This window comes from Tasmannia lanceolata, unplaced genomic scaffold, assembly GCF_043159265.1.
Source record: "Tasmannia lanceolata isolate RefF3 unplaced genomic scaffold, GAP_Taslan_0.1 ptg000037l, whole genome shotgun sequence".
In the NCBI taxonomy this organism is placed as follows: Eukaryota; Viridiplantae; Streptophyta; class Magnoliopsida; order Canellales; family Winteraceae; genus Tasmannia; species Tasmannia lanceolata.
Genome location: NW_027518714.1, coordinates 17,337,079 through 17,398,026, shown reverse-complemented (window position 1 = coordinate 17,398,026; position 60,948 = coordinate 17,337,079). Strand labels below are relative to the sequence as shown.

The window sequence follows — 60,948 nt, the reverse complement described above, 5'->3', positions numbered from 1 at the left end:
ACTTCAGATTTGAAGGAATGAAGTGGTCTGATTGCCACGTACAATGCAGCTGGGTGTCCCTAAGTGATTAAAAGGGGCACATTTTTCATCTCCCTTTCTTTTAACATATTTTTCGTACAACCTAGATAAATGAGGATGCACCATGAGAACATGCTCAAAGGTATGTTTAGTGGACTACGACTACGGTGGCATAGTGGGTTCCACATTTGATATGAGCCAGTACAATTGAGAGGCCTCGATTTGGATCCTGTGGCCTAGGACCACACCAATCATCCCATATTAGCATCTAATTATGTGCCCTTTTGTCATTAAACATAGATGGTTAAAATTGACATATAGCCATGGTTTTAAATTTCGACCGACGCTCAACCCCGAAACCAAAATCGGCAATACCCGAAACGTTACATGATTTCGATCGAATTTCAGTCAAAATTTTGTTTTTTCCGAAATTTAAGGAAATTCAACGAAAAATCTTGATTTTTTTTAATTATTTAATATTTTTCCGAAAATTCGGTCGAAATGACTGAAATTTCAATCATTTCAGCCGAAATAAGGAATGAAATAAAATATTATTTTTAATGGTTTCGTTGGATTTCGGCTGAAATTTCAGTTTTGGTGAGGACTAAGACGCATTCCGAAACCAAAATTTGAAACCATGCATATAGCTAAGCAATGATTCAATATAACCACAAAAAGTAGAAATTATTAAATGTTAGATTTGCATGATTGGTGTAATTTTATGGGGGAGATCCAAAGCAAGGCCTATCAAATGGACGCCTCAAATTAATCGAAGGGCGTCTGGTTAAAAAAAGAAAAGAAAAGAATCAAAGGGGCAAAATTGAAATGGGGGAGGCCGGAATCTGCCCAAGCGGTGGTATTTTTTTTCCTCCTCCACCAGATTGGATTCTTATTAATTTTTTTCAAGTTATTATTATTTTTTTCATTCTGTTTAAAAGGAAAATTGAAATAGGAATCAAAATATGATGTCGATTCCGATTCCTGATTCTGGAAATCGGTGTTTGAATCTACGGAAAAAGAAAATTATGTAAAATAATATCTTTGATGAAAAAATATTTCGTAGAAAATAAAATTCCAGTTCCAATGGGCATGCTGTTTTCATTGAAAAGCAAGGAAAATTTTCTTATTGGAAAAAAATATATTTTCCATTGAAAAAAAATGAGCCTACAAAGATCAACAGTCGAAACTGCCTAGATTAAAACAAAGTGATGGGCCCCACATCCTAGTTTGTATCCCTTAACTGCCACGTGGAGTATTTCTATTGGATCAGCGAGCGAGAGTTTGTGAAAAGAAAAGAAAAGAATGTGACGTGGAAGACATAGACCACTTCATTTTTTTTATGTTTGTTTATCTTTTAGGGGATTGGACAGATAGATAATGCCATTAGAAATCGTAAAATATTTACTATTTACTGTAATAATCCTATAATAATAATCTCCACTTGCTCTTTGAAATTATTTATTCAATTTCTTCATCAAAGAGCAGAGAAGAGAATCAATAGAAGAAGAAGAAAAGGTTTAGTGGTTAGTTGATTGTGGTGTGTTTTAGGATTTGCAAAAATGGAGGTGGGTTTCTTAGGGTTAGGCATAATGGGAAAGGCAATGGCTCTCAACCTACTTTGTAACGGTTTCAAAGTCACTGTATGGAACAGAACTCTTTCCAAGGTACTCTAAAATAACCCTCCTTTTCTTCCCATGTTCTTATGATAAGTAGATTGTTCTGTGTCAGATGATTATCTTCATGGTTTTATAGATTCTTTATTATCTTATATGTATTCTTTTTATTTATCTATGAAGTTTCATAAGAAGTTGGGTGGAATATATGAGTGAAAGATGGTGATCCTGATTCTTTCACCAAAATCTATGGATACCCATTTTGTTACATTTTCATAATCTGTTTGATATGTGCATGTGTTTAAGGGGGGTTAGTTGTTGTCTATGTGTTATGTTGTAAGTGGGTTAGTGGGGTAATGATCTAAAACTACCTTTACGCTTGTATTTAAGCTTGGTGTTTTAATGAAAGTAGGGAGAAGATAAATTTACTACAAACAAAGGAGACTTTGTTTAGGAGAGTCATGGTTCCTCTCGATTTGAACCGCTAAGAGGTCCGGTTGCCTCGAATCAACCATCCCCTCATCTTTTTCTATCTTTATTTGCGTTACAGCCAATTGGGCACGTAACACTGTTGGACTTTTGTTTTCTTTGATTTTAGTATTTTTTTTTTATACATTTTTATTTGGATTCATTTCGCGATTTGATACTCTGTTTCCAATTGTTTCTGTTTTCTGTATTGGACAATATATGCCTTTGTTGAGGGTTTTATTTGATTCGTTGATATGAAAAATCAGCACTGTATTTCCTTTTTTTGTTTTCGGATTGTTTTTAAATGGGCTTTTGAGATGAAGATATTTAGACCAAAACAAGTTCTTTTTACTTTCCTTCTGCCATAGTTAGGATTCTCATTTTTTCTAATTCTCTTTCTAAGTCAAAAGTTGGAGTGAGAAGGTGCAAAATCCCACAGTTTCTGTGTTCGTCTCTCCTCTTCTTTTCTTTTTTTTGGTTGAAATTGTAAGCATGAAAGAGGCTTAAAACAATTTTGAGCTAGGTGTACCATCTCCTAATTACACCACTTAGAATCTGTCCTCATCGAGGGGTTATCTGACTCATCAGATATCTCATCCTTGCATATGAACATGCATACATTCTTCCTAATCTCCCAAGGAATTAGGATAGCTTATCACCTGCACATGAAATCTCCCAAGGAATTAGGGTAGCTTATCACCTGCACATGATAGGCGTCATCCTGCTCAACAGGATTGCTCTTGCTCTGTGAATAGCAGACCAACCTTTCGATGATCATAAGTTAATTACTCGATTAAATTATCCAAGTACCCAAGTTTCGTAACATGCATCATAAGCATGAAATATTAAGCAATAACAACATCTCATAGATTAAGAAAGCATGACATTTATTATTATGTATACATTAACATGTATCTAACTTATCTGTATAAAATTGACTGAAAGGGCACACTAGTGTCTAAAAAGGATCCCATTGGACCTTAAGTTTCTGCTTGGAGGCTCTTCCCACTAAAGTTTCGCTACATTTCCATAATATGATGTCAAAGGAGTATCCTCAGAATTCCTTCCTACTTGATGCCCAGCTTACCAAGGACGTCTTAGTTTTCTAAGTGACTGTAGAGAAGGCACACATCTGTTTGTTTAGTAAAAGTTGTTAAAGAAAAAAGATTTAATAACACCTTCTCCAACAGCTTAAGCTTTTGGAGTAATTAGTTGTTTCACATGGTATCAGAGCCAAAGGTCCTATCATTCAAAAAAAAAAAAAAAAAAAAAAAAAATCAGAGCCAAAGGTCCTGAGTTCAAACCTCCTTGATAGTAAAAATCCACATGCAATGGCCAAACCCAAAAGAGGGGCCACATGTGCCATGTGTAGGCCAATCCTAAAAGAGAGGAGCCACATGTGAGGGGGAGTGTTAAAGAATAAAAGATTTAATAACACCTTCTCCAACAGCTTAAGCTTTTGGTGTAATTGGTTGTTTCACAAAAGTAAATAGTAATGAGTGACACTGTTTTGTGATCTCTTAATTCACTGTAGAAAAACTCTCATCTCTCGTAAATGTTTGATAATTTCTGCTGCGCAACTCAACGTGTTGATATAGTCAAGGCTTGACATATCCAGAAATTTCTTAAAAAACTTAGAGAACTCTAAGATTAGCTTAGGTGGAAAGTATATGGAAGCTTTCCTCAATTTCTGTGTGATCCTAAATATGGTTTCATAGATAGATGTTGAGCTAATACATGTATCATTCTCCACGGGCAGCAAACATCTATTGATCGGTCTTCTATATGCACAAAATGGAAGGCAAAATGGTGGATTCAGCTGAGAGTATTATCTTTTCAAGGATTCCTTACAGGATTAGCTACCAAAGAAGCTCACATAAATTTTGGAAGAGTGTCGATAGAATGTGTTCATCTCTTTTTTGCATTAAAAGGGAACAGGCCAGCTTGTGCTGTTTCATTTCCTGTCACTCCTTTGAGTTGTAAGGTTTGTAAAACTACCTCAAGCAACATTGGCATCAGCAATAGCACATTTGTGCAGTTTTGGGGTCATAAACCTAATTACATTCACTACCTACTGATGGCTTTCAAAGAAGTGGCATAAGGCTTTGTTGGGAGTTCTTATCATTGCAAGGATTTGTAACTTGGTGAACTTATATCCTGGTTTTAGGTCATCCAGAGTTTGGAAAGATCTTTCTCTAGTGTGATTATACAAGTATGCATGAGTAGTTTCATTAGGTTATTTTCAAAGAGACTCGGGGACTGGTCTATTCTTTGTATGCATCTGGGCCACTTCCTATTTGATTTGGTAAGTTTGTGCATCATTGTTCAACACAAATATCTCTGCCACATGGTATTAACACTTGAAAGAAACATTACACTGGACATCTTTATTTAAATAGAGCTGACCAACCACGACCGCATTTTTCTACTGATTAAGTAATCGATCAACCACAGCATCACCGATATCCAATGTGCGCTTCATTTGTACTCTCAATGATGAAGGATCCAGCTAGAATTGTATCTAAACTTCAAATAGACAGACTAGGTTCATCTCTGGTAATTCTTCACTTGGGCCTCAAAGGGTACAGCTTGAAGCCAAATTCAGAAAGTTGGTGGGCTGTTTCCAATAGTATTGGGCAGAACATAATGGCTAGTATTGGGGGTGTTCTGAGAGATTCAATGGGGTAAGTCTCTTGGGCTTTTTCAGGACTGATTGGGGTAGCGGATGCTTGGGGTAGCGGATGCTAGTGAGGTGGAGGTTAAGGCTGCGCATCAAGGGATTCTCTATGAAGAAAAATAGCTTAGACAGTTTGATAGTGGAGGGCGACTCCCTCAACTTGATAAGATGGCTCAAAGGTTCTCTGGTCCCTCCGTGGAGGTTTGCTCATCTGTTTGATGAGATCAGAGATAGAGTGGAAGGCTCCTCTACTACCTTTGTACATGTCAGAAGATCAGCAAATGGAAGATAGACTAGCTAGGGAAGAGTTAACTGGCAGGATTTACAACTGTTTGATTTTTTGCCCCCATAGGAGGCGTTGTCTGGTTGTATTTTCGCCTTTTCATTTCTTTTATTTTCTGTTCTTTGTTTTTGTTTGGATGGACCTTCTCAGTCTCCCCTTTCTTATTAATGAAAGCTGCTACCATTCCAAAAAAAAAAAACATAATGGCTAGTAGCATCGTAAATTAATAACTAGGTTAGTTCGTCCTACGTATTTTTTTGGTCACATTAGAAACTCTGGGAGAGACGTATAATTAAGAACAAGAAAATAATCTCACTAATGTTGAAGGAGAGAATGTTTAAAGTGAAGCACTGATGGTACTCGGACCAGTGAAAAGTATCGAATTATCGATAATGCCAAACCAGGAAACAATAATTGTCGTTAGCAAATCTTAAGAAAGATGCACAAGAAATATAAGAGTATTCAGGATGACAAATCCTGACTGACATCTGATCAACTGGTTCTCATGATGAAAACAGTGAGTGCAGATAAAGGTATGGAAAATAATGATAGACAAGAAAGCGATTAGGGTAGTGGACCTTGAAACAGACAAACCTGTGTATACCTCCATTTTACAATCAGAATGTCTAGGAAAATAAGGGAGGTTGTATATAATGAAAGGATAATTAAAATAAGGAGAGGGCTCATCAGGGGTAATAATGGAGCCGCTGCAGCTAATAGACTACATTTGAGAAAATAGCTAAGGAAATGGAATTTGAGCAATAAATGCAATCTGGAAAGGAGAATGCTTGGGAAATCTGTTGAGTTGATCTTTTTGAGCAAATCTTGTAGGGTGATGAATATTGAAGTGACAGAGAAGCATCTTGTGCATGATCCCTACAAAAAAAAAAAGATATTTATGTTAGAAATGTTTTAGAATTTCAATGAACATCCACATTTTGTAATATCTGCTATCGACTTTTGCCATCGTTATGTGCATGTATTTTTATCTCAAATAGCAGGTGTGTGATTTTGTGCCCATGGTGATCTGGATCCTTTGGAAGGGAAGAAGTACAAGCTTTCTACCGGAAAATCCCTCTGAAACATGCGGACCTCTTGTTGACATTTATTGTAGAAAAGAAATTAAAATAAAACAGAATACAAAAAATTACAGCAGGGGGCCCCATGCACAAATATGGTCCATTTACACTCTAATGTAGGACCAATATTGAAAGGGAAAGAAAGTCAAGAAAATTTTGTAGGTCTTGAACCTATGATCGATCTGGTTGTATACAATGAGCTATATAATAAATTGGTTTAGATCTAACAAAGTAAATAAATGATTAACAAACTGAATTGACTGATTTTAACACGATCACATATAGGATTTAGATGTACCCAGGAAAAAATTAACAATTCAGATGTAAAAGTTACGGATCAAGAGTTTCAAATAGCATGAATGAAACACAGATTTCATAACTGATTGTGGAGAGTTGAAAGAGCCATGGAAGAATAGAGTTTCACTATTTCGATTAGGGTTACAAAACTCTCTTTTTCTTTCCTCCCGGCCAAGAACTGTGCCAAACACTTCACTCTGTGTAACCCTAATATGTGGCTTATTTATTAATATCAGTGGCTTATATATTAATATCACTATGCTAAGAAATTACTAAAATACCCTCACACTGCAAACTGAAAATTGAATTTCCTCTCAGCCAGCTCTCCCCACATGTGCTAACGCACATTAGTCACCAGGGTGATGAATCACTCTTTTTGTTTACACATTGTACTAATATTAGCTAATAAGGAGGCCCTTCTTTTTCATTATATCAAGTGTGTTAATCTTGCCAAGGACCATCCTTTAACAAAATCTTAATGCAGACAGAAGTCCTTTTTATGGATTTTCTTTTGCTATTTTGTATTGTTGCGGATGAGGATACTAGTGTGGCGTCCTCTTTCAATTGCCATAGTGGGAAAGTTGATTGGGATTTTCTTTTTCATAGATTCTTCTTCCTTCGATTGGGAAATTGATATGGTTTCTTTTTTCATGGCTGGATTGAATTCCACCTGTATTAGAAGGCATGGATTAGGAAGACAAACATTTCAGTGCGATCTTTCAATTGTTATCTTGCCCCAAATTTTGACATGTCTCCTGCTAGGAGGGATTGTAGGGTGTCCGCTCTGCAAAGGGATATTGCTTTCTGCGGTAGTGCATGTTTGGATAAGATTCTTACGATTGATCATCTTAGTAATCGAGGGACAATTATTATCAACAATTGTGCCATGTGTCTTAGGTAGGAGGAAACTGTCGATCATTTATATATTCATCACGTTTTTGTTAAAATATATAAACTTTATTGCTTAGATTGTTTGGTGTTAGTTGGGTTCTCTTTGGTCACATTACTGACCTATTTGACACTTTGGTCGTTGTGCCTTTCCCTGCTAGGGGTTGCACTCTTTAGACTCTATTTCTTTTTGCTTTGCTCTGGCCTTTGTGGAGGGAAAGAAATAGAAGGATTTTTAAAGGGGTGCCAAAAGGTGTTCGATCCATGCAAAAATATGTCTTTACTCGGTTGTGCAATGGGCATTAGTTCTTGTTTAGAGGGATGCTTGATTCTACCATTTGCCTTTCGTGGGAGATTGGATCGAGTTGGATTTGGACTGAACATCTTTCTCACAGATGGGCTCCCCCTTCTTAGGGTATCTAGGACTGGTCAGAATTGGTGGTGTCATTCACAGTTCTGAAGTCGAGAATATTTTGGCCTATTCTAGATTGATTGGAATGTGTGACTTCAATGAGGTGGAGATTCAGGATCTGTCAAGAGGGATCTGATTTGTGGACTGGGATTCTCTTGATTCACTCATCGTAGAAGGGGATTTGCATAACATGATACAGTGGATTAGAGACGGTATCCCATACCCTTGGAGATTTGATGATGCCATTAAAGAAATCTTGAACATGGTTGAAATGCGAGACATCAGCATGTTTATCGATTGGTTAACAATGAGGCGGATCATCTTTGCTGGTTTGGGGTTCTACATGAGTCTTTACAGTTATTTAATCAATTGCCTCGATTTTTTTGATGTTTTCATATTATTTTGCCCTTTCTCTTCTTATTTCTTCTTCTTCTTGTTTTGCGTTGGTGTAGTTTTACCACCTCAGTCACGGCGCCATGGTCCTTCCCAATTGTGAGAGAGAATAGAGAAAAGAGAAAAGTGAGTTAGGGCTAGCTCCCCCTCACTATAGTATTTATATATTAAGAGATAGAAATAGATACAATGACTATAATGCCCCTACTGGGCTTATTCTAACACTCCCCCTCAAGCTGGAATGTATAAATTATACATTCCTAGCTTGTTACAGATATCATTCAACTTTGCTTTATTCAATGGCTTTGTAAACATATCAGCTAACTGTTCTGCGGAACGAGTAAACACAGTACATATCTCCCCTTTCTGAATCCTCTGACGGATGAAATGACAATCGACTTTGATGTGCTTTGTTCGTTCATGGAAGACTGGATTTGTTGCAATATAGATGGCAGCCTTGTTGTCACAGTACAACTGTGACGGTGGAGAAGATACAATGCCGATCTCAGACAAAAGTGATCTCAACCATATAAGTTCTGTGCTTGTGTGCGCCATCGCTCTGTATTCTGCTTCAGCACTCGACTTTGCAATGACTTCCTGCTTCTTGCTTTTCCATGACATCAGGTTACCTCCTATAAAGGTACAATACCCAGTAGTTGATCTCCTGTCTGTAGGAGATCCAGCCCAATCAGCATCAGAGAACCCCTCAATTCTCATATGACCGCGTCTTTTGAATAATGGGCCCTTTCCTGGTGCACCTTTCAGGTATTTAAGAATCTGAATCACTGCACTCCAGTGTGAGGTACGTGGGGAGCTCATATACTGGCTGACTATCCCCACTGCATAAGATATATCAGGGTGAGTAACAGTGAGATATATGAGCTTGCCCACCAGTCTTCTATACCTGCCAGGGTCCTCCAACAAATCTCCTACTTCTGGAACTAGTTTTGTATTGGGATCCATAGGTGCAGACATAGGTTTTACGCCAAGATTCCGTGTCTCCTCCAACAAATCCAAAACATACTTTCTCTGTGATAGGGACAAACCACGAGAGGAGTATGCAACCTCTATCCCAAGAAAATATCTAAGGCGTCCCAAGTCTTTTGTAGCAAATTCTCTTTGCAGGAATATTCCACCTTAATTACTACCTATGATGATGATATCGTCAACATACACGATCAATAGAACGCACCCTTCTGAGGACTGATAACTAAAAACCGAATGATCTACAACGCACTGTCTCAAACCAAACTGCATAACAGCCTCACTGAATCTGCCAAACCATGCTCGTGGAGACTGTTTCAAGCCATACAAAGATTTCCTAAGGCGACATACAGCAGAGGACATCTTCCCCTGAGCAACATACCCTGGAGGTTGCTCCATCTAAACCTCTTCATGAAGGTCGCCATGTAAGAAGGCATTTTTCACATCTAATTGATAAAGATGCCAACCATGATTAACTGCAAGTGACAGAATAACGCGAACAGAAGGAATCTTTGCCACTGGAGAGAAAGTTTCATGGTAATCAACTCCAAACGTCTGAGTATATCCTTTAACCACAAGACAGGTTTTCTGTCTCTCAACAGTACCATATGACAAGTATTTGATAGAGAATACCCATCGACAGCCAACTGGTTTAGCACCAGAGGGAAGGGGAACCAGATCCCATGTATGGTTCGAGTGTAGAGCACCTATTTCAAGGTCTATGGCAGCACGCCAACCTGGGTGATCAAGAGCCTCCTGTAACGACTATGGTAACACAACAAAAGACAAAGAGGAAGCAAAACTTTTAAAAGTAGGAGTGAGACGATCATAAGAGATAAAATTAGAAATAGGGTGAGCAGTAGAATGAGAACGAGTACGAGAGGCAATAGGTGAGTTACTGAGAACGACAGGAGAAGGGATATAAGAAACCTGTGTAGATGGAACCGGGATCTCTGCCTGTGAAGATGATGGTTTGCGTGGAGTTGTTGGAGGCCCATCTTTGCGTTGCCGCCTATGATAATGCTTTGTTACTAGTGGTGGATTTGCTATAGGGATTGAATCGCCATCTTGAACAACAATAGGCTGACTTGGAGGTACAGATGGTAAAGAGGTCGGTAGAGGAACTGACTCAGGAAATATAGGAAGAGATATAGGCACTTCGGGTTCCAGAGGGGCCGAACTAGGCAAAGATGGAGAGTGGAAGAAGGATTCAGACTCAAAGAAGGTAACGTTGGCGGATACAAACCACCGATGAAGACGAGGACTATAACAATGGTAGCCTTTCTGAGTTCTAGAGTAACCCAGGAAAACACACCGTTCTGACCGTGGATCAAGTTTGTCGCGACCTGGACCCAAGAGATGAACAAAGCAGACACACCAAAAAACACGAGGTGTGAGGGAAAAAGGGTCTTGTTTAGGATACAAGACCTGGAAGGGGGAGGAGCCACGAAGGACAGATGATGGAAGGCGATTCGCAAGAAAGCATGAAGTTAAAACCGCATCGCCCCAAAATGACTTAGGAACTCGCATCTGAAACATTTTGGTACGAGTGACCTCGAGTAAATAGCGCAGTTTTCTCTCGGCTACACCATTCTGCTGCGAAGTGTAGGCACAAGAGGATTGATGAAGAATCCCATGAGAGGAAAGATAATCCTGAAACCCATGAGTGGTCGAGAAGAACTCTCGAGCATTATAAGTACGAAGACATTTAATATTGCAATGAAATTGAGTTTTTATTTCAGCATGAAAAGATTAAAAAGCTGAAAAAACCTGAGAACGGTCCTTGAGCAAATACACCAAAGTCATACGAGAATAATCATCAATAAATACTATGAAATACTTGAATCCAGTTTTTGACACGATCTTAGAAGGTCCCCAGACATCGGAATGAACTAACTGAAAAGGACTATCAACTTGACTAACGACTCGGGAAGGAAAAGACACCTTGTGGTGCTTCCCGAGTTTACAGGATTCGCACTGGAATGAAGACACAGAAGCAGGAACTAATGACGTTTGCTGGATCCTCTGAAGGGAAGGATGTCCAAGACGACAATGCCATTGAAAGACGTCCACAGAGCTATGCAAAACAGTCGAAGTAGGTCTGCAATCAAGACGATAAAGGCCATCTACCTCACGACTCGAACCAATCGTCTTCCCAATCGAAAGATCCTGAAACAAATAATACGAAGGGTAGAATGAGATTGAGCACTGAAGGTTTTTTGTTAATTGACTAACAGAAAGTAGACTGAAAAGAGATTTAGGAACACAGAATACAGAAGATAATGAGATACTAGGGGAAGGACACACAGTACCAATACCAGTGATGGGCGTAGTAGACCCATCAACTAGAGTAATGGTCTGATAGTCAGAGGAAAAAGAGCGAAAGGATGAGAGCTGAGATGAGTTACCAGTTATGTGATTGGAGGCTCCCGAGTCAATAATCCAGGACCCAGAGCTATAGAGTAAAGTCGTGGGTGAACTACCTGGCTGAGTAAAAACTGCAGTGGGAGCACGAGTACTCTGACGAAGGCACTGTAATTCCTCATAATCTGTCCTGGTGAAGGTAAAGGCATCATCGGCAGGTGCAACGACAGTACTAGATGGTGGAAGAGGCGCCTCGGAGGAGCTGGCCGTCGAGAGATGAGTTAAGCGAGACAATCGAAAATCAGGATGGAGAGTGTAGCAAGTCTCAATCTGGTGGCCATCACGCTGACAATGTGTACAGTAGGGGCGGCCTTGGCCAACGCGGCCACCACCACGGCCACGTCCATGGCCTCGTGGAAAGGGGCCACCGCCCCGAATAGGCCGACTACCAGTCGTATAAGCGGCGAGTGCAGAGCTATCAGCATGGAAGCGCGACGGAGACTCACCAAGACACTGTTGTGCACGATTATAGGCCTCAAATAGTGAAGGGACAGTGCCTGACCCAAGGATCTGATGACGCAGATGAGTAAACTCAGGGCCTAGGGTATCAAGGTAGTGAACTACACATATCTATTCCCGTTGTCAATGAAGAACAGTGACATCCGATGTAAGAGGCAAGAACACATCAAGCTGCTCACGTAGAGATACAAACTGGCCATAGTGAACCTCGAGCGACAAATCACCACGGCGTAATCGCATCCAGTCAGAATATATGTTACAAAAATGAGTGAGATGATGTGCTCCAGTTTGGTAGTAGTTGGGCCCATCAAGTTTGGCAGTAGTCAATTGTGGGTAAGAGTTGTTTACAGGTGCCAAGGTAGAAGACGAAGACGAAGAAGGGGCCGAGGGTGTTGTTGAAGCACGGACCTTAGTAGTCATGCCAATAGAGGGAGCAACAATAACGAGAAGATCCATCAGGACAACAAATGTCGACAATAGGGAGACCAACACCAACGTCTACGACTAGTAGAAGTGGAGACGACGAAGGATAAAACCAACTAATCAACAGAGGGACTCATAGGACGATCGCACGAGTGAAGAAGAGGTGCAGAGATGAGCCCATAGAGAAGCTAGGAAGATGCGGGAGATGAAAACAAAGAAGACAAATTTAACACATAAAACTAAAGGAGAAAATTGGGTTGTGTTCGTCTCGTCTCGTCTTCAGGAGACAAATTTGACACATGAAACTCAGTTCGTCTCGTCTCGTCTCGTCTTCAGGAGACAAATTTAACACATGAAACTCAGTTCATCTCGTCTCGTCTTGTCTTCAAGGTTTTGTTTTAGAAGTTCTAGGTTTTGGGTTTCTTCAAAGATGGGTGGTGGTGAAGGGTGGGTTTTGAAGGGTTAGGGTTAGGATTAGGGTTATGGTTAGGGTTAGGTGGGGGAGATGATAAGAGTTAGGGTTTTCGGAGAGGCGGAGAAGATGGAGGCTACGGGGTTTCCCTAGGGATCAGAAACTCTAGGGCTCTGATACCATGTTGTGAGAGAGAATAGAGAGAAAGAGAAAAGTGAGTTAGGGCTAGCTCCCCCTCACTATAGTATTTATATATTAAGAGATAGAAATAGATACAATGACTATAATGCCCCTACTGGGCTTATTCTAACACCAATGAAATTTCTTCAAAATTCAAAAAGAAAAAAGCATGGATCCCCCAAAATGTGGGGCCAGGCCACATGTGTTTTTGAGCTATAGCTCAGGAACACTTTCCACATAAGTAATAATTTGAAAATTTTAATAGGTTAAGTACATATAATATTTTATTTCCATTTAAGAAGCTTACTATTTTTTTTGGAATGGTAATTTATGAAACTTACTATTAGGATAGGTAAAACTCAAAACATGTGGTAATTGTAGTCGTCGTATTAAGAAGAAAAAAAAGATAAAAGAGATCTAGAAGTGTCTTAGAGAATCTTGAAGTATTGGAATCCAAGATGTGTGTTGTTGACATGAGGTGTAGGGTTCAAGATTGGTAGAGGGTTCAAGGAATCCACAAGACGTTTTTAACATGGATTCTTCACCCATTTAGAAGAATCCATGTAGAGAAATCTTCATTAAGACCCATTTTACTTGCACTACGAAACATCTTGCTCAATGCTTCTCCCGTAATATTGAAAAGAAAATGCCAAAGATGATCTTCTTGCCTCAACGTAACACTTCTAAAATAGCCAACCGGGCTCCCATTCAGGGGGGCAAACCTCGTTTTGAGTGCTTTCTAAAACTGAACTTTGATGGTAGCTCTAAACCCTTTGTGGCCAAAAAATTGCTTTTAGGCCTGGGCAAACTGATGGAGTTACCAGCAATAAATGCCACATCTTTCTCATGCTTAAGAGGGACCGTGATGATAAACAGGGTCGAGCTGCTCGCCTTGTGGATGATGTAACATGTATCTATAGGCTTCCAGAGTTGACTATATTGATCAAAGAGGACTCCTTGAACATCGTCGGCTGACTAATAAAAGGAGTTCCTCTACCTTGGTATCTGCAGACAAAATTCTAGCATATCCATCAGTATTTTCCCTCTGCTAGGATTCAATTAAAAAAAAAAAAGTTTCCCTCTGCCAGGTGGGAAGAGTATCAAACATCCAAGATGAAACCAACGTAGAAGCATACAACCTTGCAAATTATGGTGTGGACTGTAATACTGTTATGATTGGGATCTTTATGCTCATCTTGTTTTCTCTTTGTATGGTTCTGCTTCATTAGTAAATATATTGGCTGATTCAAAAGGAAAAAGCCATCATGGATGCAAAGTTAAACTTTTTTATAAGACATATGATTGCGTTATCACCACTATCATACAATGCTATTTCTTTGTTCAGAGTTCTGCTTTATGTGGTAATAAGCTTTGATTAAACAACAACTCTTATGGTTGCAGTGCGAAGAGCTTTTGGAGCACGGTGCTTCTGTCGGAGAAACCCCTGCAGAAGTAATCAAGAAGTGCAAGTATACCATAGGAATGTTGTCGGATCCTTCTGCTGCTCTCTCGGTTAGCAAATCAAGCATTGATTTTTATTATTCATTCGTCATTTTTTCACTCTAATTGTAACATATCCTTTTGGTAATGTTCAGGTGGTTTTTGACAAAGATGGTGTGCTTGAGCAAATATGCAATGGAAAAGGCTATATTGACATGTCAACAGTGGATGCGGATACTTCATCACGGATCAGTGAGGTATAAATTGCATGTTACTTTTGGTGCATGATGACTTGGTTGTTTGTATTGGTACAAAACTCATCCATCGTTCTGGGGTGATAGGGCTAATGGCAATGCAGAACTAGAGTCAGCTTTCAGTTTTGGCTTCTGAAGTATAGGATAGGGCCCACTATACAAAATGTCAAAGTCATGATTACGTTACTCAAAGTGACTTAATGTGTACCATAGATAGGGCCCATCACTAATGCCTTTTTTGTAATTAGTCATGACTTATTATAAATAATTTCGTGGGGTTGGGAGTGAGCCCACGTGAACAGTTCTCTTTCCCTTTGTTTTAGTCACCTTCTCTTGTCCATCTGTGCATCTTTTTTGTTTTCTTCTCATCTTTCATCCCTATTTCTCTCCTCTCTAGCTGTATTCCTCATATTTATAACATGGTATCAAAGCGGGTTCTTATCTAGGTCTATATAAGAACCCTCAGATCATATTTCTAGGGTTTTCTTCTTCCAAGAGTCGAAGATGATGATGGGCAATGAATAACATATATTGCATGGAGAAAATCTGAGGTGTGTTTTCACTTTGTCCCATGCTACTACCTTATCTTTGGATGAGATATCCTTTTGTTGCTATGGAAGAAGGATCAAACAGTGTTTCTAAAGTTAATTACCCAAAATCGATGATAGCTAAGGTTAAACTCAATTAAAGAAATTATTTGGAGTGTGCACTGTTCGCAAGAAATTTCACATGCATGAAAAAGAGAATCACACACATAAAATAAATTGGGATCAAATTTCTCTCTTGTGAAAAGAGGTTTTATTAATTTTGGTAGGGATCGTACACTTTCAGCTCTATTGGCCTTTAATTACATTTCTTGAAGAAAAAAACACCTCTGATTATCCATCAAGAGGTTCCCTATCTAAATACAACTTTTGTTGATTATCCGCTAGAAAGATCTGATTTTTTGTTAACAGATTCTTTCTGGTGGAATTTCTTTGTCCTGGTAACTTTCTTAAATTCCCCAAACTTTCTTCATCTTTCCTTTGGGGAGCCGTCATCTTTATCATCCTTCTCATGTAGAAGAAAGGTCTTCTCTCTTTAGGGAGTCTCTGGGAAGAGATCCTAAAGGGACCTTTACAGAGTCTCTGGAAAGGGATTCTAAAGGGATTTTCTTCTTTCTCCCGAAGGAGAAAGAAAGGTTTTCTTTCTTTTGGGGGAACCACTGTCTTTATCATCTTTCTCCTAGAAGAGAAAGGTCTTCTCCCTTTAGTGAGTCTCTAAGAAGAGATCCTAAAGGGACCTTTAGAGAGGCTCTGGAAAGAGATTCTAAAAGGATTTTCTTCTTTCTCCCAAAGGAGAAAGGTCTTCTTTCTTCAGGGGGAACCGCTGTCTTTATCGTCTTTCTTCCTAAAGAGAAAGGTCTTCTCCCTTTAGGGAGTCTCTAAGAAGAGATCCTAATGGGACCTTTAGAGAGTTTTTGAAAAGAGATTCTAAAGGGATTTCTTCTTTCTCCCGAAGGAGAAAGGTCTTCTTTCTTCTGGGGGAACCACCATATTTATCTTTTGGGTGAAACCGCCGTCTTTATCATCTTTCTTCCGGAAGAGAAAGGTCTTCTCCTTTTAGGGAGTCTCTGAGAAGAGATCGTAAATAGACCTTTAGAAAGTCTCTGGAAGGGATTCTAAAAGGATTTTCTTGTTTCTCCTGAAGGAGAAAGGTCTTCTTTCTTTTGGGGAAACCACATTTTTTTTATCTTTTGGGGGAAACCACCGTCTTTATCATCTTTCTCCCAGAAGAGAAAGGTCTTCTCCCTTTAGGCTCTGTTCACTTGCGTTCCCTAGAAAACAAATCCTGGAAAACCTCTTTTTTTCTTGACAAGACCTTGACACGACAGAATTCTGGTGTTCACTTGCTTTCCAGGGAAAATAGAATTACATATGTGGAATTTCTGCAATAAGTCAAAAAAATGACATGGAAAAGCCCATTCCCCCCCCCCCCCCCCCCTTCTTTAGGGATTTCATTTTCGACCAAAAACACACGGATTTCGTTTCCCTGGGAAACTAGTGCAAAAAGAAGGGCAAACAGTTTCCCTGGAAACCTTTTCCTGCACAAGTGAACAGTCCAGAAACAGTCCAGGGAAACCTTTTCCTGCACAGATTCCCTGGATTTCTTTTCCTAATGCCACGTCAGATTCTCGGGAAACATTTTCTTTTCCTTTCTCTGGAAAACAAGTGAACAGAGCCTTAGGGAGTCTCTGAGAAGAGATCCTAAAGGGACCTTTAGAAAGTCTCTGGAAGAGATTCTAAAGGGATTTTCTTCTTTCTTTTGGGAAACCACTGTGTTTTATCTTTTGGGGGAAACTGCTATCTTTATCATCTTTCTCTCGGAAGAGAAAGGTCTTCTTCCTTTAGGGAGTCTCTGAGAAGAGATCCTAAAGGGACCTTCAGAAAGTCTTTGGAAGAGATTCTAAAGGGATTTTCTTCTTTCTCCCGAAGGAGAAAGGTCTTCTTATCTTTTTTCTGGAACTTTTTGGGAGAAGCCTGCAAAGAAGAAAAAGAAAAGAAGGAAAGCACTGTTAGCTAGTAATCTCTTCTCACCTTTATTTCTCCTTCTTTTCTTCACGTAGCTTTTTCTCCTCTCGTCCAGATCCGATCCTCTTTGCTTAGCTTTTTCTGGCTAGGATTGGATCCCATCCTAAAGGGATATTTCTTCTATTTATAGAGATTACTTAGACTAGTTGGTTATTGCCAACTCATCCCTTATCTTTAATTTCACGATCCTCACTTTCTCTTTTTGGAGCCGTTGTGGGTGCCATCTCATCCCTTATCCGAGATTCCACTATCACTTCCCCTTTTGTGGGGAGTTTCGTAACCTCCCTTTTTGAAATATGGGTGACTTATTTCTCTTTCCGCGAGAGTTATCTTTTCCCCTTAAATTTAGGGATTTCTTTTCCCTTAGTTTTGGGCTCTCTTTTCCTCTTTTGAATTAAAGTATTTTAACTTATACATTTATCCCTTTTACTTTTAGGAATAACATGACGTATAACTACCCCTTTTTTCTCTCTTCTTATTTTAATAAGGGATTTACGAATTTGCCCTTGTTTTAAAATTTTGAGTCCAACATGCACAATCTGCTAGAATTCTTATTGGTAGTTGGAAGAGGCTGGTTTATTTACTCATAGAAGCTATAGAACCAAATGAGGAAGATCCATCCTATAAAGATTGGGAAAGTGGAAACCTTCTACATTCGATGGAGCCCAATATTAGAAGTCTTCTTTTCTTGAAGACCGGAAGAAATATGGTATTTTGTAGCCAGAACCTAATCTGAGTGAGTGGATCTAGCTTAGATCTACCAGTTGTGTAGGGATATTTCAAATATGCAACAAGGTTTTTTCATCTATAGAAGAGCGCTTAGGCCTCAGGCAAAAGTGGGAGGAACTTCATGACTATCAGCCCATAGCCCCACTATCAAAGACATAAGGAAACGAAACATCATAGGATCTTTGAGTTCCTCACTAGTTGAAATCCATATCTAGAACTCCAACATGTTCAAGTCCTCTGGAAAGATGAATGAGGGTCTCATCTTTAGCACCTTTCCCACTAACGAGTCGTCAAGTACATCTGCACATGCCTCTGCTAATCATGCTTCCATCCTAGTCACATTCTTCTACATCCTAGATCATTGATTCAGGATCTATGAACCATATGTGGGTAACTGTGATAGTTAACTTCCCTTTTCTGTGGGATTATTCTTGCTGAGTTATCCTTTTGAGTCCTTTGGGAAAGGGATCTATTAACTACCCCCTTCAATGTCATTGTTCTCTATTGTTCATGTTCAAACTTTTCCTTCTCATTTGACATTGATTAGTAATCTCACAGAACAATTGAATTGTCACATTCCTTTTTATCCTTCTTATTGCATCTTGTAGGACCTAAAAACGAAGAAGGCGATTTGTGGTGGGTGTGAGGATTACAGGCTATATTTGATAGATACGAAGAATATCTGTCCCAAATCCATCATTCTGTTGATCATACTATTTAGGTGTATTTGTTGCATTGTCACCTATGACATATTTCGTTAAATTCTTCTAATTTTTTATTTCCTAATAAATTTGCTTTAAATAGTGAGTCAAAGTTAGGTTATGAGAAATGTCAATTTTCTAAGCTTTTTAAAACTAATTATCCTCTTAGTAACGATGAGGGCGAGCCTTGGCACAATGGTAAAGTTGCTCCATTGTGACCTGGTGGTCACAGGTTCGAATCACGGAAGCAGCCTCTCTGCAAAGCAGGGGTAAGGCTACGCACATCTAGCCCTCCCCAGACCCCGCAATGGCGGGAGCCTCGTGCACTGGGCCGCCCTTTTTTTTTTATCCTCTTAGTAACGATAAAAGTTCTACACTATTTTCCTTAGTTCATTCACATGTGTGGGGTCCTGCTGCTTTAATGTTTGCTTCTCGGTTCTTTAATTTATATTTTATTCATGACTATTCTCGTGTTATTGGGATACATTTGATGAAACATCATGATGAAGTCATATGTATAGTCAAGTTATTTCGTGAAATAGTATAGGCTCAGTTTGATGATAAAATTCATTTTTCGATCCGATTAATGATGTGAATATCCATACTATGGTTTGAAGAAGTACCTGCTCGGAAATGGTATATAAACTGAACTTTCCTGTTCCTAGACATTACAAAAAAAATGGTGTGGCTACAAAAAAAAAATCATCATCTCCTGGAAGATATTCAAACCCTTCTCATCGTGATAGAGGTTCCAAAATCTATTGGAATAAATCACTTTTGACTGCTTCCTATACGATTAATTGGATGTTTACTCTTGACCTAGGGAAATTATCCTCTTAAACTGCTCAAACCTGATAGTCTGTTATTCTCTTACACCAAAGATCTTCAATTGTATTTGCTTCATTCATGTTTTTGGGTCCCACGAGAAACAAGATAGATCCCTGATCTGTTAAATGTGTCTTACTAGGATACTCGATAACTCATAAAGCATACAGATATTTCAATCCTATCGCTCAAAGCAATTTGTATCCAAAGACGTCACTTTCTTTGGAAACATTCTATATTTTTAATTCTTTGGGTGACCCCGTTGCACCTACTACTTCGGAGAATACCATACCTCTCTCTGTTATTGTTGAAAAATCGCAGAATGACATCAGGTTCCGCAAGTTCTCGCTGACAAGTCTTTGTAGGTTTACACTCGATCTAGCAAATTGACCAATCCAAAGAGCAACTTCGATCATCTGATTCACCATATATTTCTTCTATTCCTCCATCAGATTCCTCTCACTTACCAGTCCCTATAGAAATGGAAGCTTGTACTCAGTATCCCATTAATCACTATATTTCTTATAGTTCATTGTCTCCTTCTTTCAAGCAGATCTTGCTTCTATTTCCGATGTTTTTATTCCTACCAGGCTTGCAGATACCCTCACTCATCGTAATAGGAATGAGGTTGTGGTTGAAGAAATGACACCATTTAAGAAATAGGGAAGTTCGGATATAGTTGACTTACCTAAGGGACATCATATAGTAGGGATGCAAGTGGGTCTATGCTATGAAGTACGAACGAGATGGTACCATTGATAGATACAAGACATGCCTAGTGGAAAAATGCTTGACGCAGTTGAGTGACACTTATTAGCAGTAGACATTCTTTCCTGTCATGAAGCTAAACACGGTAAGGGTTCTTCTGTCTGTTACTGCCACATGTTCTTGGCCTCTGCATCAGTTAGAGATATGTGTGTGTGTGTGTGTGTGTGCGCGCGCGCGTGCGTGCGCGCCCTTTGCATCAGTTAGAGGTGTGTGCGTGCTCGCGCGTGCGTGTGTGTGTGTGACTTTACCTCTGGTTTTTTATCCTCAAGGGGACAAGGAAAGGTGTGCAGATTCCAAAAGTTCATTTATGTTTTGAAACAGTCGGTATGAGCATGGTTTCATCGACTTAACACTTCTTTTTCTTAGTGTGGTTTCCGATGAAGTGCATATAACAATTCAATTTGCATCAAGAAGACATCAAGAACTGCATGTGACCATTTAATTTTCATCAAGAAGGCATCGAGTACTATTACTTCGATAGTATATTTGGATGACCTTGTTTTTTTACTGAATCGTGTTTCCTTTATCATCCCGGAAGATCCCACCTACCGCCTCCTTTCTCGTTTTTCCATTTGAACTTCCATCAAAGTTGATCTTTACCTTACCTGGTGGAGGGGGGAGCCATCTAGGAGCATACTTGATCTCCATTCCCTTTTCGAAAATAACTTTTTTCCTGGCGCCAGATTTATCTTTTACTATAGGAGGATAATAAATTACGTTGCCTTGCCCACACAACGATATCGACCTTAATTTTTGTGATAATCCTTCCCATCAACTTTGTTTTTTCTTCAAAAATACGATCATTTCTTTTTTTCCAAATGTGCCAAGTGATAGCGAAGGGGAGAAGATACATGGAAACACAGTGATCCGGAAAATCACATTTATCAAGAAAATTATCGATTAAAAAAGTTTAAGTCAACTGCATGTCTGTATGCAGCACTTAAAACTGTATATCATTGTTATGGTTTCCAGTCATCATAAACAGGGTTCTTCTGAAGCTATGTCTGTTTGATAAACATTTGGTTGAATTATCATTCTTTGTTTTAATATTTATTATCTAATGGTTCGCTATGACTCATTTTCTGTTTATATCTATCATAAGAATTCAGAAGCTTATATCATTGGTTTGTGTAATGGAGCCAAAGAATTTAGAACATGGTATGGAAGAGTTCCAATGATTCAGATATTAAACAAAGCTAAGTTTATTATTTTATGAAACTGAATAAAGCTAATCTTTAAAATTAACTTGTATATCATATGTTATGGATTATGTGGTTCCTTCTGCAAATCCCCTTCATTTGTTTAATCATCAGATTTGTTAAGCGTGGATTGTTTAATAGTTTATGATTGTTTCAATATTTGTTAGTATCCTTGTAATTTACATTTCAAATGAGTTGACTTCCAAAAGAATAAAATCATAGCTTAAAAGCTCAGATTTGAATGCTCCTAACCGCTGCGCTGCAGGGGAACCGCCTGTCTATATACAGCTCAGAAACTTTAAGTCATTGTTATGGTTTTCCAGTGCCTAATTTATTCACAAAAAATGGGATTCTTCTGAAGCTAATAATGCCTGCTTGCTAAACTTTTGGGGGAATAACATGTTTTACTATTTATTATCTACTGGTTAGCTATGACCCATTTTCTGTTTTGCATATTTTACAATAATTCCGATGTTTCTATCATTGCTTTTAGTGTAACGGAGCCATATAGAATTTAGAATCCTGTATTTGACAAGTTCTGCTGTCTCAACTGGTATTGATCAGCTGATGTAAAAAATAAAATATTTTACATTTAAAATCAACATGTACATCATGTGTTGTATATTATGTGGCTTCCTCTGCGAATCATATTCATTTGTTTAATTAATCATTTGATTTGCCAGGTGTGGATTGTTTAATAGTCTTTTACTGTTCGGATATTTCATATTTGTTATTATCCTTGCAATTTACATTTCGAATGAGTTGACTTCAATAAGAGTAAAATCGGTTTGGTAATTTAGTGCTCAGACTTGTAATGTCCTAACTTGTGCAGGCAATTACAAAAAAGGGTGGGTATTTCCTTGAAGCTCCAGTCTCAGGTAGCAAAAAGCCTGCTGAAGATGGACAGCTGGTCATTCTCGCTGCTGGCGAGAAGGTGAGTTAATTTGTGTACGTAAAGTTGGAATTAGTTTTACCGTGGTTTTAAATACACAAAGTTATTCTGTTTCCATTGGGCCCTATTTGGATTTCAGAAAAAAATGTTTCTTGAGAAAAAATTTCCTAGGCAAAATTTTTTGTTCCCACAATTTATAGAAAAATGGTAAATTTCAGGGATACTATTATAAATCAAAGGCCCTTGTAGATGAAAAATGAACTGCGGTGGCTCGAGGCACTTGTTTACATATGTAATCAAACAATGGAAAAGCCTGGAATTTTGGAAAAGTTTTTCTTTTCGAAGCCTTCCGAGAAAATTCCTGCAATCCAAACAGGGTGTTAATGCACTAATCAACACTAGCAATAGACTATAACTCTTACAAGTAAATAGAAATTATATTTGGAAATGGTCTGTCACGTGGCCATTTGTAAAACCCTTGCATGCTTCAACAACTTAATTTCCTAACAATCAGCAGTTCAGCACTATTAAGCGAGAAGTTCATGATTATAGTGATTTAACATGTGGGATTGAATGCTTAATTCAGAACCGGCACATATGCTAGATTATGCAACCATATATCTGTTTTTTTAATGATAAATGAAAGTTAACAACCATATATCCGCTTGCATCTAATTAATGAAGTGCTAACCCTCTTGAGTTATTTGCATATGTCCTTTACATTCTTTATTGATCTTATCCGCCTAAGTTTCAAATAGAAATACCCTCTTACATGTTACCTCACTCAATGGAAACCTTGAAATTCTGTAATCACACTGCCCCTATCATCATGCAAGGGTGGACTCCTGGATTTTCCTAGTTCTGAATCCTTCCATGCCAGAATCTCAGCATAGAAAATTTAGAAATCTTTAATTTTTTTATTCTATAACACGGCAATGGTATAGACTTGTTACTTTAACATTTGCTGCTGCTAATGTTTTCAATGCATGTTATGGGCTTTAAAAATATAAATTTGCCTCTTATTGTTTATCACATTTTCCTTCTTGATTGTAAATGCAGGCATTGTATGAGGAAATAACTCCTGCCTTTAATGTCCTTGGCAAGAAGTCTTTCTTTTTGGGGCAGGTTGGGAATGGAGCAAAAATGAAACTTGTTGTTAACATGATTATGGGCAGGTAAAATACGGATAAAACGTAAAAGGTACCTTGAGTTTTGCGGAAGGTGAACGTGAAATCTTAATTTCTCTAGATACGGCCACAATGGAATTGGAGAATAACGTGACATGTATTTCTTGGAACACTAGAAGTGTGACTAGGAAACAGAGACCAAAAACGAAAAAAAAAAAAAAAAGATTTAATCACTTAAGGTGAAATGAGAATACAACCCTATCTTATTGAGTTCACGCAATGGTGGATGGTGCAGGCTAAGAATACCATTGCATAGCTATGATGTGCACAGAGATAACACTGGCTTGACCTGGCTCAATCCTTCGGTGTGCCTGACATGCCGTATGATGCCAAGTGCAGCCTAAGAAATAAAAATAAAAACTTCATCTCACTAAATATTTTCCATTTGCATCACATTGAGTTGACCCATCACACAGTTGCATGAATATTTGACCATATTTTATTGTAAAATTAAATAAAACTAAGTCCAGTTAAATCACAGCTTTAAGGGAGGCTTCATCTTCTTCAGATTGTCATATTCCTTCGGAGTTTAACTCCTTAATTAACTGCTTTGTGAACTCTTCCTTCGATGTTCCCACTTCATCCTCCTGTCTGTTCCTCCCTCTTTATAACTTTGTTTATAGGTTAGAACTGGTTGTCCCCACTTTGCCCTCATCTTCGCACATCATTCTCTTAAATGTTCCTCCCTCTATAACTTTATTTATTTCTTTTTAGAGCTTTTACCCACTTTTCTTTTGGTTTGTTCATGTTAGTTGTCTTTCTTTCTTCCATCAGTGAATGCTTAAAAGTACACACACCTGTTCAACTCTGCATTCGGCAAATTTTAGACTTGCCCTTAGTGTCTTTCTATAGGATCATCTCTTAGCTTTAACCGCAGGTTAGTGTTTGTACCGTTTCACATGACACTCGAAGGCGTAATTTATGGCTTCTGGTTATTGTTCAAAATAAGAGAAGAAACAAAACATCTGCAATTATTTTTGAGAAAGAAGTGAGAATTAGAATTCTCAACCCTCTCACTACACAATCTTTAGAGTGCTTCTTGAATCTTGGTCACTCAAATTTTGTTTACTAAAGAGTAATTGTTGGTCTTATGCAGTATGATGAATGCATTCTCTGAAGGACTTGTTTTGGCCGACAGAAGTGGATTGAGCCAGCAGACGCTTCTCGATATAGTGGTAGGACACTGCACCATAAATTTCCAACAAAGTTCTATCGGACGGTCCTAACATTTTCAGCATGTGATAGTTACTATATGCATGGATCTCTGTGGTAGGAACTGGGCGGCATTGCAAATCCAATGTTCAAGCAAAAAGGGCCCGCAATGATCCAGAGTAGTTTCCCCCCAGCTTTCCCTCTTAAGCATCAGCAGAAGGACATGAGGTTGGCTCTTGCTCTTGGAGATGAAAATGCAGTGTCAATGCCCGTTGCTGCGGCCGCCAATGAGGTGAGTTTAGTCTCTCTCTCTCTCTCTCTCACACACACACACACACACACACACACACACACACACACGTCTTAGTGATTGAAACCCATGTTTTTACATAGGCATTTAAGAAGGCTAGAAGCTTGGGGCTGGGGGACCATGATTTTTCAGCTGTGTATGAGGCAGTGAAGGCTCCCAAAAGTTGAGTTTAGGCATAATGTGTGCTTCCATATCAATTAGAAATATAGTGTTTACAGAACAGCCTACAATATCTTTCAAATGGTTGTTTTAGTGCTTTACTTATGCAGTTTATGGTCAATGTAAATCCTAAATGATGAGAACCTAAGGCGCTGAAGTTCAACTTTTCTAGTCCAGAAGGTGTGTATTGATCTAATAACAACTGCTTTGAATCAGGACATGTGTTGCTTATGGCTTGATTCTTGTTGCAAATAATAGTTATGATTGTTTAGAAATTACATAGTTAATGGCTTCCAATGAGGCCTTACTATCCCATTTGCAAATTAAATTAAATTAAAATAACCTTATTTGCAAATGAGGTCTAATTTTGGTGGCATCCAAGGAGGCCAATATATTTGAACTGGATTTTGCTGCAGTGTCGTCATAATGGTAATGCATTGTTTGCCAATGAGATTGAGCCTATACAAAAGTTTGAAATACAGGGGTGTAAGTTCCAAATCAAGCTTCCTTAATGCCAGTATTTTCAACTCAGTAGGTTCTATTATTAGGGTAGACCAGATCTGATGAGATCAGACTGTTAGATCTTAAGTATTAGATGAGAGTGAGATGACAGGTAGGTAGAATAGAAAAGGAAACTTATGATCTCTCATCTAATATTTATGATCTAACTACATCTCATCTCACTCGTTTAATACTCTAGCAGGTTCTGCACAGGCCTTGCTTCAATGGCGATGAGTTGTGAGATGCACTAGCCTATGGAAAAATTTTAAGTGGGGCTGTTTTGATCTTGGGAAAAAATTATGGGAATGAAATTAGAGTGCAACTCGGGTCGATTCTTGGGAATTCGGGTTGAGCTTTTATCATAAAATAGGGTCAGGTTTGGATTAATTCCCAATTCATTTTTAGCAATAGCTCAACACAACACGAAATCTTCCTAGAAAATCATGAAAATTTTCTATTCTCAACAAAATCCATGGAAATTGAGTTAGCTCAACATTGAAAAACTAAGATCCAAACAGCCCCTAAAACAAGAACTGGGACAATCAACCAAAAAGAGGGTTGTAATATAAGCTTGCTATTCAGGTTACTGAAACTTTTTCAAAGCTTAATGGTGAATGAGGGGAGAAGGAGAGACTGATAGAGACCGAGTGAGAAGAGTCAGAAAAGGCTTAAAACAAGTCCCACCCTCACTAGTCCCTTCCCCTCTCTCACCCATGGATAAACTATTTCATGGTTGCCAAACATGGTCCTTTTGTGTTTGACCATTTGTTTCATCATAATAATACAATGAACTGTTTATTCACGTAAGGATTAATATGATTATCATTCATGATATATACACCCTCAAAATTATGCATGGCACACATGTCAATTTGTCCTATTGTAAAAAGAAAAGTCATGAATGATAGCAACAAGGGCATTAAATAAAGTCTACCACGGCTGATGGTTAGTGCATCTGGACATGAGAGGATGAGGACTAAGGAGGCATGCATACGTAGGAGAAGGGTCACTTCCGTTGGAAAGTCTGTTACGCGTGGTAGAGATAATGAAGTAAAGGGGCATAGATAAATAATATTATTATCTCTAGGATATAATATTGCTGTTACTTTCAAACTGAAGGCACATGGATACACATGCAGCACTTCGTATCATATGTATGTATGCTTGTATGAATCATTAATGAATATCCATGCATGCATGCATCTATGTAGTTTCCATTCACTTTGGATTTATGTATTTAGTATGTCTGTGTTAAGACAATAGAGGGGTAGTATCTTTCCTCCTCATTGGGGTAGAGTCTGTAAGGAGGAGACTAAAAAAACGTCTCTGTTAAGGAGTCGGCAACTTGCATTACGATAAGGTGTTCTATCCCCATTGGACGCTAGATTGAGCAATATTGTTTTTGACTCTAAAGTCTCTTTTTTTTAATGCTAAACCCTGAAATCTTTTTTTTTTAACGCTAGATTGAGGAATGTTAACGTCTTGTAACAGTAAACCTAAAAAGGGTTTCTATCACTTCTTAGAAATCTTCTAAATTAGCTTTTCTTATTAACCCGGAAGGGAGTGTGGCCAAATATCATATAATGATGAAAAGTTACAAAAGTTGGGGAGGTCTCTTATGTTGGGGCAAGAACCCGCCGCTAGAAATCCAGTTATCGAAGACTACTTAAAGCAAACAATGACAAATAGGCTTCGGCAACCCATGAATTAGTCCAAGCGAGTGTATGCAACAATTCAAGTATGTGGTGAAATAATATGAAAAAAAAAAAAAAACATGAAAACAAGAGACACAAGCGATTTACGTGGTCCAGCACTTGGCCAACTCCACGGGCAACCCGACAAGTAAAATTCACTACCAATAATGGGAAATTACAAACAACGGTGAAAACCGTTACCTCTCCAACAATGGTGAAAACTCCACCAACATTCTCTTCTTACAATGCAAGTTAAAACTCAATACTCTCTTCACAATGTCTTCACAACCCGAGAAACACCACAAAGACACCCAATAACCTTGGATTCAACCTCTTGCAAGAGAAACAGAAGAAACACCGTTGGAGAGAAGAACCCTCTTTCTTATAGAGAAAAGCTCTAATCCCTTCTTTAGAATTAATCCAATAGCTAAAGATAAAACCCTCTTTAGTGGGCTTATAAATCACATTTCAAGAATGCCCCTTAAAGAAGTAAGTCCCAGGTATTTTATATCACTAATCCAACAATCTCCGCCTTGATAGAAAATCACCACTTGTCATTGCCAAAATCACCAAACTCACTTTGGGATAATATTGAGAGAAGCCAGGCTCCACTCCAAATTCTCTCCTAAGATAGTTTTGTGAATATTTCCTCTAGGTTATCCTTTGTTCCTACTTTTAACACAAGTACCTTGCCTTTTTCAATAATTTAATGGACATAGTGATATCAAACCGCAATATGCTTTGTTCTCTTATGGAATACTGGATTCATGGCCAAGCAAATGGCACCCGTATTGTCACACAATAGCTCCATGGGTTGAGTGATCATACTGATTTCATCCAATAAACCTTGAAGCCACACCGCTTCTTTGTAAGGTTCCATCAAATCCATGTACTCGACTTCGGTAGTAGACAATGCAACCGTTGGTTACAACTTTGACATCCAACTAATAGGACTATTCCCAAACCGGAATATATAACCAGTAGTAGATCTACCTTGGTCCAAATTATTGGCATAACTTGCATCAACAAAACTATGCAACGACCTCAAATCATTTCCATATATAATGGCATAATCACTAGTGCCTCTTAGATAGCGAAGCACCCATTTGGCAACCTCCCAATGCGCTTTACCGGAATTCTCCATAAACAGGCTTAATACTCCAATAGCATAAGCAATGTCCGCCCAATGCATGCTCCCAACAAGGCTAGCATATGGGATTCGATCCATTTTCTTCATTTCCTCTCCCTATCTTGGACATGAATCAAAACAAAACTTGAAGTGAGCCGCTGGTGGTGTCTTTGCTGGCTTAGCCTTACTCATCCCAAACCTTTCAAGTACCCTTTCCACAAACATCTTTTGTGAAAGCAATAAAGTTCCATTCTTATCCCTTTTAATCTCCATTACAAGGATTTGAGTTGCCGGTCCGAGATCTTTCATCTCAAATGAATTGCTCAATTGTGCCTTGAGCTCCTTCATCTTAGCTTTATCCTTACCCACCAAAAACATGTCATCCATATACAAGACTAACATAAAAAAAGTGCCATCTTTATAAAAACTTCAAGTAGAGACAATGATCATAGTTGCTTTTCCGGTACCCAAGAGTCATCATCAAAGTGTCAAACTTTTTATATCATTGCCTTGATGCTTGCTTAAGCCGATATAAGGACTTCTTAAATTTACATACAAGCCACTCTTTGCCTTGTTCAATAAACCCTTGAGGTTGCTTCGTGTACACTTCTTCCTCAAGATCCCCATGCAAAAATGCCATCTTGACATTCATTTGCTCAAGTTCGAAATCATGCATGACAACAAGTACAAGTACAAACCGAATGGTTACCAACTTGACAACCAGTGCAAAAACCTCTAGAAAGTGAAAACCTTCTTTTTGTGCAAATCCCTTAGAAACTAACCTTGCTCGATACCTTTTAATTTTTCCATCAATCTCTTTCTTGATTTTGTAAAGCCATTTGCGTCCAACCGCTTTTCAGTCCTTCGGTAACTCCACCAAATCCCATGTTTAGGGGTGCAACTTGGGTTGGGTTGAACTCGATTTTTGGGCGGGTTGGGTTGACAAAATTCTGGTTGGGTTCGGGTCCGGGTTAGGATTTGGCAACCCGACCAAAATTCGGGTTGGGTTGGGTTGGGTTGGGCATCAGGCAACCTAACCACCCGTAACCCGGCAAAGATTAACACGTTTTTGGCTTTTTTTAGTTTTTGACGTTTTGTTTTTTCTACTTTCTATCCTTGAAAATATAATAATATATACTTTATATACTTATCAAAAACAAAAAGTAAAGGCAAACCCTAACCTAGAAATCCTTATTCTCTATTTCTCTTTGAGAGAAGCCACAGCAGTAGCAGCCTTCAAAGGCTCCAATCCTTCGGACCATCTCCCATTCTTCTTAGGTTCTTCTGTTCTTCCGCCACAATAGAAACCCTAACCTACAAGAGTACAACGTTCTCTCTCGCTCTCTCTGATTTTTTTCATTAAAGAGGCATTTGATGAGGTATGCCTCGTTCCTCTCTCTTTCTCTATCATTCTTTTATTAGGGTTTGTAACCGGTTTTAGTGTTTTATAGATTTTATATGAAAGTTAGGGTTTTTGTCTTTTATTAGGGTTTGTAACTGGTTTTACAGATTTTATATGAAAGTTAGGGTTTTTGTTCCTATTCTATTGATTTGGTTGAATCTATCTCCACTCAGCCAAATCTTTTTTTTTTTTTGTGTGTGTGTGTTTATGCTCATGTTCTTGCTGAACAGGTGTTCCAACTAGTTGCAGACCCCAACTAGTTTGGGACAAAGGCTTTGTTGAGTTGTTGAGTTGAGAGGTGCTGCTCTTGATTTGCCAGGTTCTCTTATTTTTTGGTGTTTTATAGTTACATAGGTTTTCATTCCACTAATTTGAAAGGCTAAGCAGCTACATATGAGATGGAGATAGAGAGGGTGCATATCCTTGTGATTGTGATTGTCATGTTTTCCTTGCTTCATCTGCAGTTATTTAATCTGTGCATGTGTTCTATTAGTGTTTTTTTCCTTTAGTTTTGAACTTAAATGCCATTTCCCTTACTAAATATCTCATCTGAAATGTCTAAACCCGACCCAACCCATCCCAACTTGGGAATTCGGGTTGGGTTGGGTTCGGGTTAGGGAAAAACCGATTTGGGTTGGGTTGGGTTAGCCATGCCGGGTTGAGAGTCGGATTGGGTTGGGTTAGGTTTGGAGGTTGAGCTCCTCGGGTTGGGTCGGGTTGGCTTCAACCCGACCCAACCCGACCTGAGTTGTACCCCTACCCATGTTTGGTTCTTGTGAAGTGCTTGCATTTCTTCACCCATGGCATGCTTCCAACTTGATGACTCAACACCTTGAATGGCCTCTTCAAATGAGTTAGGTTCCCCGTCTTCGATTATTAAAGCTTCAATCGTGCTGCGATCTACTCAATCTCTAAGACATGCCGTCGAGCTAATTTGTCTTCTTGGGCACTCCACCAATGATGGTGGTGCTTCTTCAATATTCTCATCATTTCTAACTTTCCCATCATTCACACTAGTCATTCAATGGGAATGTCATTTTACGAAATAGAATGTCTTGGTTTAATTTCGAAATGCTCCACCTTATTTAAAATCCTTTCCTCATCCTTTTTCAAAGTCTTGGCAAGCACACGCAATTTATCAAAGTGAACATCCTTGTTAAGAATAATCTTACGGGAAACTAGGTCCCAAAACAGTACCCTTGAACACCTTTGCCATAACCAACAAATATACATTTTTTTTTACTTTGGATCTATTTTACTCCTTTGAAAACTAGGAAATAGAGCATATGCATCACATTCAAATATCTTTAAATCAAAATAATCACAAGGAGTTTCGAACCATAACTATTAGGGTGTTTCCTCACCCAATGCCATTGAAGGAGATTGATTTATGATATAGCAAACCGTATTTATTGCTTCCGCCCATAGCTCTTTGCCTAAGTCCGAATTGCTCAACATATACAGAGCACGCTCTACCAATGTCCGGTGCATGTGTTCCACTACACCATTTTGTTGAGGTGTATAAGCAACGGTGTTATGCATAACAATCCCTTCATCTTTGCAAAACTCGATGAATTCATTATTCTTGTGTTCCATGCCATTATCCGTCCGTATCACTTTAATATACCATCCGGTTTGTTTTTCAACCTTGGCCTTGAAGTGCTTGAATGCCATGAATACCTCCAAGACAAAATTTCTCTTGCAAAGAAGAAAACTCTATGGGGAAGAAGAATAACGGAAGAATAATACACCTTGATAAACAAGAGGAGGAAAAACCCTTGTTTTAGTTCACCACAAGAAAGCCTTCCAAGAGTCCAAGAGAAAACTCCTTTTTATGCCCTAAATCTTCTCTTCAACCTTGAGTATAAAAAGAACCTTGCTTTTTTTACCACAAAAGCCTCCCTAGAGCTCCCAAGAGAAAACCCCTCTTGTCCTGCCTTAGCGTTCTTCTCAAGAAGATGAACCTTGCTTTTGCATCACCACAAAAGCCCTCCTAGGTCCCCGAAGAGAAAACCCCTCTTGCCTTGCCCTAGCCTGTTCTCCTCTCCTCTCTACATTTTCCCTTCTTGTTCAAACCCTCTATTTCATATACAAATTAAACCATATATATAGAGACAGAAAACACCTCCAACTTAAAAGGGCCAAGTGGACCCACTCCAAGATAGAACCGGTGATTTTGTATCACCAACTCAACATCCTAGTCTCTAATGAAGAACCAAAATGGGGAAAGCAAAACCCTAAGCACCACCAGCTATGATTTCGTCCAATCGAAAAATTGTTTAAAGGAGCTCCGCCCCTATTTTAATTTAGAAGGAACAATGGTTTAAGAATTACATAATACCGGAAAGAAATGCATCATCACGAAAAAGGAATAGGTGAAGCTTTCATAGTAACAGTAAGTGGAAAAAATTGCCTGAGAAAAACCTATTATTTATTTTTGTACCAAATTACCAAAAATTAAATTCAATCAATGCTCGGTTTATGCTCTTCTACATACTTATATGTTAAGAAGCGAAGGTTTAATAGGAGTCTTCTCCTTGGACACGTATTCCCTGTTTGGATATAAGGATTTAATAATCCCGGATTGTAAAAATCTTAGATTTTACCAGCTAAAGCCTGAATTTTATAGGCCAAAACCTAGATTTTTAAGTTAAAGGAAAATGATATGGTAACCGAGAGTAAGACAGATGGGAGAGACCAACAATGACAATGTACCATGAGTGCAAAAAATCATTTTTTGGTGATTTTCCAAAATCAAAGGACCGGTGAATTAGGGGTGCAACCTGGGTCGGATCTGGTCGAGCTCTCTCTAAAAATGAAATTAGAATCAACTCAACCCCGACCCCTTTATATGGTAAAATTTCAACCCAAATTCCTGAAGATCGACCCGAGAAAAACAAAAATCATGAAAATGTTTGGGAACTGTTGAACAAATTTAGACAAAAAAACATGCTTTTTTGTATTTCCTATGTATACATCTAACATATATATATATATTTATATATATATATATATATGAGAAAACGGTTCCTACACATATGTGTAGAGAGTTCTCTACACACTAGCTTAAAATACAGTGGGGGCCCACATTGTTTGGGTGATCCAAGCCATCCATTTTAAAGGCCCTCACATAGATAGGGTGTCTACAAAAAATCAGATCCATAGGATCATCCCAACCCTACGATTTGTGGAGGTAAAATGGATGTCTTTAAACCTTCACAAATTAGTCCATTTTTTGCCCCCACAGTTCGAATGGTTAGGATGATCCTATGGATCTGATTTTTTGTGGACACCCTATCTATGTGAGGGCCTTAAAAATGAATGGTTTGGATCACCCAAATAATGTGGCCCCCACTGTATTTTAAGCTAGTGTGTAGATAACTTATCTACACATATGTGTAGGAACCGTCCGTTCTCTCTCTCTCTCTCTCTCTCTCTCTCTCTCTCTATATATATATATATATATATATATATATATATGGCCACACATATACATACATATATACTTATTTTTTTCTAGTTATGTTTCAACCAAAGGCATGAAATGGTGATTAACGGCATGTATTTGCCAGATTAGGATGCCACCACCGTCTTCTTTTAAATTTTTTAGGAGTTATACAAATAATAAATGAGACATTGACGCATAACTCCCGATTTTTTCAAAGTGGTTTCAGAGTAGGGGGGTTAGGATCAACCTAAGGAAATGATTTTTGGGGCACAACTTATTTAGGCTGTGGCTCATCTAATGGACGGTTTGGAATATCCGATGGTGCGGTTCATACTGTACATTTTAATAAATTGAGGAGTGCGATCATCAAAATACGGTAGTCATGATATCATTTCCCTATCTTAAATGGAACCCCTTATTTCTATCTCTATATTTCTCTCTAAGGATGGGGGTTGATTTAAGATATATCGGGGTCGATTTATCACTCCCCTTGTTCAAAGAATCAGAAAAGTTTATAATTTCAAGAGATTCAGCTGTCCATTTGGCATGAAAGGGTGAGATTGCTAACAGGAAAAAAAAACATGTATGATAGTATGATATCATCCAAGGAAACTTATTTTCTAGAAAAGTTGACTCATGAACTCTATCTTTTCTTTTCACCCTAGCTTCCGGGGATAAAAAAACTAAAAGAGTACAATCTGAATGCATTGCATCCGCATGGTCGGATTGAACAAAGTATCCATTCAATAATCAATATTATTTTTAGGGGTTTTTACAAAAGGTGCCCCCCCCCCCCCACTACAAGGGGTGGCCCAAGAAAGCAAAAGGAGCGAATATCATTCCTTTATTTTAATATCTGTAATAACCATTCAACCCAGCCAGATTTCTCACGCCTCTTTCGCTCTCTCTAAAAAGTCAAGAGAGGTGTCCTAAGCTCACCGGCATATGAGATAATTTGGACTTTCAGTCATTCATTTAATGATAGTGATAAGATTATTATAGCCACTCGTAGTTTTGTGGATGAAATCAACACCACCATGTACGGATTATCACCTATTACAAAACCAAAACCCACTGTAATTCCAATAAGAAATTATATGATGAAGGGTCATCATCCCATCCTTGATATTTGATCCTGCTGTTGGATCAAATATCAAGGGTGGTACCTTTATCGTACCACCTTTACTTGTTCATAAGGCCCTTCATTAAATTATTTCTCGTAATTCCAATATTCTTCTTGCATTAACTCGTTGCACCAAACCCACATCAGAATTTTCTTGTCATCACCTCCCCACCTTAAAAGTGTGTTGTTACGTAGCTTCAGCTTTCAAGTGAGCAAGGAAAAAGGGGTGTTTGATTTTCCACGGCCATGCCTTCCATATCTTCTTGGGCTGCTTTTCTCTTTCTTGTACTAGCAGGGTTCTGGTCCCTTGCCTATATCCTATGTGCAATTCGAGGAAAAGGCAAGAATAGATTACCTCCTGGCCCTCAAGGGCTTCCAATTTTGGGCAGCCTTCACATGTTGGGTAAGCTCCCTCATCACGACCTCCATCGGTTAGCCAAGAAATATGGCCCGATCATGTACATGCGCCTAGGCCTAGTTCCAACAGTGGTAGTCTCATCTCCACAGGCGGCCCAAGAGTTTCTCAAGACGCATGACCATGTGTTCGCCAGTAGGCCGTTCACCGAGGCCGCTAAACACATGTCTTATGACTGTGCTGGAATGTCTTTCTCAAAGTACGGCCCTTATTGGCGTAACGTTCGCAAATTGTGCACCTTACAATTGCTTAGCAACCTTAAGATTGATTCCTTCAAGTCCATGAGGAAAGAAGAGTTGGGTCTTCTTGTCCAATCGATTAAGGACACCGCCAAGATGGGTGCTAGTGTTGATCTAAGTGCGAAGGTGGCATCTCTCTCAGCAGACATGACATGTAGGATGGTATTTGGGAAGAAGTACATGGATGAGGATTTGGATGAAAGGGGATTCAAAGGTGTGATACAAGAGGGAATGAGATTGGCAGCTACTTTTAATCTAGCAGACTATATCCCTTACATTGGAGTAGTAGACATTCAAGGGCTACGTCGCAAAATGAAGGCTATAAACAAGGTAGTTGACAAATTTTTCGAGAAGATCATTGATGAACACATGGATGCTAGGCAAGGCAAGCAGCAGGACTTCGTTGATGTCATGTTATCCCTCATGAATTCCAAGGATTCTGAGTTCCAACTTTATCGAACAGACGTTAAGGCAATCATGTCGGTAAGGAAATATAGAAATCACACAAGTACTTAATAGCTTCTTGTGAAACAACCAATTACTCCAAAAGTATAATCTTTTAGAGTTTGTGTTATGTAATCATTTATACTTCAACACTCCCCGTTACGTGTGGACCCTCTTTTTTTGGGTTCATCATACACGTGGATGTTTAATATCAAGGAGTCAATTGGGTTTTGAACCCAGAACCTACCGTGAGGCAATAGCTCTAATACCATATGAAGGAACTAATTAACTATAAGATCGCACATTGGAAAGTGAGAGAAAGTTCAGACTGTATATATGAACTCTCCCTCTCCCTATGTAGACGAGTTTTTAGCATCGCCAAGGGGCGGGCCCTGCGGAGTGCTGCTGGAAAACAAAACCGGGAAGGGTAGAAGACTCAAAACAGGACACTATTTACATAATGGAGTCAGGGCGTGACAGAATGGTATCAAAGTTGTACCTCCGGCAGTACCAGCGAGGACGTTGGGCCCTAAGCGGGAGTGGATTGTAAGATAACACATCAAAAAGGGAGAGAAAGTTCTTGGGCTATATTTGTGAACTCTCCTTCTCCCTATGTAAACGCGTTGTCAGCATCTCCAACGGTCAGACCCAGCGGAGTACTGATGGAAAACAAAACTGAGAAGGGTAGAAGACCTAAAATTAGTCAATATTTGCACAGTGTAGTCACGGCGTGACAGAATGGTATCAGAGTCGTACCTCTCGTAGTACGATGTCCCAGCAAGGACACTGGGTCTAAGGGGGGTGGATTGTAAGATCCCACATCGGAAAGGGAGAGAAAGTTCTTGGGCTATATATTTGAACTCTCATTCTCCCCGTGTAGAAGCATTTTCAGCATCCCCAAGGGGCAGGCCCCATGGAGTGGGTCGGGCACGGTTAGTGCTGCTGGAAAGCAAAACCGGGGAGGGTAGAAGATTTAGAACCAAACAATATTTACACAATAGGATCGGGCTCAAATACTCCAAAAGACCAAAAGCTTAAGCTTTTAGAGTTGGTGTTAATTAATAATTTATACTTCAACACATCTGATTCTAGTCTTTATAACATGTTTAAAAAACCCATGAGCTCCATTGATTAAGTACGTATATGCTTAGTAACCATAAGAAGTACAATTTTTCATAGGAAATGCTTGCGGGATCAATGGATACATCGGCAACTGCAATCGAATGGGCAATCTCTGAGCTCCTCAGGCATCCACGAGTAATGAAGAAGGTCCAAGAAGAATTAGAGGCTATGATTGGCATGGAGCACAAAGTGGAGGAATCAGACCTACAAAAGTTGGAGTACTTGGACATGGTGGTGAAGGAAAGTTTGAGACTCCATCCAGTGGCCCCATTGCTCGTCCCTCATGAGGCCATGGAGGACTGTATAGTTAATGGCTTCTATATACCTAAAAAATCTCGTGTCATTATAAATTCGTGGGCAATCGGACGAGACCCTGATGCATGGCCTAATGCTGAAGAATTCTTCCCTGAGAGGTTCATGGGTAGTAGTATAGACCTCAAGGGCCGAGATTTTCAGCTGATTCCCTTTGGTTCTGGACGTAGAGGTTGTCCTGGAATACAATTGGGGCTTACAGTGGTTCGGCTGGTATTAGCACAATTGGTTCACTGCTTTAATTGGGAGCTTCAGAATGACATATCTTCAACTGACTTGGACATGACTGAGGAGTTCGGCCTCGCAGTCCCTAGAGCTACCCATCTAGTAGTTGTTCCAACTTATCGCCTTCGCGATGATATTTCATAAGAAGAGTTGGTCCATTTTTTCTGATTTGTATTGGTGGTGTGTTTGATGATGATGTAGATTAAGAATTGGGACTGCATTAGCTTTTGGTTTGGGAAAATTTGTGTTTGTATATTATACATGTAGAATTAAAATACCAAGAGGACCCTAATAGAGTGTTTTCATACTACTTGGACCTACTCTGTCACAAAGGATGTGCTTTTTGAATTTTTCTTAGTTCTTTTTATTTAGGGATTTGCTAGCGTCCATCGCAGAAGGCATTTCACGGATGGTCTGTTGCATGTGAGAGCAGCCACCTCATTAATGAAGACAAAATCCTCTGAAAAGTGAGCCTTGGTGGTTGCTCTCACATGCTGTTACCATCAGATGCCTTCTGCGATGGACGCAAATCCCTTTTATTAAAGAATAGTGATAATTTAATTTAAAATTACATATAAGTTCCATTTTGTCTTTTAGTGGTGCAGGACTCAGCTCTTCAGGAATTCTGGGATTCAAAATTCAGGAATTTTATAGTTTTCAGAACCTACTTTGCTAAGAGAATAGAGACAAGGGAAAGGTAAGAGAGAGAAAAAGGGTGACAAAAAGCAATCCTTCCAGGCATTTAACCGACCTTATTAATCAAACGAAGGAGACAAGGAAGTAGAGTGTCAAATGCCTTAGACTTGCAAGTACGATAATTTAAAGCCAAATTACTTAATGAAAAATAATAAAAACGGGGAAAAAATTCAAACATTTTTGTTTTCTTATAAAATTGGATGGTAAATGTGTTATATGGCTTCAAGGAATTTTTGGGATTTTTGGAATTTTTTTTAAAAATTTCTCTAACATTTTTAACTGTGTAAATAAAACTCAACTAGTGTTGACGCGCGCATGAGAGAGAGAGAGAGAGAGAGAGAGAGAGAGAGAGAGAGAGAGAGAGAGAGAGAGAGAGAGAGAGAGAGAGAGAGAGAGACCACGAATTGTGATTTGCAAAGGCAGTACGAGTTATATTTCCAGTGCATGCAGAAAAGTAGAAGAGTCATTTTTCTTGTATACAAACTTAGTGGCAGCCTGGTAGGTAAGAACTTTTTTTTTAACTGGGTAATCAGTAGTTGTCCCTAACCAATTCGGCATGTATTTTACTGAGACAATTAGTGCATATACTAATCTTGGCGTACTTGCAAGTCTAAGGCATTTGACACTCTCCTTCCCTGTCTCCTTCGTTTGATTAATAAGGTTGGTTAAATGCGTGGAAGGATTGCTTTTTGTCGCCCTTTTTCTCTCTCTTAGCTTTCCCTTGTCTCTATTCTCTTAGCAAAGTAGGTTCTGAAAACTATAAAAATTCGAATTTTCAAATGTTTGAGTTTGAACTTAGAGGGGCTTCAAACTTTGGGTTTGTTAACAAGAGAGTTTAGAGTTTAAAATGATTAGATGGGGGTCTTTGAGATTGGATCGGGATCCAGCGGCTGAGAAATCTGATTTTACGTTTGGATTACGTAGTGTAGACTCTAAGGTTCAGGGTACCGACCTTTTGTGGAGAGCTAGGCCTGACAGCCTAGTTTCAAGAGATTCAGCTGTCCATTTGGCATGAAAGGGTGAGATTGCTAACAGGAAAAAAAAAACATGTATGATAATATGATATCATCCAAGGAAAACTTATTTAAATTTTGCACAACACACCAAGGCGCGAACTGATTTTGGGTAACCTCCCTACCTCATTTCTTCTAGAAGAGTTGACTCATGAACTCTATCTTTTCTTTTCACCCTAGCTTCCGGGGATAAAAAAACCAAAAGAGTACAATCTGAATGCATTGCATCCACATGGTCGGATTGTATATTGTATCCATTCAATAATCATTATTATTTTAGGGGTTTTTACAAAAGGTGTCCCCCCCCTCCCCCCCTCCTTCCTTTTTAAAAGGGCAATGAATCATTAATAAGATAAAAAGAAAAAACAAGAGAAAACGACACCGGTGGTCCGTGATATAAAAACATGTATGACTTGTTTTGTTGGTACCCAAAACGAGTCATCCGGTAAGGTACTCTTGATGGAATTTCCCCTGATCAACGGAATCCGATCACGTCCATGAGGCACATTTATGTCTACAAACCGAAGCCTAATGACAATAGTCTTTTACAAGAGTGCCTATAGTAATAATATTGCTACGATATTTAATAACTACTTTAACATTAGACAATACTAAATAACCAATAGCTATCAAACATGAAACAAAAATCAAATTCCATCTAATTGATGGTGCTTCGACAATCTTCGTGGATCTTGAAGAAAAAATGAATCGATTTTTTACTGTTTAGTGTTCAGGCCTTTAGGGCAAATAAAAAGTTGAAAACCGAATGACGGGTAACCCGTAGGCACCAGCGCCCGACCTAGACCCACCACAGACGCACATTTTAGGAGTCTAAAATGAATCTACGAAGTGCATTTTGGTCACAGATTTATGGCATGATTTGATTTAAAAAGTTTCTTCAAATGTGATGACTCTATTTGAAAATTTTTAAATTAGAAGACTCTTTATCCAAATAAAGCAAAGTAGAAGGCTTCTTTTGCAAAAAAAACCCTTTTATTTTATTGCGTGTTCCATACTATGAATTTGCCAACATACACTACACGTGATATGAACCCCATTCCATTCGGAAAAACACCTACATAAACTCCTCTTCCACAGCGTGACTCAACACCAAAATAGACCAAATCCCTCCACACTTCCTTCGAAACTAAAACAAAACAAAACCAAACTCAAAACCACAAAATAGACCAAATCCCTCTATTTAAGTCCCTCCTTTTCCTTCATTTTGTATTTTAAGAAAGAACAGAGGAGAAATGAAAGTGCGGGAAGAGAAGCAACACCACCTCCAAAACCTCATTCCGGGATTACCCGACGAAATTGCCCTCGATTGCCTAGTCAGAATCCCATTCCGTTTCCATTCCAACCTCAAATCAGTCTGCCACAGATGGAATCATCTCTTCTCTCACCCTTCCTTCTACAACCAACGAAAAATATCCAACAAAGGTGAGGATTTCGTATTTCTTGTACAATCCATCAGCGTAAATCCAGAACCGTCCGATGAAGATTCCAAGACCGTCCGATTTATTAAGACCCCACCCGTGTACGGACTAATTATGTACAATGCCACTAATGACATGTGGCAGAGGATGCCAGGGACCCCACTCCTCCCCGCTGGAGTCCCCATGTTCTGCCACTGTGTCACCGTGGCCGGAAAACTTATCCTCGTTGGCGGGTGGGACCCAGCCACCTTAGACTCGGTTGCTGACGTGTACGTCTACGATTTCATCCGCAGTGGAGGGTGGCGACGTGGCGCACCGATGTCGATCGCCCGTTCCTTTTTTGCTTGCGTGGCGGTGGGGTCATGCGTCTACGTGGCAGGTGGGCATGACAACCAGAAAAATGCTCTCAACTCGGCCGAGTTTTATGACACTGAGTCAGACACGTGGCGGGCGATTCCACCCATGGTGGATGAGCGAGACGAGTGCCAGGGAATCTCGTGTGGGGACGGGTTGTTCTGGGTCGTGAGCGGGTACGGAACAGAGGGTCAAGGCCGATTTGACTCGGCAGCAGAGTGCTACGACCCGGGGCAAGGCGAGTGGGCCAAGGTCGACCAAGTATGGCCCTTCCCCAATTCCAGCCACAGAGGCTCTTGTTTCTTGGAGGAGAAATTGAAATCGAAAATCCCGAAAAAGGACTACAGCTTTTCAAAATTCCAAGAATGTCCTGCTAAAATGACTGATATGCCCTTCCCGGCCGTGTCCTTTGTTGATGCTAGCGTGGTGAGAGAGTATGATGGAAGGGACAAGAGTTGGAAGGTTGTGGGGTCCATGCCGGAGTGTATATGTTCATCTCCTTGTGTGGCACTCATCAACGGTGGATCTTCTTCGGATCGGATTTTTGTGATTGGTTCTGGATGCGATCTTGGCCACCGTGCTTATGTGCTGGAGACTGGCACCAGGAAGTGGGCCCATGTGGAGGTCCCACCTGAATTTTCCGGATTTGTTTACTCAGCTTCCTCACTCCATCTATGAGTACTAACTTTTCAACCAAAACCATTGTGCAAAGTTTCATAGTGTTATCTATTCTGTACTTTTTTGTTAGATTGATACGAAATAAATAAAAAATCTTGGAATTTTTCATGTGGAATTTCATTGGAATGAATGCTATTGATTTTGGAGATGATGTCTTCACCCCCTGCATTACCTGCACACCTCCCTTATAACATGATTTGACATGAAAAGTGGGCAACTTTATGTCAAATCAAGTTATAAGGCGGGTGTGCAAGTACTGCACGGGGGGTGAAAATATCATCACTCTTGATTTTTTAGACAGAAAAATGAGACCCAACAAGTGAATGGTTTCTTTAGGACTAAGAATACAAGAGGATGACTTCTTGTAAATTAATTAATTTTGATGGGTTTTATTTGAGTATACATCAAAGGATTAGTATACTTTGATAGGGTAGACTATTAGCATGGCTCAACCATATGAAAAGGCCTAGTTGATAAACAGTTTGGTTCATTGAACACGTGGCCCACGTTTGTACTTCTTCCTTGTCCATATTTTTCCAAGAAAAAACTATACATAACATATAACAGCTCCTTTAATTCACACTTTTCATATTGTCTCGATATAATTCAAATCCTCAAGTATTAACAGCCAATCAAAGAAGTTTTATGCCTTGTTTATTTTGGATTCGGAGAGAGCAAGGAATGAGTTGCGGGTTTGGATTTTTTACGCCCTGCTTGTTTTGGATTTTGAGAATCGATTGTGAGTCTGAAACTGATTATTGAACTCAAATTCATGTTTACTTTTGAATCCAATAATCAGTTTTAGACTCACAATCGGTCCTCAAAATCCAAAACAAACAGAGCCTCACTAATTAAATAGGCGGACATTTGCCCGTCCTGATCAATTTTTAGTCCCACAGAAGGAGATGTATTATCGGGACTGTTGATTTTATAAATAATCATGGCGGGGACTTACATGGTCCTCTTCCCACACCAAACCCACACCAAACGGATGTCGCACTAGTAAGACGGGCTATGAAAACTCAATGGTTCAGCTATTCTTTGTAGAGGCTTGATTGATCGAGGGCCTAGCATCATCCGATAAAGGTGGGGTCAATGGCAATGGGCAAGATTTGTGGTCCCCAGTCAGATCAATGGATCCAGTCACGTCCACATGGTACAAGACGAGCCCAAAAAGTCATACCAAAGTAGGGAACATGTGAGTTGAGAAACATGCCATCATGGAACCTTCCACCTATGCTATTTCTCGAAAGAGGCTAATGTCACACAGACCCACACCCTATTAAATATTAAATAAACAAATTAGTAAATAAAGATAAGTTAAGAAACATCTAAAGAAAACGTTATAAATATAAAGAAATAGAACACGAGCTCAACATTGGAAACATGTAATGTGCTCATTTCTTCCATTCTTATCAAAACAGGGCAAAGAAGTTTTATTTAGCGGCAAACTTCGATCACTAGAAATAATCTACTTCGCTTGGTCATTTTTAAATTGTTTATTAAGCTAATTAGTCTACTTAACTGTAGAAGTGCCACTTGTCTTTGAGTTCTCCATTATTTTGTTTTGATTGTTTTTTTTTTTGTTGGATTAGTTACAGGGGTGCAACTCGGGCCAATTTTTTGGAATTTGGGTTGAGCTTTTACCATATAATCGGGCTGGGTTCGGATTGATTCGAAATCATTTTGTACCAAGATGTACCCTTAATTAGTTATAAAACTCTATTATGACAAGTGAGTCTGTGTGTCTGCTATCAGATGCAATCATGCAACAGAGCATCCACGAAATGCCTTCTGCGTTGGACGCTAGCAGATCCCTTAAAAGTAAGAGAAGTTATACAGGCGGACTATGGGTGGTAAAACAATCTACCAATTAATGTGGTGCAGCTAAAGCATTTACGAAGAGAAAAGTGACCCATCCGTGAAGGTTAACCAGCAGTTTATTACCCCAACTAATAAGTATGCTGTAGTGGGCATAGTGGCAGTCATAATTGCCTGTATATTTATTTACCGGCTCCGTGGATATATTTGTACCGATAACTGAGGATGACTCTCGATGAAAATAAGGAAATGCAGGAAAATGTTCCTTGGCAAGCCTAAGTCTTTTGAGAAGAACTTTATCTCAGCAATCTAATTTGACATCTTCCCTAATTGTGCACTTGAACCCATCAAGAATCTAGCTTTAGAATTTCGAATAAGATATCCGGCTAAATTCTAGGAGGCCTTTGCTGCATCATCACTAGTAAGTTTTTGTTGGGGCCCGAATCAATCGCATGCACACTTTTCTTCTCAGAAACCCTTTTAGATGGAAGCTGAATCTAGCTATAGTGTCTCTGTGTCCTATCAAGGTTACCCAGATATTTATAGAGTTTGGGAATTTAACTGGAACTAGGAATTCCAATCCCACCACACTAGTTATTCTTTAATTTTCTTTAATAATTTATCTCTAAACTCCTTTTCAAATTCAACTCAAAGTGGATAAGTTCTAGAAGGGGTACGTGCGTCCACCACATGTGTGGGTCCCAGTGTGGGCCACAGTTAAAAACGCCAACAAGAATGGCATTCATGCAGCTCTGTCTGAGGGTCCCACCCGATGAATGGCATGAAGCAAGGCTGAGGCATGAAGCAAGGCTGAGGCATGATTTCGGCATTTGTGAACGTGATGATTGAACAACGACAATGGTAGCGTTGTCCAGAAGAAGATGGAACAACTACGGAGTGGAGATAGAGAGGCTTCAAGCGGCAGGAAGTGAGCTTTGACGGCATGGTGCGTCATGACCAAAGAAGGCGAGATTTCTTGTTGGCAGATGAATGAATCCGACGGACATTATTGGAGGGTGAACCCGACGCGATCCTAGATCTTAAAGAAAAACAGAATGAAAGAAAACTAGGACAGAAACTGCAATCAAAGAGAAGGGTAAGAAAATCTAAGAAAGAAGAGTGATGTTGGAAAGGAGCAATGGGTACAGATGAAGATGATGAGTGGAATGCCCGGCAGACGGCTAGATCTGCAGTCCGCTGAAGGACGTGCTAAGGATGTTGCGATCAGTAGGTAGTTCGTATCTGCCGCTCCGAAACTATGATAAAATTAAGTATTTTACAAATCAATTAGCCCTAATAAGTGTTGATATACAGGGCGACCGTTTAGCTAGGGAAGGGGGAAGGGGCTTCTAGGGCGGAGTTAGAAGCATTTGAGTTTCTCCCTCCTTGAGTGGATGTTGTATCTTGTATGGTGTTTGGTGTTTCCTTGTTTTCTTTGATCATCCCGATAGCAGAGGTTCTCCCCGTGTATCTTTATTTTTTAATTCAGTTCTTTTCCATTAAAAAAAAAGTGTTGATGCATACACACTCAAATGGATAATGATAGAAAGAGAACAACATAACCAAACGAAGAGATAATAGATAGAAACGTCACCTGCTATATCTAGTTTAGTTGCAAATCTAACCAAATTACCTAATCTTCCACACCGTACCCCAATCCTATAGTCAAGACTTCCTTACAATCAAGGCTCAAGATCTACTGAGAAGGGAATGACCCACGCCTATGGCCAATCTTTGATGATACCATCTGATAGGGAGAAAATACGGTAGGACCGTTAAAGCCCGCCACGTGTGACCCTTATACCAAAGGAATCTAATTATGATCAAGAAGAGTATGAAGGAAAAATAAATAAATTCCCCTTTTGCTTTAGACACATGGCATACATGCTAATGCATGGCAAGCACACCAACAAGTGGCAAACATGCTAAAAACATGGCATGCACAAGGACACATGGCTTATACACCAAAACATGGTGTAAGAACTCTAAGCCTATAAAAGGCACCCCCTTGCTCAATGGTAAATGACACTCTTCTTCTCCCCATAAGCATGTTTATCTCCATTAGTCTTGCTTAGATATCTGTGATCCCGATACCTGACTTGAGCGTCGGAGGGTGCCCCCGAGTCCCCAATCCGGGGACCTTCTAATGTTGTTTTCTATGAGCGCAGGCACCCATGAATAGGAGCTCTACCGACCTAAGCTGCTGGTTTTGCCGATAGCGCTCGCCTGACGCCCAGATCCAGATTTTGGCATCATCAGATTGGCGCCATCCGTGGGACCCGAAGAAATAAATCAAAGCATAACGACGAATGATGTACTGGGGGGAGTTGAGAGTGATTGACTTATTGTTTTAGAGCGAAGCTATGGCTTTCGAGAGTTGCTACTTCTCGTATATACTCGTTATTCATCTTAATCTGTCTGGTTCTCTCGTTCCAAGCATCATCTACTTTGGTTGGACTCAACTATGGCCTAATTAAACTGGACGGAACTCCGGCGTATTCGCTCGGCCTCGTTCCCGTTAATGGCCGCAGCACCGGTGGCTTAGGCAGTGGTAGCAGGAATGCAACCCACAGTCCTGTTACTCCGTCGCCGACGGATATTATGACCGGTGGTTTTGTTATTTACTCCGCATCGGGAAGGAAGGTTCTAGAGTCTCCTCTTCTCCTCTTACATTCGGAAAAGATAAACAAGAGAAGCTTGTCTTTTCTTTGTCTGGGAAAGAGATCAAAGAAAATTACTTTAAAATTGACAAAGACTCGTTGCCTTGAAAAAAGTGGGTGAAGGCTAAAAATTTGCAGAGCCTTATTTTTTATAAAGCCCCTTTGTTTTGTCTTGTTTCTTTGATGCAACGAGGTCAAGTTTGGAGCTGTTTCAGACCCGTCATCAACTAAAAATTTGCTCGAAACATCTCGCCGGCCACCCTTTCATCCCCGGCAAGTGAAGCATAGCCCCTTGCCGTTTCTTTTTCCAGGTGTCCTGCTTCCAGAAAACCGTCTTCGACCTAGGCCACACCTCGGCCTCCATCCGCCTTCATAGCTCATCTACCTTGGCTCCACCGGCACGCACCCTTCACCCCAACATATTAATGAAGATCGGATTACTCACATATTTTGGATCGTTCCCGAAATGATCGGAAAGGAGGTTGGGTATGCCGCACACGGTTCACTTTCTTCAGGAGCCAGGTTCTCTCATCTCTCATTCCTTTCATTTCCACAAAGTAGATAACAAAAAGAAAACACAGAGAGGCATAATGATCATCAGGGACAATCTGTCTCTGGTCAAATCATGGCATCTTTTCCAGTATCCATGCCATTTTTGCCGTGAGGTAAGAAGATAAGGTGGTGATGGGTATTCATATGAATCACCTCAATGGTCTTTGATATGTGCATCCATCACTAAGACGAGACAAAAATCCCAGAAATCCAAACACATCTAAAGATACATTGGGAGTTTTTTGGTAATCGCACTCATGCCAAAGTTAAAGCCTGTTTTATAACCTTTACTGAAAACCGCCCCGAAACTGCTCTGCCCCGTTAACTTAAAACCATGGTATTATAAGAGGAGATTTTATAATGATATTCTGGTAACCATTCAACCTGATAGTGGCACACACGATCAGCTTGCCGTTACTCCACAAGTCTGGAAGCTGGATTTCTAATTCCAAATTAAGTTTAGGAAATTTGACAGAGGGGGGACAAATAAAAGAAATAATATCAGAGGGGTCAAGTGTATGCTGAAAATGACAGAAGGGGGTCAAAATTTGGTTTTCAAAATTTTCAATGACGAGAATGCCCTTGTGACAGAAATAGGTGATATGACTTTCAAGAATAAAAAAGCATTTCAGTTTCCCTCTCTTTCTCTTCCCTCTTCTCTCCTCCGGTCTGTGTTTTTTTTTTTTCCGTCATCTTCTCCGGCGATCTCTACGGGTCTGTTTGGTTCGTGAATCTCGGCGGGAAGGGGAATGGGAAGTGAAAGGGGATTTGTGCAGAATGGCAATGAAAGGACCTTATGGGGGTGGGGTTTTGAAGTAACATTTGGTTGTAGGGATTCTTACTAGGATTTTGTTGGAACTAAATTCCCAAATGCCATTTGGTTACAAGAATTTAGCGGAAGATATGCGACGAAGCAGTGCGTGGAGCCTCATCCGTCGTTTGAGAAGGCCATTCCTGTTGAAATTCTAATATAGAAACTCGGTTTTGGGGGTTTGCCATTCGGTTCTCATTGGAGAGCCACGTAAGCCGACCGTATCCCGACATTGTTGTGGGTGTTTTGACCATCGGGTTTGAAAAACACAACCAAACAACGTGCCGGCATCTAAAATTCCCACGAAATTCTAATGAGATGCCTGATTTTTGACAACCAAACAGAGCCGTAGGCAATCTCTCCGGCGATCTCGACGAAGGTGAAGCACGTATGAAACCTGGAAAACAGTAAACCCTACCTGGTCTCAGTTTATTTTTCATGATTTGTCTTCGGTGTGAGTACGAAGTAGAGATGTAGTTTGTAGTCAGTTGACAAATTTGTATTCTCACCTGTCATAGTAGAGATGTAGATGTAGTTTGTAGTCTCACCTCTCATACTAAAAGCTTTTGAACTACATTTAAGCTTTTGAACTTTCCATGAATAAAAGCTTTCTTAACATCCATTTATTTTGAGCAACAAATTCTTGAAACTAACAAATAAAGATTAACATTAAAGAAATTGATGCTTTAATAATAGGAGTTGAGTGTATATTTAGAGAAAAAATAAACCATTGTGGCAAACACACCGTTCTTACAGTTGGGGTACATGTTTCCAGATGGCATTCTTATACAATCACATATCTTTCTCCGTTGCCTTCACCCCCTTGTTATCTTTCATATTATTTTCTTTACTATCTGAAAGAAATAATTTGCAAAGATTTTATTTAAGAGAAATGTGGCAGTGTGATATGATAATGCGCAAAGGGTGGTTGTGCTCCATAAGATTTTGCTATTATTAGTAATTCAAAACTCATGCTATCCCATTTAGCTTTGGTGTTAAATGTGAAAGTGCTTGCGAAAAGAAGACAGACATGAGTTTGAAGAGTGTAGGGATTGAATTTTTGAGGGCCCATAATTCCATCTCTAATACCATGCATAGCTCCCCTCTGTTGCCCTTGAGAAGCCCCCCTTAGGTACTAATAACCCCTTCTTTGTAGGTGAAAACCCATGCCTTTGAACTTGAGCACCATCTTTGGATTTACTGCACCCTCCGAGGGTACTTCTCCTGCCCCATTTGAGGGCCCATAATCCCTTCTCTAATACCATCCATAGGTCCCCTCTATTGGCCTTGAGAAGCCCCCCTTAGGTACTAGTAACCCCTTTTTTGTAGCTGAAAATCCATGACTTTGAACTTCAGGACCATCTTCTGGATTTGATGGACCCTCCAAGGGTATTTTTTCTACCCCATTTGAGGGCCCATAATCCCTTCTCTAATACCAACCATAGGTCCCCTCTGTTGCCCTTGAGAAGCCCCCCTTATGTACTAATAACCTCTTTTTTCTAGCTGAAAACCCATGCCTTTGAACTTCAGGATCTTCTTCTGCATTTGATGGACCCTCCAAGGGTACTTCTCCTACCCCATTTGAGGGCCCATAATCCCTTTTCTAATACTATGCATAGCTCCCCTCTATTGCCCTTGAGAAGCCTCCCTTTGGTACTAGTAACCCCTTGTTTGTAGCTGAAAACCCATGCCTTTGAACTTCAGGACCTTCTTCTGGATTTGATGGACCCTCCAAGGGTACTTCTCCTACCCCATTTGAGGGCGCATAATCCCTTCTCTAATACCATGCATAGCTCCCCTCTGTTGCCCTTGAGAAGCCTCCCTTAGGTACTAATAACCCCCTTTTTTGTAGCTGAAAACCCATGCCTTTGAACTTCATGACCTTCTTCTGGATTTGATGGACCCTCCGAGGGTACTTCTCCTACCCCATTTGAGGGCCCATAATCCCTTCTCTAATACCATGCATAGCTCCCCTCTGTTTCCCTTGAGAAGCCTCCCTTAGGTACTAATAACCCCTTTTTGTAGCTGAAAACCCATGCCTTTGAACTTGAGGACCTTCTTCTGGATTTGATGGACCCTCCGAGGGTACTTCTCCTACCCCATTTGAGGGCCCATAATCCCTTCTCTAATACCATGCATAGCTCCCCTATGTTGCCCTTGAGAAGCCTCCCTTAGGTACTAATAACCCCTTTTTGTAGCTAAAAACCCATGCCTTTGAACTTGAGGACCTTCTTCTGGATTTGATGGACCCTCCTAGGGTACTTCTCCTACCCCATTTGAGGGCCCATAATCCCTTCTCTAATACCATGCATAGCTCCCCTCTGTTGCCCTTCAGAAGCCTCCCTTAGGTACTAATAACCCCTTTTTGTAGCTGAAAACCCATGCCTTTGAACTTGAGGACCTTCTTCTGGATTTGATGGACCCTCCGAGGGTACTTCTTCTACCCCATGTGAGGGCCCATAATCCCTTCTCTAATACCATGAATAGCTCCCCTCTATTGCCCTTGAGAAGCCTCCCTTAGGTACTAATAACCCCTTTTTTGTAGCTGAAAACCCATGCCTTTCAACTTCAGGACCTTCTTCTGGATTTGGTGGACCCTCCGAGCGTACTTCTTCTACCTTATTTGAGGGCCCATAATCCCTTCTCTAATACCATGCATAGCTCCCCTCTGTTGCCCTTGAGAAGCCTCCCTTAGGTACTAATAACCCCTTTTTGTAGCTGAAAACCCATGCCTTTGAACTTGAGGACCTTCTTCTGGATTTGATGGACCCTCCGAGGGTACTTCTCCTACCCCATTTGAGGGCCCATAATCCCTTCTCTAATACCATACATAACTCCCCTCTGTTGCCCTTGAGAAGCCTCCCTTAGGTACTAATAATCCCTTTTTATAGCTAAAAACCCATGCCTTTGAACTTGAGGACCTTCTTATGGATTTGATGGACCCTCCGAGGGTACTTCTCCTACCCCATTTGAGGGTCCATAATCCCTTCTCTAATACCATGCATAGCTCCCCTCTGTTGCTCTTCAGAAGCCTCCCTTAGGTACTAATAACCCCTTTTTGTAGCTGAAAACCCATGCCTTTGAACTTGAGGACCTTCTTCTGGATTTGATGGACCCTCCGAGGGTACTTCTTCTACCCCATTTGAGGGCCCATAATCCCTTCTCTAATACCATGCATAGCTCCCCTCTATTGCCCTTGAGAAGCCTCCCTTTGGTACTAATAACCCCTTTTTTGTAGCTGAAAACCCATGCCTTTGAACTTCAGGACCTTCTTCTGGATTTGATGGACCCTCCGAGGGTACTTATTCTACCCCATTTGAGGGCCCATAATCCCTTCTTTAATACCATCCATAGCTCCCCTCTGTTGCCCTTGAGAAGCCCCCCTTACGTACTAATAACCCCTTTTTTGTAGCTGAAAACCCATGCCTTTCAACTTCAGGACCTTCTTCTGGATTTGATGGACCCTCCGAGGGTACTTTTTCTACCCCATTTGAGGGCCCATAATCCCTTCTGCTGTAATTTAATTAAGAAAATATTATATCCTTGCCGGATGTAACATGTTAAACTAATTTCTCGTAGATTTCGTCTTTAAACTAGATTTCGTACTGTGACCTGTATACTTGAAATGCAATGTTCACTTATGTTAAATTATTTCCATGCTTCAGTCTGGTATTAAATGTACTGAGAAAAAATATGTTATCATCTTCTTCTCATGTTTAAGTCTTAACCATATCATATACTCCTTTTGCAGACAAGTTTTCAATCAGGAAGGTCATATTTTCTTCTTTCAACGTGTGCCTCCGAAGCTTTTGCTTATGCCGGCCTCTACTTATTCGCCTTGAGAAGCCCCCTTTACGTACTGGTTCTTATCATATCTTGTCTGCCCTTTGCAGGTCTTCGTAAACTGGCACGCACAATGCTTTCTCTACTGTTACACTATGATGGCATACTGAAGGATGAAGTTAATTGGGAATATGTTGGTGGGAGTAAGAAATTGTTATTGGTAAGTCCCCGAATGAATCTTAAAGAATTGGAGGCTCTAATCCACAGTCAAATTGGGAGTATTGGAGGACGGGTGTCAGTATCCATCAAATGTCGATATGTTGTTGATCCATATATAAGCACTCTAATCGACGTCGATAGCGATGAAATCTTCCAATCGTTGGTTAAGGTGGTTGAGAAAGATAATTTCAACTCTGTGATGCTATACATAACAAAAATTGACAATGGCCTAAATTCATCTTATTCTTCAATTCTGCCCACAAACAATGTCATACCTTCTACTTCCTTTTCACCTCGAAATCCCTCTCATAACCTGCCCATACGTTTGACTTCTGTACCATCGATTCCCTCTCAAAATCCCTCTCATAATGCATGCATACCTCCTACTTCCGTTCCACCGATTCCACACCTAAGATATCCATCGGAACGAGTAACTGTCACTCCCGACTCTCGTTTTGAAGTAGACTTAGAAAGAGAATATGAAACAGAATTGGGTAATACAAGCAAAGGAGGTGACTCGGCACAATTTAGTTCAAGGTATGTCTTGTACAATTTTATTTATATTGAAGTACTCAATCTACTATCGTAATTTTATATTGTTGAATTGTATAGGGTACGAGTTGACCTAAATGAAAACTTCTCGGACGATATGTATGAGAACCCTACCTCCGAAGATATCATTGTCCCCGGGAATGATGCAGATGTGCCGTTGGAGCATATTAACGTTTTGGAGGATGATTTTCATGTCTTCGGTTGTGATTTCGAAGAATTTAGAACTGCAGATGACAATGATGATGATCCTGCAGAGGATGATGATGAGGATGATGACGAGGCTGAGGCTGAGGCTGAGGTTCAGGATGAGGAGGGTGATGAGGCCGCTCATGATCCTGAAAATTATAATGGAAATGAAAATCAGAACGAAGATTCTGGTGAAAATCTTAGGCCAATAGAAGTGGCCCCCCTACCGCCAATGGTTGGCCATTTCTACCTGCTGGCACAAGTCGGCCACTGGAAGTAGACGACATGTATGTTGGGGCTGATGAGGTAGATGCAGATAATCTTCAGTTCGATGAGTTAACTGTTGGGGCTATGTATCCAAATATGAAGCAGTTCAAGAAGGCCGTTAAGGAGTATGCAATTCGGCAGCGATTCATGTTCAAGAAGTCACGGTCAACTCCCAAGAAGTATGCCGTTGTATGCAAGGAACCAGGTTGCAAGTGGCGTATATCAGGCATTAGCCGTATGACTTATGTGTTGGTGAAGAAGTTTGTGAGCGACCATACGTGTACATCTCACTTAAAGGGGAATGATAATCATCTAGCTACATCCCCATGGGTTGCCGAGACATGCTTACCCCTATTTGACCGTCCAGAAGATGTGGGGACAAGGATCATAAGACAGTACATCAAGTCGCACTGGAGTATAACCATGACCTACCGTAGAGCACACCTTGCGATGAACATCATCCTTGAAATAAAGTGTGGAAATGTGGAGGACTCGTACCGCTTGCTCCCTGCACTGATAGTTGAGATGATGAGAACAAACCCGGGCACCTACATGCGTGTTTTTCGAGCGAGAGATCTACGTCCAGGGGGAGATGATAAATTTGCTCGCTTATTCTGGGCATTTGGTCCCAGCATACGTTCTTTCCAACGAACACTCAGATCGATAGTTTTGGTCGATGGGACGCATCTACGTGGAAAGTATCTTGGAATCTTACTGATCGCAGTTGGGGTAGACGGGAACAACGGATTAGTTCTGTTAGCTTTTGGTGTTGTCGAGACTGAGAACGAAGATAGCTGGTGCTGGTTCCTCTATTTGGTGAAGCGGCACGTATTGCCTGAGGGGATAGGCGCATTGACCCTGTGCTCCGATCGACAAAAGGGGTTGATGCAAGCAGTGCCTAAAGTAATGCCTATTGCAAACCATAGCTACTGCATGCGTCACCTCGCCGCCAATCTGTACACCGACTTCAAAGACCCTTTACTTAAGAACTTGTTCTGGAGAGCTGCTAGGGCTTTGAGAGAGAGTGTTTTCATAGACACAATGGAAAAAATTAAGGCGAGGAATGAAAATGCACACAACTGGATAGCCGCTATTCCGAAGGAAAATTGGGCTAGTTTCTACTTCAAGGGGGAAAGATATGATGTGTTGACCACCAATAGATCGGAGTGTTACAATGCAGTGCTAAAGGATGCCAGAAAATTGCCGATTGCAGCTGCGGTGGAGCTGACTCGTTTTAAGAGCTCCGAATACATACAGAAACGTCAAGCGATGGGCCTTCAATGGGAAACAAAGTGCACGCATTATGCAGAAAAACATTTGGGACTGGCCAGGGAACAGGGTCGCTACAAAAAGGGATTATTAGTACCTAAGGGAGGCTTCTCAAGGGCAACAGAGGGGAGCTATGCATGGTATTAGAGAAGGGATTATGGGCCCTCAAATGGGGTAGGAGAAGTACCCTCGGAGGGTCCATCAAATCCAGAAGAAGGTCCTCAAGTTCAAAGGCATGGGTTTTCAGCTACAAAAAAGGGGTTATTAGTACCTAAGGGAGGCTTCTCAAGGGCAACAAAGGGGAGCTATGCATGGTATTAGAGAAGGGATTATGGGCCCTCAAATGGGGTAGGAGAAGTACCCTTGGAGGGTCCATCAAATCCAGAAGAAGGTCCTGAAGTTCAAAGGCATGGGTTTTCAGCTACAAACAAGGGGTTATTAGTACCTAAGGGAGGCTTCTCAAGGGCAACAGAGGGGAGCTATGCATAGTATTAGAAAAGGGATTATGGGCCCTCAAATGGGGTAAGAGAAGTACCCTTGGAGGGTCCATCAAATGCAGAAGAAGATCCTGAAGTTCAAAGGCATGGGTTTTCAGCTAGAAAAAAGGGGTTATTAGTACGTAAGGGGGGCTTCTCATGGGCAATAGAGGGGAGCTATGGATGGTATTAGAGAAGGGATTATGGGCCCTCAAATGGGGTAGGAGAAGTACCCTTGGAGGGTCCATCAAATCCAGAAGAAGGTCCTGAAGTTCAAAGGCATGGGTTTTCAGCTACAAAAAAGGGGTTATTAGTACGTAAGGGGGGCTTCTCAAGGGCAACAGAGGGGACCTATGGATGGTATTAGAGAAGGGATTATGGGCCCTCAAATGGGGTAGAAGAACTACCCTTGGAGGGTCCATCAAATCCAGAAGATGGTCCTGAAGTTCAAAGTCATGGGTTTTCAGCTACAAAAAAGGGGTTACTAGTACCTAAGTGGGGCTTCTCAAGGGCAACCGAGGGGAGCTATGCATGGTATTAGAGAAGGGATTATGGGCACTCAAATGGGGTAGAAGAAGTACCCTTGGAGGGTCCATAAAATCCAGAAGAAAGTCCTGAAATTGAAAGTCATGGGTTTTCAGCTACAAAAAAGGGGTTATTAGTACCTAAGGGGGGCTTCTCAAGGCAATAGAGGGGAGCTATGCATGGTATTAGAGAAGGGATTATGGGCCCTCAAATGGGGTAGGAGAAGTACCCTTGGAGGGTCCATCAAATCCTAGAAGAAGTCGCCATGGAGGGGCCATCAACTGCCCAACATGGTCCCCAAGTTCACAGAAAAGGGTTTCCAGCTACCTAGGTGGGGTTACTAGTACCAAAAGAGGGTTTTCAAGGCCAATATAGGGGAGCTCTACATGGTTTTCAAGAAGGTGTTTTTGAAATCCCATTTCTCCACTCGACAAATTGTAAAATTAAAAGCCTAGCATTAACATATGTACATGAAACGAAATCGCATTTCTCCATTCCACAAATTAACTTCAAAAATTAAACCCTAGCATCAACAAATACCGTAGCATGCAACTCTATTTTACTCTGTAGGTGGATACGCATATGTGAAATGAAATCCCATCTCTCCATTTCACAAATTAATGTACATAATAAAACCCTAGAATAAATAAACAGCAGAACGTTTCTCCATTTCACAAATTAATGTCAAACATAAAACCCTAGCAGCAATAAACAACATTTACAAGCATTTACAACTATTTTACTCTGTAGGAGGAAATGCAGTAACTGACATGTATATGAACTGAAAAAAATTAAAAACATATTGCATGATTCCCCCCCCCTTTTGCATCTCTCTCAACCTCATTTTCCTTTTAAAAAGTAAATAAAAATGAGATTGAATAAAGTAAGGGAAGAAAACGACGTACCAGGTAGGGTTTCCTTCAAATGCGAGGTTTGATACGTGCTTCCCCTTGGTCGAGATCGCCGTCGAGATCGCCGGAGTGATTGCCGTAAAGATCGCCGGAGGAGAGGACGAAAAACAGATGGTCGAGATCGCCGACGAGAGGAGAGAAGAGGGAAGACAGAAAACTTAAAAGCTTTTTTTATTTCTCTACGTCATTTCACTCGGTTTCTGCCAGAGGGGCATTCTCGTCATCCGAAATTTTCAAAACCAAATTTTGAGCCCCTTCGGTCATTTTCAACAAACACTTGACCCCTCTGATATTATGCCTTTTATTTGTCCCCCTTATGTCAAATTTTGACCCCGTTCGAAATTTTCAGAAGATGGTCCTTAAGATCAAAGTCATGGGTTTTCAGCTACAAAAATGGGGTTACTAGTACCTAAGGGGGGATTCTCATGGGCAATATAGGGGACCTGTGCATGGGGTAGCAGAAGAATCCATGGAGGGTCCATCGAATCCAGAAGATGATCCTCAAATTCAAACTCAGGGGTTTTCAGCTACATAAATGGGGTTACTAGTACCCAAGGGGGGCTTCTCATGGGTTTTCAGCTACCGAGGTGGGGTTACTAGTACCTAAAGAGGGTTTTGAAGGGCAATATAAGGGTTTTTGAAGAAGGTGTTTTTGAAATCCCATTTCTCCACTCCAGAAATTGAAAAAATAAAAGCCGAGCATAAACAAATAGTAGTCGAGCATTTGCATTTATTTTACTCTGTAGGTGGAAATGCGGTAAGTGATATGTACATGAAATGAAATCGCATTTCTCCATTCCACAAATTAACGTAAAAAAATAAAACCCTAGCATAAATCCAGAAGATGGTCCTTAAGATCAAAGTCATGGGTTTTCAGCTACAAAAATGGGGTTACTAGTACCTAAGGGGGGCTTCTCATGGGCAATATAGGGGACCTGTGCATGGGGTAGCAGAAGAATCCATGGAGGGTCCATCGAATCCAGAAGATGGTCCTCAAATTCAAACTCAGGGGTTTTCAGCTACATAAATGGGGTTACTAGTACCTAAGGGGGGCTTCTCATGGGTTTTCAGCTACCGAGGTTGGGTTATTAGTACCTAAAGACGGTTTTGAAGGGCAATATAGGGGTTTTTGAAGAAGGTGCTTTTGAAATCCCATTTCTCCACTCCAGAAATTGAAAAAATAAAAGCCTAGCATAAACAAATAGCAGACGAGCATTTGCATTTATTTTACTCTGTAGGTGGAAATGCGGTAAGTGATATGTACATGAAATGAAATCGTATTTCTCCATTCTAGAAATTAACGTAAAAAAATAAAACCCTAGCATCAACAAATACCATAGCATGCAACTCTATTTTACTCTGTAGGTGGATACGCATATATGAAATGAAATCCCATCTCTCCATTTCACAAATTAATGTACAAAAGAAAACCCTAGAATAAAAAAACAGCAGAACGTTTCTCCATTTCACAAATTAAAACAGAAAACCCTAGCAACAACAAACAGCATTTACAAGCATTTACAACTACTTTTACTCTGTAGGAGGAAATGCAGTAACTGACATCTATATGAACTCAAATGCCATAGAAAACGGTTGAAAAACGATTCCTCCCCCCCTTTTGCATCTCTCTCAACCTGATTTTCCTTTTAAAATTTCAAAAAATAAGAGATTGAATAAAGGAAGGGAACGAAACGACGTACCAGGTAGGGTTTCCTTCAAATGCGAGGTTTGATACGTGCTTCACCTTCGTCGAGATCGCCGGACAGATTGCCGGAGAGATTGCCGTAGAGATCGCCGGAGGAGAGGACGGAAAAAAAAAAACGCAGACGGGAGGAGAGAAGAGGGAAGAGAAACAGAGGGAAAAAAGTCAAAAACTGAAATGCTTTTTTATTTTTAAAAGTCATATCACCTGTTTCTGCCAGAGGGGCATTCTCGTCATTGAAAATTTTGAAAACTAAATTTCGACCCCCTTCTGTCATTTCCAGCATACACTTGACCCCTCTGATATTATTTCTTTTATTTGTCCCCCCTCTGTCAAATTTTCTTAAGTTTATAAAATTAAACTTGCTTACCTTGCGAGGAGTCTTATGGCGTTGGGAACAAGCGGCTGGAGATGATGGGCCCCAACCAATACAGTCTTGAAGGCAAGAAGGGTGTTTATTCTGCCTTGGGAAGTGCTCAAAGATCAGGGCATATCATAACTTCTATTTTTGATAGCAGCACCCTGTGATTCCAGTAGAGACACCCACATAAAAAATAAGGATTCTTTATAAAGACTTGTCACCAGAGAGAAAGGAACATGTTGTTGCATATGAAAGGAGACTAAGATACGTGGAGTGGAGGATCTATTGGGTCCTTGAAAAATAAAGTTTGACAAAGAGCCGCTTCTTCTACCGGGTCTTTTCCAATCCTACATCAGAGGAAGTTGCTGCATAAGTGGGCCACGTCCGTGGTATCTGGAGCCGTTATCCTCGAGTCATTTGATTGATCTCATTATCGTTTGAGGTCAGACATCCAACCAGAGGCGTACACAAGCTCTGCCAAGCAAAGAAGCCCTCCCCAGCCAACTAGAAAGCTCCGCCGAGCCTAACCAGAGAAGCTCTTCCAACTCCGGTCGAGTGTAGTGTCACCTCAAAGTCCGACCATCGCCGCAATAATTAGGCCCGACCCTCAAGCTCGGTCCTAAGACTGAATCCTCCCCGTACCTGTGAGCATCAGCAAGGCATGATCTCGTAGGATTCATTCATCCCCATCACCATGAGGGTCGGGGTCCTCTGCTTTAGCAATAGCGGCACCAGTCTCCGGTTGAGAGACCTTGGTTTTCTAGCAAGATCGGCACCAATGCCCTATTAAATCTTCCGGGCCTCCATTTGGCTATCTTCGTCATCAGCAAAGTCGCCGGACGGACTCCAGAATTCCATAGCTTGGGCCCTACTCCAAGCCAAAACCCTTCTTCCAGATCGTTAGGGACTTACTTTGTCAGCTATCAGCTGCATTGGTATGGGGAAGACAGGTAACAATATTTAAAAGTAAAGAATAAACACAAGGGAATAATGGTGGGGGCCAAGATTACCCATTTCACCTCCATCTTTTTAGACTCGGCCTCTCTTCTGAATCGAGGCTCTGCCACGGTCCGAGCTAAAAAGCCCTTCCGAGGCTATGCTGAAAGGCTCCTTTAAATCAAGATTTTGAAGGACTCTCATCAGCCGGGTTTCCCAAAATTCCAGCCATGATATGTTCACGGTTAGCTCCATAAGAAAATGATGCATCCCCTGAAAGCTTTAAAACCTTGGAACAAGTTCCAAGACTCACCACTCAAAATAATAATTAATACTCAAATTCTTACGAGTTATTTGAATGACTTGAAAAATCCAGGACATTTATTTAATGGGCGCTTATATGGAAATGTTACATACTAACCATCGGCGGTTAAAGTCATGGTAAACAACAGAGTATTTCAAGTCGCCAAGTAAATGATCACTATTGAGGTTTCTAAACCATGAGTAGAGCTGTGTTCTCCTCAAAATATCTTGGTTGCAGTTTTATCTTGTTGAAATTCTATGTTTGCTTTTGAAATGATATTTGTGTTGAGGTTCTTCCTCTAGGCCAAGCTTAAAAGTTCCGGCAAGGATGGGCTATAAAGTCCTAAGCCAAGATCAAAAGCCCTCTCTGAAGCTAAGTGTGGTACCCGATCCCGCGAGAGGGGTGTGGGCGCGAGCCGCCGCGCGCTCTCTCTTGGTCTCTCGTAACCACGCGATTGGCGTGTGCATTTTATGATTGATTTGAATTCATCTTTCATGTGAACTTGGGATCACTAAGGCAACCCGAATTCCACACGAAAGAAAATGACAGAGTCGCCACCTAGATGTGGGATCTAGGACCCATAATTGACCAGAAATCTAGACTCGCTACCTGGTTACGAGAATGGAAGGTATGGGGATTTATCCACCACATGCACCATTCCTGCCCGATAATCGGTCTTCGATTCCAAAAGCTAACTCTTTTGAATTTATTTTAAATGGCTCATTCAACTCTATATTTATGTGCGAACTAAGTGACATGCATCCTAGAATTCTAATTTCAATGGAAAGTCCTAAGTGATTTGATTAAGCATTTACAAGAATATTAATATACAAAACACCACAATTTGTTTGTGGTGCCGACTCGCGGGTGGTATGCCATCAGACATCCAAGCTGCCTACGTACCCAAGCCTCACTGGGATCAGAGTCGACGTAGTTCGGTGCACCTAAGCTAAGTTACATATGCCTAACTCAACTAAGACACCGACCTAGACGGGATTGACTGTTTCAACAGTTTTAGGAGAAGTTATTTAATTCAAGTTGAGGATTTTATTATCTTAGGATTTCATCGAAGATGCTATATGATTCTTATCTAAATGCAAGTTGTCCCTTAGACTAATGCAGGTTAGCCTACATCCTAGTTTACTAGGCTTGTCCTATGGAAAAGATCGGGTGACTAGTGTAACTAAACCTATGGCACGGTTGCTATACATAGCAAACGTCCGTGATGAGGCTGGACTCCTGACTCTAGGACTCCCTAAAACCTAAGACTCCCTAAAACTTAGGACACGACACGACACGACACCAGTGTTCCTAAATTGGGCTCTAAGGGTTCCTAAAGGAATTTTGAATCCACCGGCTCTTGGGAATCTCGAATTCTTTTGGGTTTGTGGAAACTTTTAGAGTTTTCTTGAAGCTTTTATTATCTGAAGGTATTTAGTGTGTTTGGTAGCTTTTAAAGTTGTTTATTTAGAAGGTTTTAGTTTCATTTGAAATTTTTAGTGGTCTTTTGGTTAATGGCTTTTAACGGATTTTTATCAGTGGATTTTAAATGGGTGAATTTTAGTTTTGTTAATTTTAGGTTGGATGTACTTTAGATTAATGTCTTTCGATTTTGGTTTGGAAAATGACGTTAACACAACCAAGTTTTGACAATTGCACAAATTCGACAAACCATTGACCATTAAAAGATCTGACAAATGCAGCCCACTAAAACTGTTGTAACTCTTTAACCGCTTGGCCAAATTCAACGTACAAACATGCGTTGGAAAGATCTTTTATAGGGCTACAACTTTGTAGTTCTCCATTGTTTGTAAATCTGTGATTTAGAGGTTCGAATTTGTGTTGCAAACAAAAGGACAGCAACATTAAACTGGAAATGCCTAAAGGTGTGCCGCAACCATTTTGGACTTAACTTTTTAACCGCTCGCTGTCTGATCTAGCACGAATACTCGTTGGAAACGGCACGAAAATATCTACGACTTTGTAGTTAACCATTTCCCACGATTCTGTTGTTTAGAGGTCGAAAAATCTGTTTAAAGTCTAACAGCTAGCACTATGACGGGAATGATATTGGCACCCCCATGTTTTCTTTTGATAGTTCTTATTTTTTTAGTGATTAAAAGACGGTGAATATGAAAAATGGCTTGAATGGGCCTGAGATTAGATTCAAATGGGATGTTTGA

General features: G+C 40.2%; 2 protein-coding genes and 1 pseudogene across 2 annotated transcripts; all 3 read left to right on the top strand.

Annotated features, from left to right (window-relative positions):
• The first annotated feature begins 1,404 nt into the window (after positions 1-1,404).
• On the top strand, positions 1,405-25,435 carry GLYR1 (glyoxylate reductase 1). Its single transcript, XM_077372832.1, has 8 exons — positions 1,405-1,682; positions 14,412-14,522; positions 14,606-14,707; positions 22,329-22,430; positions 23,448-23,563; positions 24,672-24,750; positions 24,849-25,019; positions 25,121-25,435. Exons 1-8 carry the CDS (start codon positions 1,578-1,580, stop codon positions 25,202-25,204), a joined length of 870 nt encoding a protein of 289 aa, XP_077228947.1. The 5' UTR covers positions 1,405-1,577; the 3' UTR covers positions 25,205-25,435.
• A 9,078-nt stretch (positions 25,436-34,513) lies between these two features.
• Positions 34,514-37,560, top strand: LOC143861715 (cytochrome P450 71AU50-like). Its single transcript, XM_077372605.1, has 2 exons — positions 34,514-35,630; positions 36,771-37,560. The coding sequence occupies exons 1-2, from the start codon at positions 34,740-34,742 to the stop codon at positions 37,392-37,394; spliced, it is 1,515 nt and encodes a 504-aa protein (XP_077228720.1). The 5' UTR covers positions 34,514-34,739; the 3' UTR covers positions 37,395-37,560.
• A 2,415-nt stretch (positions 37,561-39,975) lies between these two features.
• Positions 39,976-41,538, top strand: LOC143861058 (F-box/kelch-repeat protein SKIP20 pseudogene; annotated as a pseudogene).
• Positions 41,539-60,948: the final 19,410 nt, after the last annotated feature.

Bases quoted from the DNA above. Each gene is read 5' to 3' on its own strand.
- GLYR1 (XM_077372832.1), top strand. From the start codon at position 1,578: ATGGAGGTGGGTTTCTTAGGGTTAGGCATAATGGGAAAGGCAATGGCT. The intron at 14,708-22,328 runs GTATAAATTGCA...TAACTTGTGCAG, and splicing joins CTTCATCACGGATCAGTGAG to GCAATTACAAAAAAGGGTGG. The intron at 24,751-24,848 runs GTAGGACACTGC...TCTCTGTGGTAG, and splicing joins AGACGCTTCTCGATATAGTG to GAACTGGGCGGCATTGCAAA.
- LOC143861715 (XM_077372605.1), top strand. From the start codon at position 34,740: ATGCCTTCCATATCTTCTTGGGCTGCTTTTCTCTTTCTTGTACTAGCA. The intron at 35,631-36,770 runs GTAAGGAAATAT...AATTTTTCATAG, and splicing joins ACGTTAAGGCAATCATGTCG to GAAATGCTTGCGGGATCAAT.